This window comes from Pinus tabuliformis, chromosome 2_1, assembly GCF_031772625.1.
Source record: "Pinus tabuliformis cultivar Carrire ecotype Pingquan chromosome 2_1, CPIR1, whole genome shotgun sequence".
In the NCBI taxonomy this organism is placed as follows: Eukaryota; Viridiplantae; Streptophyta; class Pinopsida; order Pinales; family Pinaceae; genus Pinus; species Pinus tabuliformis.
Genome location: NC_142299.1, coordinates 667,238,031 through 667,310,119, shown reverse-complemented (window position 1 = coordinate 667,310,119; position 72,089 = coordinate 667,238,031). Strand labels below are relative to the sequence as shown.

The window sequence follows — 72,089 nt, the reverse complement described above, 5'->3', positions numbered from 1 at the left end:
GTCTTAAATGTAGTCTTAAATATATCCTGTTTTGCAACCCTGACCTGATGTTAGCCACTTCGTAAGTCCAGTTTTTTGAAATACACATAATTTTTTAATTGATCTAATTAATCATCAATGTGAGGGAGAGGGTACTAATTCTTCACCCTTTTTTTGTTGAGTGCCCTTTAGTCGATGCACATCCTCCATGTTCCATCCTTCTTTGGCACCAACATGATAGGTGAACTACATGGCGAAGAACTTGGCCTTATGGCCCCTTAGTTCAACATTTCCTGGGCTTGCTCCCTTATTTTCTCCATCTCAATGGATGAAAACCTGTACATACCAATGTTGGGTAAAGGAACATCCTATTGCAAGTGAATCTCATGTTGGATCTCACTCTTTGGAGGTAATCCACTTGGTTCCTAAAAAAAATCATTATAGTTAGAAACAATTTCATACAATTCCCTTTTATGAGTGGGATCACAACCTTAGAAAGCTTTAGATGTCTCTGCATCTTTTTCTTTCACAACCATGAGCATGCATTCCTTGCTGGAATTGATCAATCTTTCCATCTGACCTGCACATACAAGAATAACATTGATTTTGGCATGATGAGCTCTAACAATGTATTCTGCCTCATCTTTTGTGAGATGATACTTGTTTTCATGGTGAAATAAAATTTATTTCGTGTCATACAAATATGGACTCCCCAACACAATACCACAAATATCCAAGGGTACAACATCAAGATCAACTTTGTCTAATATTTTGGATGCAATCACAAATCTAGCTCTACACTGCTTGGTTACATGTAATTTGGATTTATCGCACACTCAACCAAGAGGGAAGGGTTTTAGATGAGGCTTGGTCTCTAACCCTAACTTTTAAACCAAGGATTCTGAAATGAAATTTTCTTGTGAGCCTGGATCAAACATGGTTTCCACTTTAGTAGGTTTCATTATGACTCTATTGTGGAACAATTCAGTTCTCTTTCGTTCATTAACAAGAGAGTCATTTAAAGAAATTTTACTTGCATGCAATTCAAAACTTTCATTAGCAAGAAGAGAAAGAGTACCTTGTATACCCAATGTTGTGATCTATGTCTCATCACTGGAATGGGATCCAAGGTCCTGTTGTAGGGTTTCCACCATATTTTGCTTGTTCTTGCCACCAAATATCTTTGGTTTCAACTCCAGATGCAACTTCCAATAGTGTTCATCATCATGGCCTTCCTTCTTTTAATGTGTGAAAGATGGCTTCACTCCTTACTCCTTCTTGTTCTTTCCCTTGCCTTTTCCTTTGAACTTGCCATTATGACATTTGAAAGATGATTTCCTTGGTTTCTCTTCTTTATCATTCATTCCCCTTATTTCAAGGTGAATGGACTTCACACTAGACTCATCAATAGTAGTAGGCTCAAATAACAACAAAGAATGCCTGGTGTAACTATGTAAAGCACTAATATACTTTGTTGCAGTTTCTAGTGAATCAAGTGAAATGCCAAAATTAAAGGCTTGTTTTCTAAAATCTTCTGTGAAGCTTCATACATTTTGACCCTTTCCTTGTCTCAAATATTGTCATTCCATTAAAGCCTTTCATCGATAATCCAAAGGATAAAAATATTATTTTAATGCCGAAACAAAATTGGACCAAAAATAAAGGAGATTACTCAAGTTTTTGTTGCCTTTCTGCAACTTCCTCTCCCACCAAATGAGGGTGGTGCCACTCAACCAAAGAGATTCTAATTGGATCTTGTCCTCATCCTCCTCAATCTGCTAAATCCAGAAATAAACCTCATTCTGTCTAATCCAATTTTTTAATTCTTTACATTACATTCTCCATTATATGTGGGAAAATAAAACTTTACATCTAGCTTAAAAAATGGATTCTTAGATGTATTCCTATGATGCCTGTTACATTGATGAGAAGAAGAAGAAGAAATGTCACTAGCGAATGGAGAGGGCAGTTCAAGAGGCTCTCCTCTTCCACCTTCATAATTTACCGAGGCATGGTCATCTGGTTCTTTCTTCTTAGGCTTGATTATCTTCTCATATTTTGCAGACAACTAAGTGTCCACTTTCGATTATCTTCTCATATTTTGCAGACAACTAAGTGTCCACTTTCTCTACTGTGGTGAAGAATATCTTGCAATAATTTTGCTCTTCCTCCATTCGAGCTTCCTCATCTGCCATGTTTCATCTTTGTGGTGCACACCCCATTTCAGGATCAAAGGGTTTGAGATTTCCTTCTCCTCTTTGGAGTGTGTTCCTGGTTAGCATTCATTCATGAAACTCGCCTAAAAAATACTTGATCTAATACCAAACTTGATCCACATCTTTTACTTCAAGGATGCATACAAAATTTCATATAAAAGAGCATGTAACCAAGTAACTTAAACACATGAAATAAATAGAAATAAAAAACAACCATAATATCAAAGGCACAAAATGATTTGATTACAAAGTTCATCGAGTGTGGGCTATGTCTCCAGGTGTTGCTGAATGTGGGGAGGCCTCTTTCATTAAATGACATCATAAATGAATTACAATCAAATTTACATAAATGACCCTTATACCTCCATTTTCCAACATGGATTGAAAATTCAAAGTTCAGATGCAAAAACGTACATCACCATTGGATTTGTGGCATGAAATTGTGTGAAACGACTCTAAAATTGACCATATAATGAGAAAGTGACCTATGGAGCTCTAAGGAATCTTTAGATTCCTTGCAAAATGATTCTCCCAAGATTCCCTAGGAATATTTCTTGAAATTGGTGCCCACTTGGGCGCAGTTCCAGCCTAGGTGTGCTCCTGGTTCCACTTGAAAATCAACTCTGCTTCTTTGGTTCCACCATTCCTCCCTCGGTCTAATGGTAAAGGTCGATTTAAATACATTTTGTGTGGGTGGAGTTCACAAAAAAGTTGTTTGGCTTGTTGGTTGTGGTGGAAAATTTGGTGGGGGTGGACTAGGTTCAAAAATCATCGCACCCCACATAAAGGTTCAAACCCATTTTATTTAATGGCATTTGGTAATGCTACTGGTGGTGTTTAAATTTGAGTGTTGGTTGGTTGGTAGGGTTGTCGATGTGCGGGCCAACCAGCAGTCGATGCGGGTTCGATACTATTACACAACATTTTGTCACTGTCCCTGTACTCCCCGTTCCTTGATCCTGGAGGACCTATATAGTGAACCCTACATGCTTACCTTTCATGAAGAAACTCCCAATATATCCCTCTTCATGAGCAGGTCAATTCCCTTTTGCACCATTTCCCTTGAAACTTCTGTTTTGCCCAGTTTATAAGACCGGTGCTAATGGCCTTTGTCTCCCTCGTGCCAATGTGAATAGATTAGCACTATCCCTAGCATCGACTGAAGTGACTGAGATGTGTTCTAGTTGTGCTGATCTTGCTATGGAAAGTTTTTTAAATTAGGAGCCGAAGCTTCTAGTTCTAGAAGCTTCGTAATGGAAGTCTGGTAAATGGTTTGGCGAGATGGGGTCAAGGATGTCAGTTTGGGCACCTTTCCCCTATAATGATGGAACTACCTCAAAGGATAGGACCTGTTAGCTTTACTATTCAATGCTGATTTTATAAGGTCAGAGGAAAGCACGGTCTGTTGATCTGTGTCTGAAAGAAGGCTCACAGTTGGTCATTCCTTCTTTTTCTCCTAAAACCCAACAAATTAACCCCTTTGGCCTTAGCCTTGAGCGCAAAGCCCAAATCCTCCATAAAACCATCCCATATGCCTTCATGCTTTTGTAACTTATCACGCTCCATCCCTACCATTGATCACCCCGCCGATCCAACAACCCCGACCACACTCGATAAAGGCGACCTACCCCTCAAATCCCCACCATTAAATCATCTCCATCGAGATCTGACAACCTTCACACTTATCGCACCTAAAAATCACCCGAACGTTAACGCGCAATGAGAGCGGTTTTTCTCTCTCATCCGCTACTACGTGTCAGCCACTGAGTGGAATCGCATGCCCCTTCCCTTTTACCGTTTTACGCCCAAAAGTGGTGCGATCAATACCAAAACCGCCTAACCAATCTACCCACATTCGTTAGCCCCCGCGTAGCTCCATCGCCCGATCACTGTTTGATCTATCTGCCAGAGATCCAATGGTCCTAATTCATCCTGTTCTTACCACGACCGATAGCCTCCACCGAGCCATCTTCGCCATTCATTTCTTCAATTTGACGGCTATGCTTTTCGCTCATCCATATCGACCACTCACCCATGCATTCCACGTCCTCTGGCCACTCCGTTTGCTCAAAGAAGGAAGATGACCAGCTTGCCATTACCAGTCACTGACAGACCCCAACAACCATGTTTAACAGACAATATGGCAAAGAGGAAAAAGGACAAGCACGACCCAGTGATTTCATTTATCAGTTATGAAACCCCACTAGTACATGCACTCCAACAGCCTAAAGGGACAGCAGAGCACCTGAGTAGATCAAATTCACTCACTGCAGCAAGTAAACATAGTTAGAGACTCCAACAGGCAGTTAAATGCAGTTGGTGGTCAATTATGACCCCTCCATACCTAAAATGGCCAAGTTCCCTTGTAATATAATCTATAAATACCCAGAACAAAGATGTAATTAGGGTTGATGGTTGGCATTATGATGTAAGGTTCAACTTCTGGAGACTGAAGATATTTTGTTACTTGTAGCGTCTCGTCTTCATTTTCAGCTAATACAAGCTTCTTTTTTTGTTAACTTCTCACTTTCCATTTTCCTCTGTTCTAATTTGTGCTTGATATGCTGTGTTCTTGAGCTCTTGATGTTTAGCATAAGATAGCTGTCATCCTATCTCTATGTTAAAATCTTGTATGCATCATTGACTAGGTGGTCCAAGTTTCTTTCTATCTAATGCAAGAGAGCTATCATCCTGTTTGTGCATTAGTGGATTAGATTTGCAGATTTCTTTACTAGTTGCAGCCGGCCATCACATGGTCTTGTGCATTTGCTGGTGTGGTCAGTATTCTCCTTTTTCACCCAATCTCTAAGCCGTGAGTAGTTGGTGGTCTAAAGCCTTGTAGTCTGGGAGTGTTCACGCATGTCTGGAGTGGAACAAAGTAGAAGTGGTTATTTGGCTTGGACAAGCATCTTTCCTTCCATTTATCCATTGCAACAATAGTTGAATTTATATGTTACCAGGCATCTCCGAGCTACAACCTAGGAGAGTTTCTTGGAATCCTATCATAATTAGCACCACTATCGGGGAAAGGAGATTGAAGCTTAGCTTCCCTGGGAGAATGAAACAGATCCAACTTTGATGACAGATAAAGTTTGGATGCATTTTTGGTTGTAATAATCTATTTGGCGACTCTACTGGAAGACCAACCTTTTGGCGACTCCACATCACAGTTCTGGCTCAGTTTGTGAGGCACACTCAGAGAAATCCTCAGAAATCACCAGCTGACCTAGTGCCTGACCTTGAGAAGATTCTCAAGCAAAGCAAGTTATCACGAAGAGGAGCATCAGGATCAAGTAAGCCTAAACAATCTTATGTATCTTTGCAAGAGAGGCCTGTAACTCAGCATGTTTATTTTGAAGATATAGAGCCTAGCACTATCAGTGAAGAAATACCCTCAGAGATTCATAAAGCTCCTTGTTCAATAAGTTACCCTTTGGATCTCAGTCTAAAGAAAACCTTCCCTATAGTCCATCATATTCCTTTATCCTTGTCAGTCATTTCTCAGCTCCCTACCTTTCAAATTACCAGTACCTTTCCATCTACCCTAGTCATGGCAGGCCCACAAGCACCCACTAAAATGGAAAGAATCATAGCTGCTAGGTATGGACCCCTGGTCCTACCTATTCCTTTGAATTCCATGCCTGCAAGAGAATACCAAAAATACATGCCTAAGTTCACTGGTACAGAGGGAGTGACAGTTGAAGAGCACCTTGAATCTTTTTATAACTATGTTGATAACCTAGATATCAGTGAAGATGATGTGTGGATGAGAGTATTTGTCCAAAGCCTTGATGGAGAGGCTAGAAAGTGGTTTAGAGAGCTGACCCCTAGGTCTATAGCAGACATTGAAGCATTGGATGATGTGTTTTTAAAGAATTGGGGAGATAAGAAAGACTTGCTATACTATCACACTGAGTTTGGCAACCTGAAAAGGGAAAATGGGGAGTCATTGTCAGACTTTAATAAAAGATTCAATCGTATGTATAGAAAAATACCAGCTGAAGTGAAGCCTACCCCCACCTCTACAAAAATTACCTATGCCAATGCCTTTGATTCTGATTTTTGCCTACTGTTAATAGAAAGAAGATGTGCTACCCTAGCTAAGATGCAAGATGCAGCCTTAGAGGTGGAATCTAATATCATGGCTATAGAAAAAATCAAAAGTCATGCTGATAGAAGGAGGCAAAGAGGGGAGGCTTCTTCCTCTTCTTCATCTTTAGAGCCTAAAATAGACAAAATGACTAAAATGATATAGTCATTGGCTGCTAAGATATCCAAGCTGAAGCTTGAGCAGAGTTCTAGGAAAACAAGGCAGCCTGGCACATTTGCTCCTAGAAATCCAAATCCATTTAGAAGAGCAAATGAATAATTGCAGATCATACAAAGAGGCAAAGAGTCCAGCGAAGAACAAAGGGTCAAGGCTCCTTTCTAAAATGTAGTTATGGAGGAGGAGCAGTTTGATGAAGAGGATGAGATTCATTGCACGGAAGATAAGGGCAGTGCTGCCTTTTTGACATTGGTTGCCTATGAAGAGTCGTTACTCAAAGACCAGACAGCCAAGAGTTGGACAAAGAAGCTGTTCTACAAACTAAAGACCAGCAAAGATACAACTTGAGGTCAAGAACAAGCAATTCTAAAGAGAACCTTGCCCAAAGAGTTGCTGTCTCCATAGAGCAGCAAATCAACAAACAGAAGAGACCAGCAGCTGATCCCATCATCCTTAAAGCACCAGCTTAAGAGGTAGGATGCCCTGATAAGCTCCCTTCCCCTTTCAGTTTTGAATAAGAAGTCCATAAGTTAAAAATATATGTACCTCTGATAGAACTTGAAAAGAGTGAGGTCTTTAGAAAGCCTATCCTTGATGCCCTGGAGTTAAAAGCCTCACAAGCCTCTTATGACCATGTGAATTTACAAGATGATAAACCTGCAGTTGTGCTTAGCCCAATGACTGAACCTGTTAACAACAATTCCCCATCATTCTATGTCTCCTTGACCATTCATGACAAAACCCTCCATAACTGCCTACTGGACATAGGTGCTAGCCACAATTTGATGCCCAAAGCTGTCATGGAAGAGTTAGGCCTTGACATTACTAGACCTTATCATGATTTATTCTCCTTTTATTCAAGGAAGGTGAAGTGTCTGAGATTAATCAAAGACTTGGCTATCACCCTAACTCAGTTGCCCATGAAGAGCATGATGATGGATATTGTGGTAGCAGAAGTCCCCCCTAAGTTTGGTATGCCACTTTCCAGAGGGTGGATTAAGAGGTTGGGTGGGACATTGCAGAATGATTTATCTTATGCCACTATCCCAGTTTTTGGAGGAGAAAGTAGAAGACTATACAGGGAAGCTCAACTGGCCTATATCATCATTGATGAGAAGAACCCCACTAATCATCCTATTTACACTGTAGACACTGATTTTGGAGCGTGTATTCTCCAAATTGAAGAATTGCAGAAGGCCTCGGTGCAGCTCAAGAAACCAGTAAGCCTGGCCATGGAAGAAGAAGGAACACAGGCTTGGGATATGTTTTTTGATGGAGCATGTTCGAGGGAAATCGCAGGAGCAGGAGTGGTGCTGGTATCTTCAAAGCAAGAAAGCATACATATGTCTTTTAAGCTGACCTTTCAGGTCACCAAAAATATAGCAGAGTATGAGGCTCTGATATTGGGCTTAAACGTTGCTAAAGACAGAGGAATCAGTTACATAAAGGTGTTTGGAGATGTTGATCTTATCATTCAGCAAGTGAACAAAACATTCCAAGCAAGGCACCCAAGGCTGAAGGCATACAGTGATGAGGTATGGAGACTCAAAGATTCTTTTGATAGTTTTTGTATCTCATATATCTCTAGAGTCAAAAATCCGTTTTCTGATTCCCTTGTTGTGTCTGCTAGCATATTCATCCCTCCAATGCCCCCTAGGTTGGTTTATGAGGTCCAAATAAAATATAGACCATCCTTGCTTGATAATGTCCAGCACTGGAAAGTCTTTGAGGATGATGATGAAGTGAATAGGTTCCTGCAAGTCATTGATGAATTCTCTGACATGAAAATTGATCAAGAGAATGAAACCTTAGAGGAAAGTCCCCAAGCCCAGCTAAGGAACAAAATTGGCCAAGACAACATTGTTCAATTGCCTAGAAATTATATACCTAAAGGTCTGGTGCCTCTAGAGAAGCTATTTGACCATAATGATGTGCCTCATAAAATTGCTGAAAAGGAAGATCAGTCTATAGTCCATAGGCATAACATAGGGAGTCTAGATCATCCAAAGTATATAAGTCTGTCCACCCATTTGTCTGCTGCCCAAAGTGCTGAGTACTGCACCTTAATGAAGCAATTTGATAATGTCTTTGCATGGGAATACAGTGACCTCAAAACCTATGACAAAAATATTATTTAGCATAAGATCCCATTGGAGAAAGACACCATTCCCTTCAAGCAGAAGCTGAGACCCATTAATCCTCTCCTCCTCCTCCTGATTGAAAAGGAAATCAGGAAGTTGTTGGCTGCCAAAATCATAGTCCCTCTCAGATATTCAAAATGGGTAGCCAACTTGGTAATGGTGAGGAAGAAAAGTGGAGAAATCAGGTTGTGCATTGATTTTAGGAACCTAAACAAATGCTCTAAGAAAGACAACTATCCTCTACCCAAAATGGAGCATTTGCTGTAGAAAGTCTCAGGAGCCAAAGTCATGTCTTTCTGGATGGATTTTCAGAGTATAACCAAGTTGTCGTGCATCCAAGTGACCAAGAAAAGACTACTTTTACCACTCCTTGGGGCACTTTTATGTACTCTAAGATGCCTTTTGGGTTGATGAACGCTGGAGCCACCTTTCAAAGAGCTATGGATATAGCATTTGTGAGAGAGAAGGATAAATTTGACCTTATCTACCTAGATGAGATAACAGTATACTCTAGCAGCCATCAAGATCATTTGCAGCATTTGAAGAAAGTGTTTTTGAAGTGTAGAAGGTTTGGGGTATCAATGAACCTTAAGAAGTCACAGTTTTCTTTGGAAGAGGGAAAACTGTTAGGACACATTGTTTCTACTGCAGGTGTCAAAATTGACCCAGAAAGAGTAAAGGAAATACAAACCTTGTCTGTCCCAAGATCAAAAAAGGACAGCCAATCCTTTTTGGGCAAAATAAATTTTGTAAGGAGGTTTATTCCTAATTTGGTAGAATTAGTGAAACACATCACCTCCATGCTGAAAAGGGGATCAGAGATCAAATGGACTGATGCAGCAAGAAGATCTTTTGAAGCTGTCAAAAGAGCTATTGTGGAAGCTCCCACTTTAATCAGCCTAGATTATAGTAAAGAGTTGCATATTTTCTCCTTTTCCTCGGGTGACACAATTGCAACAGTCTTATTACAGAAAGATGATGAGGGATTAGAGCATCCAGTGGCATTTTTCAGCAAAACATTAAGAGATGCTGAACTAAGGTATGATATCATCGAGAAACAGGCCTATGCTCTTATCAAATCTTTGAAAGCTTTCAGGATATACATTCTACACTCCAAGGTAATTGCATATGTGCCCTGTAATTCAGTGAAAGATGTCCTAACGCAACCAGATGTTGATGGAAGAAGGGCTAAATGGATTGCAAAGATGATTGAATTCAACATAGAATTAAAGCCCACCAAGATGGTCAGAGGTCTAGGCCTCGCCAAGCTAATGGCTGAAGAAAATTGTAGAATGCTAGACATGAATTGGATAGGCACAAGCTCAGATGATAGACAGACAGGGGAAGAGATAGTTAAACTAGGGTAGAACTTGTCATTGGTAGAAAATCTAGCTTCTTGTGAATGGTATTCTATAATAGTTCAATTTTTGTTAGAGCTAGGAGTTCCTCCAGGCCTAAGTGCCAGCCAATCTAGGACTATTAAACTCAGATCAGCCAAGTATTGCATTCAGGATGACCTGCTCTATTGGAGGGATCCATCTAGAATCCTTTTGAGATGTTTGGACAAAGAACAATCTATGGAGGTCATGCATCAGTTCCATTCCAGCGTCTGTGGAGGACATCACTATTGGAAGACCACAACCCACAAGATCCTTAGAGCTGGGTATTATTGGCCCACTTTGTTTTTTGATGTCTTTTCATTTGTGAGAACTTGTGACAAGTGCCAGAGATTTGAAGGAAAACAACAGTTGAAGTCCCTGCCCTTGAAGCCAATTCATGCCAGTGGCCCTTTCCAGCAGTGGGGCTTAGATTTCATAGGAGAAATCAATCCACATTGCAGTGGCCAGCACAGATGGATCTTAGTAGCCACTGACTACTTTATTAAATGGATTGAGGCCATCCGTACTAGGAAAGCTGACCACCATGTGGTCATGAAGTTCTTGACAGAAAACATTTTCACCAGGTTTGGTTGTCCACTCAAATTGGCTACAGACAATGCAGCTGCCTTTAGGGCAAAAGAGTTGATGGACATGTGTGACTTAATGGGCATTAAGCTAGTTCATTCCACCTCATATTACCCTCAAGGTAATGGCCTACCAAAATCATCCAACAAGACCCTGCTAAGGATACTCAAGAAGCTGCTAGAAGACAACAAAAGGAACTGGGATTCCAAGCTGAAGTATGCATTGTGTGCTGACAGGGTTACCACCAAGAAATCCACAGGGAATTCTCCATTCAAACTGGTATATGGCACTGAGGCCATATTCCCAATTCAGTTGACCCTCCTTGTGGCAAAGTTCTTGCAAGAAGAGCTGAATGAGGAAGATGACATGGCAAGGAGGATTAGTGACTCGGTAGAAGTTCACCAGATCAGGGATCAGCTGATTGAAAAGCCTGCAGCACATCAAAAGAGAGTCAAGGAAGCCTTTGACAGAAAGGCAAAGATGGACAAATTTTAGATTTGAGATTTGGTGCTTAAATGGGATGCACTGAAGGAAAATAGAGGCAACCATGGGAAGTTCGATGCTTTGTGGACTGGACCTTTTATTGTCACTCAGATCCAGGGGAACAACACCTTCATGCTATAGAATATGGAGGGAGAGATAGTTTTTGATGGCCCAGTTAATGGGTGATTCTTGAAAATTTATGTTGTTTAAGGTTTTCAGGCCTTAATGTTGTAAATATGTTATTTTTACCAGGTTTTAATGTAGGCTTAAATAAACTCCATGCCTAATGGAATACTAGGCAATGTTTTTAATTTTGTTTTTGTATGAAGGAAGTGGTCTATGATTCTTGAGACCTCACAGGGAGGATCTCATCTCTAGAAGGAGCCAGTGTTAGCTCTGTTATTCAATGCTGATTTTCTAAGGTCAAAGGAAAGCACGGTCTGTTGATCTATGTCCGAAAGAAGCCTCACAGTTGGTCATTCCTTCTTTTTCTTTCACCTCGCTTCCTCTCTGCCACCTCCATTCCTCTCTTTTTCTCCTAAAACCTGAAAAATTAACCCCTTTGGCCTTAGCCCTGAGCGCAAAGCCCAAATCCTCCATAAAACCATCCCATATGCCTTCGCGCTTTCATAACTTATCATGCTCCATCCCTACTGTTGATCACCCCGCCGATCCAATGGCCCCGATCACACCTAATAAAGGCGATCTACTCCTCAAATCCCCACCGTCAGATCATCTCTTCCGAGATCTGATGGCCTTCACACTTATCACGCCTACAACTCACCCGAATGTTAGCATGTGATGAGAGCAGTTTTTCTCTCTCATCCACTGCTACGTGTCGGCCGCTGAGTGGAATCACACACCCCTATTCTTTTACTGCTTTATGCCCAAAAGCAGTGTGATCAATACCAAAACCACCCAACCAATCTGCCCCCGTTCGTTAACGCCCATGTAGCTCTGCCACTTGATCATCGTTCAATCTGTCCGCCAGAGATCCAATGGCCCTAATTCACCCCGCTCTTACCACGGCCGATAGCCTCTGCCAAGCCATCTCCACCATTCATTTCTTCGATCCGACAGCTATGCTTTTTGCTCATCCATATTGACCACTTGCTTGTGCATTCCACATGCTCTAGCCACTTCGTTTGCCTAAAGAAGGAAGATGACCAGCTTGCCATTACTAGTCACTGACAGACCCCAACAACCATGTTTAACAGACATTATGGCAAAGAGGAAAAAGGACAAGCACGACCCAGTGTTTGCATTTATCAGTTATGAAAACCCACTGGTACATGCACTCCAATAGCCTAAAGGGACAGCAGATCACCTGAGTAGATCAGATTCACTCATTGAAGTAAGTAAACACAGTCAGAGACTCCATCAGGAAGTTAAATGCAGTTGGTCGTCAATTATGACCCATCCATACCTAAAATGGCCAAGTTCCCTTGTAATGTAATCTATAAATACCCAGAACAAAGATGTAATCAGGGGTGATGGTTGGCATTATGATGTAAGGTTCAACTTCTGGAGACTATAGATATTTTGTCACTTGCAGCATCTTGTCTTCATTTTCAGCTAATACAAACTTCTTTTGTTGTTAACTGCTCACTTTCCATTTTCCTCTATTCTAAGCTGTGCCTGATATGTTGTGTTCTTAAGTTCTTTATGTTTAGCATCAGATAGCTGTCATCCTATCTCTGTGTTAAAATCTTGTATGCATCATTGAATAGGTGGTCCAGGTTTCTTTCTATCTAATGCAGGAGAGATGTCATCCTGTTTGTGCATTAGTGGATTAGATTTGCAGACTTCTTTATTGGTTGCAGCAAGCTATCACATGGTCTTGTGCATCTGCTAGTGTGGTCAGTATTCTCCTTTTTCACCCAATCTCTAAGCCATGAGTAGTTGGTGGTCTAAAGCCTTGTAGTCTAGGGGTTTTCATGCATGTCTAGAGTGGAACAAAGTAGAAGTGGTTATCTAGCTTGGACAAACATCTTTCCTTCCATTCATCCATTGCAACAATAGTTTAATTTATATGTTACCAGGCATCTCCGAGCTACAACCTAGGAGAGTTTCTTGGAATCCTAACAGAACCTTCTCCCATGAGAAAAGGATCCATCTCCCATCCATTCATCCTATATAAACCTCCCTTCTTCCCAAGCACAAGCTAGTGTTAATGTTGGTGTGCTAGTGCTATTTTGGTTTGGAGTAAACAACAAGCTATTCTAAGTTGTAGCTATCTAGTTGTGTGAGGGAGAAGTGTGATTTAGTTTGGAGTGAAGCCTAAAGGGGAGAGACTTAAAACTATTGTTGATTGAGGCCATCATGGAATGCTAGTAGAAATGTGTGGGAACCTGGTCTTGTCAGAGGAAGACCGCAACGTCAAGACAATGGTTGTAATCTCTCTTTGATATCAATATATATGCAACTATCAATTAATTTCTTGCATGTTTTTTCATCTTACATATTCATGGCTTAATGTTTCTTGAATTGTTAAGTAGGTTGAATTAGAATTTGTATATTATCATGGTTGTTGTTCACTGTTGTTTGCTTGTTTCAGGTGCTTGAAGAAGGAAGTGCGAGATAGCTGGAGCAAACAAGCAAGGACATCATCAAATGGGATAAGTGTACTAAGAGGTAGGCCCTCTTAATTGGTTCTAACCTAAGGAAATCTTCTATAGAATGTATCTTTTGTGACTAGAACCATTATCGGGCTAGAGGAATTTGTTTGTGTCTACACTTATAATTTTACTTCACCACAAATTGGTGACTCCACTGGGAGTTTCCACATTTTTAACTGTAGGCCATGGTGTGGGGTGCCCACACCAGGGATCGCCCACCATATAAGTTCACTGCCGCTCCAAAACACTTAGTAATTTTTTGAATGTGACTTTTTTTCTCCACCGTTGTTCAGCCCAAATCGTCGCGTGTGGGCGCACCCAACTCGCCAGTTACCTCCAGCTCGTCACCCGCTCACCCGTCGTGCGCCCTTCGCCAAAAGCACCATGACTCGAGGGCTTTACATCATGCGGGCGTGCCCCTCTGATACCAAGGAAACCCAAGGGCACCTCTGCCTAGTGAAAGAGTGAGGCTACATGGTGGTGTAGGCCAAGTGTAAATTACAGGTTTATGAGATGAAATTTGGGGGCTTCTCTCCATTGTATGTTTACATGTAAAAGCTGAAGATTATCATTGTTATTCAGGCAGACTCTTATTTGCAAGGAGTTTCCCCTCCCAAGTTATATCCACTGTGCACTTGTGTTTAAGTGATGATGATAATGTACAAATGAATGATGTTATGAATGTTTCTGTTGTGTTAATGAAAGATTGTACTTAGAAGATTGAAAAATAAACTAAGTATAGAAAGTAGGCGTAGTCCACACTTTCAAGTATTGTTAAAAAGAAAGTAGGTGGTGGTGTCGCACCCCCCATCGTGCGGTTGGAAGAGTACCACCAGGTAGGGGCATGACAGTTGGTATCAGAGGCTACTGATACATGATGAAGAAGTCTGAATACTTGACATCCATGACAGGTGATTCAGAATTGCAGGTGAAGTGGTACAAGATGATTGTTGTGATAGTTGGTATCTAGGTGGTTTCAGTTGTTGAAGTTTTGGGTTTTGAAGGCTAATGACTATTGAAGGTAAACCAGGTTGTGAACACTTTCCGAATAGATGAAGATGGTCAAAAGAGTATTTCAAAAACTAAAAAACATGGGTGATTGTTGGAAAGATGAAATGCAGAAATGCTATGAAGTTGTTGTATAAGGGTGGGAACCTTTGATGCATATAGGTAGCAGCATAGCAGATTTGTGAGGAGACTTGAACGTTCTTCATGTGGGGACTAATGGACTCAAGGGACTTGATGAAGAGATCCAGCAGGGTGATCTTAGGCTCCAAGAACTCATGGCAGAAAGAGTTCAGTTGACGGAGAAAAGAACCATGGTAGGAGCAGAAGTCAAATAGCTTGAGCATGAGATGAAAAAGGACTTTCTTGGTAGAAAGACCATTGTGATAGAGCAAGATGAGCTCAATTACATTGACAGACTTGGTGACTATCACTGAAACATTCAACCAGATGTTCAGAGGATTAGTTCACTTCGTATAGAAGGAGTCAATGGACACTTAATTGGTGCACGTAGGTAGGGGACGATGGAGGATAAGCTTGAAGGGATTTAGGCAGAACGAGGATCAGATTTCTTAGAAGAGCCAAGCAAGGAGGTGAAATACCTTAAGAAGGAAGTCAGGTCAAAACAAAAGTCGATAGACTCTTATGAGGTTGAGTTATTGAAGAAGGTTGCTGAAGTAAGACGCAAGATCAAGCCGAAAGAGGATGGTGATGCCTTGAAGCTGAGTTTTATGCAGGTGAACTTATGTGGTAAGGGGTTTGCAGCTTTGGTGGACATGGGAGCTACTCATAGTTTCCTAAACAGGAAAGCCGCAAAGTCTTTTGGGAAGAAAGCTAAAGTGGGAAGAGAGTGGAGTGCTTTCAAAGTAGTGAACTCTACCATGAAAGCTGTGACTGGTGTGATGGAGAACACTCAAGTGAGAGTGGGCTCTTGGTTTGGGAAGTTGGACTGGAGGATCATGGACTTGGATGATCATTCTATGGTGCTAGGGAAAGACCTTTTGAAGTTTGCACAAGCCATACCAATGGTGGACCAAGACATTCTCTTGATTACAATAGAAGGGAGAACCTTGTTGGTTCCGATGAATAGAAGGAGTTGCTTGGGGTATAGACCAAGGATGGCTTCTATGACTTTGCATCCAAAAGATCTGAATGTGAAGCATGTTGATGTGGAGCAAAGATGAATTGGGAGTATGACTCTTGAACAACAAAGGAAGGGAAGTTATTAGTCTTCGTTTCAAGAGCTAGAAGGAAAGATGAAGGTAGAAAATCAATTTCACATATCTTGAGGCACTTGATAGGAGCATCTTCTACCAAAAATATTCATAATGGAGTTGCAGATGAAGGAAGTTCAAATACTTCTTCAGAGGCAGTGGTTGGGGAAGATTACACAAGTAGAGATCCGACTAGCATACTAGAGTTTTGTAGATATGCCATGGGCATATATGACCTTTAGTTGACGGAAGACAAGCTTGGGAAGCTTGGGTGTACACATGAGGAGGTTGAGGTTGTGCACAAGTACTTGAGAACAAATCATCAGTCTGATACATGGGTGGATGAGAGTCAGGGAGGGAACTTCCTGGCCCTCCTTTCTCGATAGACAACCTTGGAGATGGGCTGGTGCAGTGGCCTTAGCACTTAGAAGGGCTGCACCAACTTGACAAGGGGCCTTGGGAGAAGGCTTCTTTATTTGACAGGTTGATGATGCAAGAATGAATGCGACTGCATAGCAGCACATTGGCATTAGCATCATGGATAGAATGTTGTAGATGGGATGGGAATACCATGAACCTGAGCATGGCATATTTTGGGCAGATTCTTAATCGAGTTGAGATTGTGGCAGGATGCTGAGAAACAACTGACGGTGGCATGGAGAAGGTACATTCTCATGGGTTGAGCATTACAGTTGGATTAGCTACCCAACTAGTTTGATGACATGTGGGCATGTCGTGAGTCGAGTTTGTGTTAGATAGATATCTTGGTTTCGACTAAGGTGTTGTGTTGGCTGGAGTATTATGTAGAGGTTCACATGATGAACGACACATGGTGGAGACAGTTGTATTACATATGTTGCAGGGATGTTTGCAATATATGGACTGATTGAAGTCATGGATCAAGGAGATTTCCTAGTTATGGAGACATAGACCGATGGTTTGTGTGACATTGGAGTGAAGGTAGGCAGTATGGGCATCTTGGGATGTTGGAGCTGGTAGCACTTTGCGACAATGGTTGATTGACAGTCTTGGTGACAAGTGGTTGCTAGGATGGAGAATTGTTGAGGACGACAATGACTTGATGTGGGGGAGGACGTAAATTCCCCAAGTCATAGCGCGATTGGCGAAGGGCGCATGATGGGTGAGCGGGTGATGAGCTGGAGGTAACTAGCAAGTTGGGTGTGCCCGCATGGTGCGACGAGTCTCGCTGAATGGCGGTGGAGAAAACGCAAAAGTCATATGTAAAAAATGACTAAGTGTTGTGGAGTGGTGGTGAACTTATATGGTGGGTGGTCGAGGATGTGGGCGCCCCACACCATGGCCGATGGTTAAAAACATGGCTGAACGTTAAAAGTTGGGTCGGCTTGGCCATAGGCTGAATCTCCTACTTGGTCAGCCATCGTATACATACATACGGAGGAGTGGTGGATAAGGCATCATTGAAGAGCTCCAAGAATTCATATGAGCTAAGGGTATGAATTAAAGGTTGGAGGTCAGAAGCGTAGGTGAAGGTGCAGGTGGAGCATTGGGGCTGCAACACCTAGCCGTAGAACTAGACAATAGCTTTCGGGTGGCTGCAAGCCGTGAAAAGCTGCAGGTGGGTCGACACATTTAGGCACAGGTCGGGTGATGAGTTAGCATCGCGGGTTAGGCAGCAAATTAGTATCGCAGGTTTGGGTGGCGAGCTGAGTTTGCAGTTGAGTGAGCTGAACAGGGTGTCGGGTCATGGGGTGGCTGCGAGCTGGGCGGGCGCACACGAGGATCGCAGGTAGACCACAGGTCAATGTATGAGGTGAGTCAGGTGAGCTGGGTTAGATTGGGCAAATGAATCGGCGAGTTAGTTGAATGAACAAATGTAGGTGACTCAGGTGGGCAAGTCGGCGTTCGGGTGAAGTCCGAATAGGTGAACATTGGTGACTCGGTTAGATAGGTGAGTTGGGTTGAACGGGCACCCGGGTAGGTGTGAACGGAGCGGCTGATATGAATCAGCCAGGTAGGGTGACAAAATAATTAGCGGTGGACGAGTTTGGGCAGTGGCGTTCGGGCGAGTTGGAACGACGGGTCAAGTCGGTGTGCGTGGTGGGTTGGAAAGACGGGTCGAGTGGGTGCGCACAGTGGGTTGGCATGATGAGCTGGACGCTCGTGAACGAAGGAAAGTGTGACGGTGAAACGTGAGCACGGTGGGTTGGTGCGTATGGTGTGACAAGTTGAGGGCATGTTCCAGGTGGGTGACACGACCCAGTCGAGATGCATGGGTAAAAGAACGATGGGCACGCGATTTCTAAACGATGAGTTGGTTGAGGCAACCCAAGGGTGCCTCTGCCCAGTGAAAGATTGAGACTGTGTAGTGGTGTAGGCCAAGTGTAAATTACAGGTTTATGAGATGAAATCTGGGGGTTTCTCTGCATTGTATATTTACATGTAAAAACTAAAGATTATCATTATTATTTGGGTAGACTCTTATTTGTAGGGAGTTTCCAATTTGTGGTGAAGTAAAATTATAAGTGTGAACGACGAGTTGAGTAAAATTATAAGTGGTACATCGAGCTACCTCGAAGTACTTACCATGACTTTAACTCTTTAGCCATGGCTTTCCTCATGCATTTTCAGTTGCCAGTTCGCTATGAAACTGGCACCTATTTGCTCACATCACTTAAGCAAGATACTACGACACACATCTGTGATCACATCCATGAATGGAGACGTAGATGTCGGCTAATCAAATTTGAGATTGCTAATTAGCTACTCACTTAATGGTTCACCAAATCTTTCGTAGCCCCAATTGCTCGTGATATAGCTATGGGTGGATGTGTTACTAAAGAACAAGCCTGCTCATGCCCAGTACTTAGATCCAGTTTACGCTCACTCTGGCACTTTGTATGAGTTATCACCCAATGCTCCACAACCATCATCCAATATCAGGGCATCAAAGTCACAAGCTATACCACCTATTGATGGAGTTATTGGTTCAGTATCCCAGACCCCTACTAAATCTTCTACCAAACATAAGTCGGTCTCAAATACTGTTCCTAATAGTTCGTCCCAGAATCCACCTAGCCTTGGTAAAACCTCAGAGGTCCACACTGTCCAGTCTACCGCAACAGACAAATCCTCAAAAGGAAAGAAGAAAGGCAAAGGCAAGGGTAAAGCCGATGCTTCAAAATAGGGTCCTCCCAAATCATGTACTGGCGAATATTCGCAACAGAAACCTAAGTATCCTTGCCTAATTTACAAGGAATATCACTACAATAAGGATTGTCTGCGATGATTCGAAGTTAGTCGCTTGCTCAAAGGGACCCCCGCTATCCTCAAAGAGCCATTTCCATCTCAGCAAACCCAAATGGTAGACCAACCCTAATCTTCTTCCTCTAGATCTCAAGTGTTCATGATGAGTACGCCTATTAATGTGGCTACTAGATTGAAAGATTATCAAACTCTTGCTTCAACAGCTGGGAAGGAGAAAGAAGCCACACCTTCTTCTTCTGCCCTGAGTTCTGGCCCTCTTCATATTGAGCGCCCTAACCCTGACTCTGCTATACAGCCACCCTCTCGAGGTGTGCTACGGAAATCCTCGTATAATCCCAATGCCCAAGCTACTCAGCACTATAATATTGTTGAGGATTTGGCTTAGGCACCGTCAGCTATGTTGGCCCTCGAGGTGCTCCAAAGCTACCCATCACAGTGGAAATCTTTGTTGTCAGCTATTGGGGGCATCAATCCCACCGATTCCAATTTGATATGTTTTGATCTAGAGAACCATGTTCCCCATCTTCCTCATCAGATTTCCTTTCTTATTCAGGTAATCATCAATGAGAAGACCATCCACCAGACTGTCATCGATGAAGGTGCCTCCACCTGCATCATGTCAACCACATGCTGGAAGGCTATTGGTTCTCCTACTTTGAACCAATATCTGAACACTCTGGAAGCTTTCGATGGGCCTGATTCGTGAACTTTCGGTATCTTACCTAACCTTGCCATCACTTTGGAAGGCAAGATAGTGCAAATCGAGGTAGAAATTATTGACGCCAATCTCAATTATTGTCTTCTACTCGACCGAAGCTGGACCCATGCCATGGCCTCTTCTTTATTTCACGTGATTCATTTTCCCCATCAAGGGAAGATTATCATTGTTGAACAGACTGTCTTTCTTTACCTCTTCCTCCTCAGATGGCAATGTTTCATACATCAAGCACACTGGTGCTCCCTATGAGAGTGTGGGGGTAGGTCTTTTCAAAGATTCTGCCTTAATGGGAATTTTTCCCCTCCCACCTCCTCATGTTGCCTCTGTCAACATAATCTCGGTAAATTCTGATCCTTGGGTCATACCTTCACCAGATCTTGTTGATATCTAGGGCGAGGTTATGCCACTTAGTCCTGCCGAAGTCAATTACATGGAAATTGTTTTGGCTTTGAGTTCTGTGTCCTCTGATTCTTTTATGTCAAAGACCTCTTTCGATACATACTTTCAATCCTCATGGCTTGGCACTTTCGAATCGCTTGATCCCTTAACCGAGACCTTCCTTGTTGACGAAGGTATCATGGAAGTCATGTCTCTCGAGGAACCACCTTGGATCGACACTCATCATCGCTCCTCATTCCTGCCTCATTCAGTGGTAATGTCTATCGTCTTCAAAGAGTCCTCTTCTCCATTTCCGCTACCGATTGTCACTCATGAAGTATGGTTGGAAGGAAATTTGGGTAATATTACCTAAATGATGCTGATTGACATTTCTATCAAACCCGGTATCATTGAACACATTCATATTGGGGCATCTTGTTCTCCATATGAGATCAAGACATATACTGGTCTATTTTAGGAATTTCATGATGTGTTTGCGTGGTCCTATGAAGAAATGCCTAGTATTGATCCTAGCATTGTAGTGCACGAAATCCCAACTTATTCGCACACGAAGCCTGTCTGTCAAAGGATTCGCCCGATGCACCCTAGGAAGGCTACCGCGATTAAGGGTGAAGTTGAAAAACTTCTTAAATCTAGGTTCATCTACCCCATTCCCCTTATAGACTATGTGTCCATTATTGTCCCAGTGACTAAAAAACAGGGCATAATTCACGTTTGCATTGATTATCAAGATCTCAATTGTGCTTGTCCTAAAGATAACTATCCTACTCCCTTCATTGATCAAATCATTAATGAATGTGCCGGGAGCGAGATATTTTCTTTCATGGACGATTTTTCTGGTTACAACCAAATCAACATCCCACCACCCGATCAAGAAAAGATAGATTTAATCTGTCCATGGGGTACGTTCACGTACAAAATTCTCCCTTTTGGCCTCAAAAATGCCGGGGATATGTTTCATAGGGAAATGTCCTATGCGTTTCATGATATTCACAACATTGTCTAGCCTTATTTGGATGACCTTCCCGCTCATTCTTGTCGGTGCCAAGACCACCCAGACCATCTTCGGCAGATTTTTCTATGCTGCAGACTCTATAACATTCGGTTGAACTTGCACAAATGTGTTTTCTGCGTAGAATCCGGATGACTCCTATGCTTCATCATTTCCAAGGATGGTATTCACCTTGATCCGTTAAAAGTTGAGGCCATTATAAATTTACCTCCTCCATATTCATTGCACCAACTCTAGAGCCTGCAAGGAAAGGCCAACTTTCTCTGTCATTTTATACCCAACTATGCTGGGTTAGCCACAGGATTTACTCCGTTGCTAAAACAAGGAACACCCTTTGTATGGGATGAGGTGGCCCAAAAATATTTCAATGATCTCAAGGCTATCCTCGTAAGTGCTCCTATGTTGCACCCACCAGATTATTATTGAGATTACTTCCTTTACCTAGCCCCGGCCCCTAGCACCATTGCTATGGTCTTGGTCTAAGATGACGATGATGGAAACGAACATGTAATCTACTATCTTAGTCAGAATCTCCTCGACACTGAAACATGTTATGCACATGTCGAGAAGTTTGCTTTGGCTGCCGTTTAGGTTGTTCAAAGCTTTTCACACTATATCCTTCTGTGCATGACTGCAATGATTTCTGAATGCAGCCCCATGACCTATATCCTAACTCGTTAATTGCTGGGGGGAAAATACTCAAAATGGATCATCATCCTGCAAGAATTTGATTTGGTATTTACCACTGCCAAATCTAATAATTCACTCATTTTCACTGAATTTATTTGTTCCCTTCTCCTTAAGTCTCTTCCTGCCGGTGCAGATGAGCAGCTCCCACATGAGACCCTCTTTCTGATTAGCACCCTTGATCCATGGTACGGTGATACCATCATGTATCTCCAGACATCCATGTTCTAGTCCACGTTAACTAAGGATGATCACTGCAGGATTCAGCATCACTCCCAACCCTACCGTATTATTGGTGATACTTTATACCATGTCAGTGTCGATTCAGTTCTTTGTCGATGCCTTACGATTGAGGAAGCTAAATGAGTTCTCAATCATTGCCACTCCAGGGCATGTGGTGGTCATATGTCTGGTTATGCTACCACTCAAAAAATCCTCCGTGTTGGTTATTTATGGCCATCTATCTTCAAGGACTACATTCTTGCTGTTTGCAAGTGCCACGAATTCCAAATTTACCATTGCAAGATGCGTGCCCCACCCACTCACCTACAACCTGTCATTAGCATTGGTCCTTTTGCCAAATGGGGCATCAATTATATGACATGTAACCCTTGTTCAGCCGGGGGGCATGGCTATATTATTGTCGCTGTGGATTATTTCACCAAATGGGTTGAAGCAATGCCTACATACTCTGCAGATGGTAAAACGATGGCTCAATTGCTTTTCAACCATGTTATTTCCAAGTTTGGCATACCTCAAGACCATGGCTCCCATTTCATAGATTACATGATGGCTGAGCTAACATCTGCATTGGGCTTGCACCACAATGGCTCGATCCCATATTACCCTTAGGCCAATGGCCAAGTTGAGGTCGTGAACAAAGTCTTGGTCACAATGCTTCAATGTACTATTGGGATGCACAAGTCAAATTGGCATCTCATGCTCTTTTCAGCTCTGTGGTCCTATCGAACCTTGACCAAGGATGCAATTGGTTTCACACCATTCTAGCTAGTTTATGGTTTGGAAGTAATATTGCCAATCGAATGCAAGATTCCTTCACTAAAGTTAGCTGTTGAACTCCTCCCCAACATGTCACCTCAAGAGGAACACCTCTTATATTTAGAACGACTAGATGAGACTCGTCCTCTTGCCGCCTTGGTCATCGAAGCACAAAAGAAATGGGTCAAATCCCATTTCGACCAGTCGGTCTCCCCTCGCATGTTCTCTGAGGGTGATTTAGTCTTACTATATGACCAAGCTAATGATAAGCTAGGGGCAAGCAAGTTCGAACCCATGTGGCATGGGCCCTACATTGTGAACCACGTTTTGCATAAAGGATCCTATGATCTCATTGATTATGAAGGAAATCCTCTCAATAAGCCCTGAAACAGGCTTTACCTCAATAAGTACTATGCTTAGGTCATCTTGCATGTTTACTTATGTACATTAGTGTGTCATTCATTTTTTGTAGTGTGGTTTTGTGTGGTAGTTTTCAAATAACTTTCCTGTCTACTATGCTTTTCTTGCTTTGTAGATGTCTGTGACTCTAGAATTGGTTTCACCGATGGTGCTTGCCATAGTACCCGAAACCTATCATTCGCGCCATGAGCTATTTATAACCCTAACGATGAGTTGATTGACCTTCAAGGTATCTGTCTAGGTCACACAACTAACAACATTGCTGAATACAGTGCAGTCATCAAACTGTTGTCAAAAGCCATTTCTCTTGACATTAGAGAGTTGGTTGTCAACCTACATTCATAGCTTGTTGTCCTTCAACTCAACGAGAAATATTCCATTAGAAACCCTTAAATATTGAGAATGTATCTCCGTATCCATCTATTGGAAAGACATTTTGATTACATTACATATCATCATATTCCTAGATGCATGAATACATTGACAGATGCATTAGCTAATCATGTGTTGGATAGACATTTACAAAACATGTGAAAAGATAAAACAAACCATTTGTACCATAGTAGACAAGAAAATACAACATATATATATATATATATATATATATATATATATATATATATATATATATATATATATATATATATATATATATATATATATATATATATATACATATGGTGATAATTTGATACATTAGAACCCCCAAAAAATAATATGTGTGTCCAAAATAACATCGGAAACTCGCAGGCCTCATATATCCGTGACACGCAGGCCTCAAAAAATGTAAGTGTTGGACCTAAGAACTAATTAGCATGGTGATTGTGGTAGCATGATACGGCTCATGCAACATGAGTCAACAATCAGTGTATCCAATCCAAGACTCCCACCATGTGTCTCTGGTACTGGCGAGGAATGCCTCCTACCTAAGCATACTTCGAGATGCCACGAGTCTTCCCCTCAAGGTTCCTCGTGATCTCCTCATTGTTGTCACTCCCTTCTTGATAAGGAGCAACAACATTAATAGGAAGGGGGACGCGCTTGGCTATTGGTGACATCCCAGCAGGTCACTCTGATCCAACATCTGAATTAACAAGAGAAATGTTATAGGCACATATATACCAAACAATTAAAAATCTCAAAATTTAAAAGTTGATTTTTTACCTTCATTGTTGAAATCCTCTCCATCTAGTAAGGGCATATCTGTATCTCCACGGAAGTCAGTGCCACTGTATGGCCAGTCCTCCACGATGATTTTTTGTCATTGTAGCCATGAAAAGAATGCAGGTTGGTATGACATGTGCTGACCCCCAGTGATATTTAGCATGAAATGACTCCAGCTAGCCATCTGCGGATCGCGTGGCATAGTAGGATCTACCTTAGTGAGCTGATACTAGAACAATGGTAGCTGTTCCAAGAAGAAGGTCACAAGCATCGATCCGAACCAAAATTGCTTCACATTCCCCGCCTTGGCTTTGGATAGCTGGTGCTTGATATTGATCTTCATGGCCTCGGCCTAGTTGAAGATCGTAGGAGTTGTACAGTTGATAGCATAAAGGAACTTCGACTTGCTAGTCTCATGCTCCGCTTGGGACCGCGCCACTCTATTCATTGTCAACAGAAGCACTCTCAGTGTCAGATCCCAAACACTGGAAATCTCTATCTTCCCACTTTTGGATTTTAGGGCCTCAGGGTAGTGTTCAGCAAGTAATGAAGATATGCCTGCCCCAATTGGTCGTGACCCATACAAGTTCACTTGTTCCCCTTTGCGGGACAATCCAGTGATGAAGTATATATATGAATTTTCCAACTCCATCTCCTGGTCACCAATAACAAAAATCTCATGATTAATGTCCGAAAGACTAATTAGGTACCAAACCAACTCAGGTTGGGCCTGCATACCTAGCGTGAGAAAGAATTTGAGGAGCCTGCAAGAAATCAAAGCTTCCAGGCAATTTTGGTCATTAATTGCCTAGGTGTCAACATCCTTATGTTCCCGTTCTTTGCAGTCCACCATTTGTAGTGATTCTTTCCTTTAAAAGCCATTAATTTGAGTCAACAATCATGCTTGGCCCATAAAATTTGAGTTTAAATGATGATTTTTTGAGGAAATAAGGTTTTTCCCTATTCATTGAGCCAGCATGCTTGTTTTAAAAACAATTGTGCCAAACGACATGACTAGATTTGTTAATCACCCTCAGCGGGCATGATTCCATGCTCGGAAGTCGCGTCGACAGAAGGCGAAAAAGTTTTTCAAAAGCCCCCTCAAAAAATTAAAAAAATGGTTAAAAAAAGAAATAAAGGACATGAAAATGGAGCTCAGGGCTTTGGTTTTTACCTGTAACTGGAGGCTCGGCGATTGACCTCTCAGATCTCTCGTAATCGGCTTTGGAACAATTAGGGGAAAAGTGAGTAAAAGGTTTTCACAGCAAGGTAAAATGGTAAATGGTAAAATTATATTTACTTTTCTCCCTTTTATTCATTTTTTCATGAAAGTATCAGGTTTTTGTAAATAGTTTAGCCTATTTTGCCTCAAGAACTAGATAATACACTTTACCTTTTTGTGTAGCAACAGGTGATGGATGTTCGACGATGGTGAGGAGTCACGTTTCAACTATTTTCTTGACTCACTAAGCTCATATGAAAATATTTTCGAGTGTTTTTCCGTTTCGACTCGTAAAAGGAAAATAAAATGGGGGGTTTGCTTTTAAGCTCTTTTTCGATCCTTTAAAAGCAAAAAGATGGTCGAGCCCTTGTCGTTTCAAACTTGTTAACGAATGCGAAACGTCGTGCACCCTGTATAAGTTTACTCCTTTTTCAGGCTAGGAGTCACTATTTACAAAGAAGGTACTCCTTGACTGAAATGGTCAAGCGGTTCTCTAAAGTATATTTTTCTACCTTTTCAGGCTCAAGAGACACAAACATATGAAAAGGGACCATGTGGAGTTTTATTTTATGCCTCTTTTTCAAACTCTGTAAACATGAAAAAGATACCAAGTTACACCTTTGTCAGACTCGTTAAAATATTAAACGACATTAGATTTGTCATCATGACGAACATGAACTTCTCCTTCCTAGGGCTTGTTAAACTTACTAGGTTGGATTCATCTGAAGGATGAACTTACAGTGCAAGCATATGCTATCCCCTTCAAGCTTGCAATTAAGAAATAATTGGGATACCTGCCAGGAATGCTGGAGGAAAATTTGGAAATCTATCAGTTGTGTCGGCAACTCACTCTTAAACATGACACTTTCTGCTTTGTGTCAGGTTGGTATATCCTCCTCTATATCGTTGACTTTCCTGGGTTTGGGTCATTAATTTTTGCCTTCCATTTGATCTCTTCCACGTCATCATGACCACCGATCCTATGGATACAAAAGCTACCAAACTTCCAAGATGTGTTACCGATATGTTTAAGAGTTGTCCTTCTGCAGCTACATTTGCCTCTGATTCTTTGTATCATCCAAAATCATTTTTCATCCTTTCTTCTCATGTCGATGATGTGGGAAAATTATGTCCCTCATTCGACATGGTCGCTCTCCATCAACTTCAACTCATTATCTGAGAAGTTGACCAAGGGACTCCCTTCCAGTACCTTAGAGCTTGCATGCCCTAATGGAAAGTTCTTCACACTCGATGACAAGTTGACATCATTGGATTTCGATCAAGTGATTTCATGGGTGTTCGACTTCAGTTCCTCTATTCACATTCCATAGATTGTGTTGATAGTACCTTGAGGACCATTGTCATTATTGGTGGTTTCTCTCATGCTTATTAACAGTTTACATCATTGACTGGTAATCAAGTGACTTTCTAGCATGTTCAACACCAACACATCTATTCACATGTTAGAATTTATACTTTGATGGGGTCGTGTTGGAGCGCAAGACCCTGGGCTCAGATCACAAAAGTTCAGGTTGCGAAGTGATGTGACATGATTATGTTGATATGTATGTCTCCTTCAGCTAGATGGCTGCAACCATACCATGAGTTGTCATATTTGATCCTTCTCATTATTGGATGGCTGTGACCATACCTTAGTTTCATTATGATCCTTTTTGACGGATGGATGCGTCCATACCTGGATCCATTTACATGATCATTCTCTGGATGGTTATGTCCATGCCATGATTCATGTATCATTTGACAAAGTTGTCAGTTATGTATATGTATCTATACTTGCTTGCAAGTTTTTCGATGGCAGACTACGGTTCCTCGCATTGATTCATAAAGCATTTCACCCCGCACTCTAGTTTGACCTTCACGCTTTAGGGAGCATCTGTTACACAACATTTTGTCACTGTCCCTGTACTACCCATTCCTTGATCCTAGAGGACCTATACAGTGAACCCTACATGCTTACCTTTCATGAAGAAACTCCCATTGTATCCCTCTTCATGAGTAGGACAATTCCCTTTTGCACCATTTCCCCTCAAACTTTTGTTTTTCCCAATTTACAAGACCGATGCTATTGGCCTTTGTCTCCCCCACACTGATGTGTAGAGATTAGCATTGTCCCTAGCATCGACCAAAGCGACTAAGATGTGTTCCAGTCACGCCGGTCCTGTTATGGAAAGTTTTTTAAATTAGGAGCCGAAGCTTCCAACTCTAAAAGCTTTGTAATGGAATTTTGGTAAATGGTTTGGCCAGATGGGGTCGAGGATGTCAGTTTGGGCTCCTTTCCCCTATAATGATGGAACTACCTCAAGGGATAAGACCTTCTCCCATGAGAAGAGGATCCATCTCCCATCCATTCATCCTATATAAACCTCCCTTCTTCCCAAGCATAAGCTAGTGTTAATGTTGGTGTGCTAGTGCTATTTTGGTTTGGAGTAAACAACAAGCTATTCTAAGTTGTAGCTATCTAGTTGTGTGAGGGAGAAGTGTGATTTTGTTTGGAGTGAAGCCTAAAGGGGAGAGCCTTAAAACTATTGTTGATTGAGGCCATCATGGAATGCTAGTAGAAGTGTGTGGGAACCTGGTCTTGTTAGAGGAGGACTGCAACGTCAAGACAATTGTTGTAATCTCTCTTTCATATCAATATATATGCAACTACCAATTGATTTCCTACATGCTTTTTCATCTTACATATTCATGACTTAATGTTTCTTGACTTGTTAAGTAGGTTGAATTACAATTTGTCTATTATCACGATTGTTGTTTGTTGTTTTTTACTTGTTTCAGGTGCTTGAAGAAAGAAGCGAGAGATAGCTGGAGCAAGAAAGCAAGGACATCATCAATCAAGATAAGCGTACTAAGAGGTAGGCCCTCTTAATTGGCTCTAACCTAAGGAAATCTTCCATAGAATGTATTTTTTGTGCCTAAACCCATTATTGGGCGAGAGGAATTTGTTTGTGTCCATAGTTATAATTTTACAACACCATAGATACCTACCGAACCTTTTTTTAAATAGTGACTATTAAAGAATGGGCGGGGTCTGGGTAAAATTCGTTGGCCCCGACCCATATGTTTAAATTTAAATACTATTTCCATTGCGAGGTGGGGGCAGGGTGTGGCAGCCCGCCACCCCGATTTTATAATTTTATTTTTTTTTATTTTTTTTATAAATATAATAGTCAAAATTTTGATGGCAATTTTTAAGGGTCATTGGACAAACTAAGAGGTGACAAATTCTCCTGTTCTAATAGCTGGATTTCGTGAGCTGACCCTTTGCCAAATTGTTTTCTTGTTAGTGACTTCCATTAGACCTAGTTTGACCATATCTTTGATTGGCTATATATTAAGCATACGAACTTGGATTTGAGTGGTGTTCATGCCATTAGAATTAGGATGATAAGCACTACGATATGGTCTTGGTTTCACTCAAACCTGATGACTTTTATTTTTGAATTTTTTTCAAAGACACTTCTATTTCTGGAGCCACCTAGATCAATGGGTCTCAAAAGTTTATAAATAATTTAACTAAAACAAAACATTTATTTTTCATAAATAATTTAACAAAAAAAGATTCATTTATTAATAATAATTATTATATGTATTTCAAAAATAACATTATTATGATATTTAGTTTAAAAAAATTGTGTTACAAATTTTAATTCAAACCTTACAATTTAGTTATCTATATTTTAAGAATAAAATTATTGCATTAGTTAGTTTACACCATTTTTATATTACAAGTTTTACCATATTTAAAATGTAGGTTCATATTTACATTAATTGATAAAAAAATAATATTCAAATATTTTTTTTAAAATATAAATACTTATTAAAATGAAAATAGTTATAAACAAAATAAATTAGACTTCTCATTTCAAAACATGTAATATTACCCCTGATTAGGGTGAGATCCAAACGATGAGCATATGTAGGATTCATGTAATGGTTAGGGTAATAATGATATGAAATGACAGATTGCTCGATGACTTCCCTCACACATACCTCCCCATGCGAAAGTTGGTGAGGCTAATTAATCCTATCAAGTATTGACATTTGCAAATATTTGTAGGCTAGAATTCTGGTTTCAAGGTGGGCGACCTATAACGGCTTTAGAAAACCGACCTAGGCTCCATAGGTTCCTTCAGATAGGGCTTCATCTTGTGGGTGGTAGCGTAGGATACATTCCAGGCTGAGAGTCCAGGTGCAAGTGGCATAATGCATCCTCATTATTTATGTAGTTGTGGGTATATTCAAATTGTATTTTTTATGAATGCCTTGCTCCTTCTCTTTTGCTAGTGTCTTACAACATTTTTGATGGAAATTCTTGGTGCATTCTTTTGGTTTAAAATAGATCCTTCTTATGATGTGGGGTACAGGGGCCGACTCTCTCTTTGGCATGTCTAGGACTTTGTGGCCCCTTCCTAGGAAGCTTTCTATGTGTTTTAGTAACATGTGACCCTTGGTGCGCATGCAACCTTGGACTTGGGTCTTAAGCATGATTGTAATCAATTGTATGGGGGTAGTTACACCTTTTTTTGTTTTTCAGAACAACACTATGACTAGTTTGATTTGGGGTGGGTCTGCAAGGGTATTCTTGGCTTGTAATTTAATCTCCCATTTATGGATTTATAGTGTTATTGGGCTATTGCAAGAGGACTATATGATCACAACCAGGTCATTGGGGTGGGGAATGATCAATTTAAATGGTATAATGTTTATTGTTCTATTGTATGTGTCTTTCTAACACTTGCAGGTCTGTGTATTAACCTAGTTAGTTGGCACCTCCCATTGGGTTGTCTTCCAGCTAACTAACCAATAACCTGGACAAGGTTAGTGGTGGTAGAGGTTTTGGTGTCTATGAAAATTTTCCATCCACATGTTTTTCACTCATCGTATCATCAGATGGATCATCCTTCCTCATCTCGAGGGAGAAATGCAAGGGGTGGCCACAACCGTATCCAGGACCAGGGCCATGGTCGTGGAAGAACTCAAGCACCACCTTGAAGCACCCGAAATTGGGGTCACAAAAATAATAATGATTTAATCTTATAAGCGACTCAATCCTATCAGACTAATGCACACCCACTGGCTCGTCGGATAATTTTGGGTTGGGAGAATGAATTGAAGTAGTAGTCATACAATACTGAACTAGAGTTAGATGAATGGAATGATCTCATCCCTGACCTGGGCCATACTGGTGGTCGTTATGCCCAGTTCCAACAAACCCTTTACTTGTTGTGGATAATGAAAAATCTATTGGAAAAACCTTGAGGACCACATTTGCAAGAATTTCAGAGTCAAAAACGGAAGTACAGGAAATCCATAGGGAATTCTAGCTCATTCAATGCCAATTTCAACAACAAAATGCTCATTTAAGTCGTATTAATAAGCATATTCCTTGCCTTCCACCTGTCGAGCTCCAGCACCAAAGACATGATGCCAATAGAATCTTTTGACGATTATAAATTTTCTTAACATAGTTTGAACTCTTAATTTTGCTAGGTATAAATGAATAGTATGCATCTTTTGTCTTTCTATTATAGATGTAGAGTAAATAGCAGACGAAAAAACACTCAGGTTTATATAGCCTTGCTTAACATTCTTAGACTTTTTAGATTTTGGATGGCCTATAATGATGTCAGATGGCCAATAAACCCGGTTTCCCAATGGGAAAGTTGAGGCCATCTGATCATGGATGTTGTTTATGTAATGCCTGCCTATTTTTGAAAATGGAATAGAAAAGATTTTCCAAACTTACAAAAACGGAAAAAAAAACATTTAAGTTTAAAAAAAAAGTGAAGATGATGGAATTTTTATCTTAGACCATAGATCTCAAAATTTTATAAATAATTTAACCAAAAATGATACATAGATTAATAATACATGTATTAAGACGCGAGGGTTTAGGTTAGGGCATTGAATTTCTGCAGTTACTGCTCGAACCCTCCGTTTGCGCGCCCGCCTTTCTCTGTCACCGGCTCAACTCAACCGCGGAGAACCTGCAATTACTAGCTGGTAGACTTCACGGAGAGCTGAACACCGAACCGCGACAACCGGCGAGCCTTGTGACGGAATACCAACAGCTGCACGAACCGTTTTTCTAACTGCAAACTGTCGTTTTCTCCCGGGGTTTCTCTCCGTTCCGAGGTGTTAGCAGATCCAAGAAGCAGCTGGCAATGGAGGACATTGAGGCCATTGATTACTCCGCGGACCCATTGGAAGGGGTCTCCATCTGGCGCACCCCACTTGACACATCTGGAGGTATGTACAGCATGGGCTTACCTGATCAATTTGCGCCGTTTCCGTTTAGTGAACCGCATCTGCATAACCCTGTGGTCCTCCCGGACGATCCGCCGACTTGGCCTGCTCTCTCCACGCCCCCGCACTCTCCAGCAACCCTAGGGTTTGTCTCAAGCTGCATTAACCCTAACCTTGGTTCCCTTCCCCCGGTAGCGGGCTCATTACCCCTCCATCAACAAAACCCTTCCCTCCCCGACCCCTCTACCGGCATCCCTATCTCCATCGGTCATACTTCGGGTTGCTTCACTGCCGTACCTCCGCTCACAGGCCACCCACCGGTTTCTGGCTATTTCGGCCCCTCATATTCACCCTGAATCCCGGCATCGCTGCAAGCAAACTCCCCTCCCTCAGGACGCCCCCAAAGCATACCCCCTCCACGGGGCCCTAAACGGAAATACAAGTGCTTCAAATCAAAAGAGGAGGACGTATTTCTCAGATTGGAAGAAGACATCCGCTGGGGTGAGGCCATGGATTTTGCTGATCGTGTTTTGGTCGGGCGCATCAGGGGCCGAAGTTACTCGGCAACACGCTTGAAGACATGGGCAGCTGAAGTTTGGGGCCACCATTTGGTGGATATCCCATTTGTGGAGACCTTCGTGCGGGGCTGGTTCGCACTGCGATTCGCGCGTGCTGACCACACCAACTAGGTTCTGTCATCTTACTGGCACTTTGACCATGCCCCGATGTTACTGAAGAGATGGACTCCTTTATTTGACCCTGAGACTGAGCAGATTGGCATCGGACCGGTATGGATCCGACTTCCAGGGCTTCCACTCCAGTACTGGTCAGAAGACATATTCAAGAGGATTGGCAATGCCATCGGCGCATATATGGGCTATGACAAATCCTACCAGCAGACGGGTATGATGGCCTATGCCAGGATACTCATCAACCTGGACACGAGAGGAGGACTACTGGAATATATTACCATACAGTGGAGGGATACTGAGCGCAAGCAAATCATAGATTATGAAGGCGTCCCATATCGGTGCCGCAGATGCCACCAAGTGGGCCATTTATACAGAGACTGCCCACTCCTCAAGAGATCAGTATCGGATGGCAAGGAGGATGCAGTTCCACAGCCGCAGGACAAACCCTCTGAGACGCAACCTTCCCAGCCCTCCGGGGAATAGGAACACACTCAGATTGCAGAGGAACCACGGAGCACCGAGACTACTGACATTGCTGTGGATCCCTCTGATCCACCTCCTGCCTCGCCAGCTCCTGTGCAGCCATCGACTGATCAAGCGGGCTTGGAGCAACCGGGTAAGTTTTCTATTCATACTCCGTCATCTCCTCCTTCATGCATGTCATTGGGCATCTCATCACATGAATACATTGACTCTGCATCTATCCATGCATCCTCTGCATCATCTCCACTGAATTTTCACAATCCCACCTCACTCATCTGCTCACTTCCTCCCCCTTCACCTGTGGCTCCTCCATCAAGAATCACTTCGACTCTGGCCACCCTATCATTACATTCGTCTCAATCCCCCCCCCGCTACTCCCTCCGCCCCCGTCTGAAGGACAGAGGACCGGATGCTGTTGGGCTTGACCTGACTAGCATGCCTATGTCCCTCAAGAATTCTCGCGGCAGACCCTCTCGCATCTCCAAGGCAAGGCACACTGCTGATGAAGAAGTTGCCCTCGGGCGACAGCAGACTATTTTCAGGGCCCTTAGAGCAAGGAATGGCCCATCCCCCTTCCCCTCATGAAGTTTCTCTCCTTCAATTGCCGGGGGTTTGCTAGTTTAGCCAAAAAACTAGCGCTTAGGAGATTGCTCTTATCATCTCAGATGGACTTTATATTTCTTCAAGAAACCCTCTGTCTAGCCGAACCTCTCATCCATACTCTCTCTGCCTGGCTCCCTTCCTGGACCTTCCATGCACTGGATGCGTCCGGACGATCTGGGGGATTGGCCATTGGGGTAAATAACAGAGTTGCGGAGATCAAGAATACTTTTGGAGGAAGGGGTTTTATTGGACTTGACATTAGTGCTCATTCTGCTGTAAGAGACATCCGGATTATCAATGTATATGGCCCATGTGCAGACCGTGCCAATTATTGGAGGTCCTTACTTGAATCGGAACTCTTCCAAGCAGACAACATTATACTTGGAGGAGATTTCAACTTCTCGCTTGGATATAGCAAGTCCTGGGGACACTCCGCCCAGGTCGATACCCTTACAGATACTATATCCAGCCTTCTAGAGGATCATCACTGGGTGGATATACCGTCTGCTAAGCTTCAATATACATGGTCAAATAACAGAAGCGGAGACCAAAGCCTTGCAAGGAGACTTGACAGATTTCTTATCAAGGAACCTTTGGTAAACGATCTCCCCACAGTTCGTCAATGGGTTGGATCGGGAGGCATTTCAGATCATAGGCCTATCTTCTTAGAAGCTGAAGACCTAAACCATAAGATCAAGAGCCCTTACAAATTTAATGCCTCTTGGTTACTTGATCCCTCTTACATACAATTGGTACATAATTTCTGGCAATCCAATGCCATCAGAGAAGGAGAGGACATCTCAGTGGGATTTGTAAGGAAACTTAGAGAACTCAAACAGATCACCAAGAACTGGGCACATCAAAAGCGCATTCAGGATAATCAGACATTAAAAGAGGCTGAAAGGGTCATTATAGAATTTGAAGAATCATCAAATGGGACTTTCCTCTCCCCTGAAAGCAAGGAGAATTACACCTCCCTAATTGCAAAGCGCTCACAAATTCTGAAGGAAAGGGAAGAAAGCTGGAGACTTCGGAGCAGAGCTATTTGGCTCACTGAAGGGGATGCAAATACTAAATTTTATCACAAGTTTGCAAATGGCCACAAAGTAATAAACACTATCTGGGAATTAAGGAACGATCAAGGGGACACTGTCTCCTCTCAGCGGAATCTGGCCAGACTGGCCACAGAGCACTTTAGAGGCATATATAAAGCCCCTGTAGAAGCCAATATCTTGGAAATCATGAGAGTGGCTGAGCTCTTCCCCAGATACATTGAACAAGAAGATGCTGAGGAACTACAGAAGGAAGTGACCATGGCAGAACTGGAGGCTACTCTGAAATGGTTCAAAAAAGATAAAAGCCCTGGACCAGATGGTTGGACCATTGAATTTTACCTTGCGTTCTTTGATCTCTTGGGTAATGACCTCCTAAAAATAGTTGAAGACAACAGAAGAAGAGGTCGAATATCCTCAGCCATTAAATCCACCTTCATAGCTCTCATCCCCAAATCGAATGCCCCGAGCACTTTCGATGACTTCCGTCCTATATCACTCTGCAACTGCCTCTACAAGATTATAGCTAAGACCATTGCTAATCGTCTTAAGCCAATTCTATCGCACCATATATCCGCTGAACAATTTGCATTCCTTCACCATAGACAGATCCACGAGGCCATAGCCACTGCCCAAGAGCTCATGCACACCTTGCAGATTAAGAAACAAAAAGGAATGATCCTTAAGGTGGATCTGTCCAAGGCTTTTGACAGAACTAACTGGTTATACTTAAGGCTGCTGCTCACTCACCTGGGTTTCCCCTATGTCTTCATCAAATGGACCATGAGCTGTATCACTGATGTATCCTACAGTGTATTACTTAATGGGGAAGCTACCTCGTTCTTCACTTCAGAGCGGGGCCTCAGACAGGGATGTCCACTCTCCCCTCTGCTGTTTTTACTCATTATGGAAGGGTTGAGTAGAGTTATTACAGCTGCGCGGGACAGACAACAATTATCTGGTATTAAACTTGCGGACAATCTATACCTCACTCACCTATTATTTGTTGATGATATCCTAATTTTTTTGAATGGCAGTATTGGAGACTCCACTATACTCCATAACTCTTTTCTACTCTTTCAGCAAGCCACAGGTATGAAGATTAACGACAATAAATCCACCATCACTACTTTTGGCTGTACAATACATGAAATAGCATATGCCAATCAGCGATTCCCTTTTATCAACTTGACCTTGTCAGAAGGTATAAAGTATCTTGGTTTCAGACTGAAACCTAATGGATACAGAATTGCTGACTGGTTATGGCTTATAGCCAAGGTGGAAAAGAGACTTCAAGTATGGTATCACCGATACCTCTCTCGAGCTGGCAGACTGATACTTATTAAAGCAGTGATTGAAGCCACTCCAGTATACTGGATGGCTCTCACATGGATTCCTAAGGGCATTCTCAACAGGTTACAACATATATGCAGTAAATTTCTATGGAAGGGCCACCAACCAGGCAGAATATTTGCCTGGGTAAAATGGGACACCATTGCTAAACCCAAACGCTGGGGGGGATGGGGTATCAAAAGGCTCGACCTTTTCTCCAGGGCTCTGGCTGCCAAACTTGGATGGCAGCTCCTTACCACTGATGGACTTTGGACTAGGGTAGCATATGCAAAGTATATCAAGCCCCTGAATGTGTTGGATTGGATATGCAGTCAACATGGAACAATTCATAACATATCCATCATATGGAAAGCTATCATCGGTACCTTACCCTTGTTACGAGAAGGCTTAACTTGGCGCATCAAAGCAGGTAATGCGGTCCGAATAGGACTGGACCCATGGGTCGGATGTGGAAACACTCATAGACTCTCTGATGGCCTCATTGGACATCTTAATGACAGAGGTATCATCAACATCATGCATATTGGCGACCAAGCTAACTCCTCTTTTCTCCAACAGGCCTGGACCAGCGCTCAAGCTTTAGATATTCCGGCACAGTGGCATAATGAATGGGCAGAGTACACGGATGCGCTCACTCAAGCTCATATCAGGCTTACTGAAGGACCTGACGAAATTATTTGGGCCTTTGCAAAACATGGAGCATATACCCCGAAGCTTGGCTATCTAAAACTCATGGAGCCACATAAGCCTCTAATTATCCACCCCTCATGGAAAGCATTATGGAAGCTCAAATCAGCCCCGCGTACTCGTCTGCTTATGTGGAACATTCTCTTTGATAAAGTACCAACAGGCACAAACCTTATGAAGAGATCCTTCCACGGACCTTTCCGCTGCCATCTCTGTCACCAGGAGGAAGAAAGCACTGTACACCTATTCTTGAACTGCAGCATCACTTTACAATTTTGGCATGCCCTCATTTCCCACCTCCCGCAATTGAAAAATTGGCATGGCCATAGCTTAATGGATGCATGGGAGAACTGGAATCATGATCACTCGGGGAAGTCCATAAATATCCCGCTGCTTGCATGCTGGGCAGTCTGGATTGCCCGGAATCAGGCTATTTTTAACCTTAGATCCCCCCATTGGCCCACTATCCTTCTCCATACCATTGCAGATTATAACATGATACCGGATGATGAATCCACAGGCCCTGTCCGCATCATTAGACAATTGGATATTGACAAGTCCAAACCATGGGCCTTTTTTGATGGTTCAGCACAAGATGTGGGCTGTGGAGGAGGAGCAGTTCTATATCTCAATGAATCACACAGCTACAAAATTCAAATCTTCTTAGGTAGAGGCACTAATAACTATGCTGAACTGTGCACTGCAAAGCATATCATTCACTTTGCCATACAAAAACAATGCAGACATCTCCAATTGTTTGGTGACTCTAAAATAGTTTGCAATTGGCTGACTGGTGCATCTCATTGTAATGCATATTCGTTGAGACATATATTAGATGAGGCAAAGAGACTGACTACTTCCTTTGAATCATTTGCTTGTCGTCACATCTACAGGGAACAAAACACCATTGCAGATCAACTCTCCAAAGAGGCAGCGCACAGACAAGGAGAAAATTGGCTGATACAGGAGGAAATCGAAGAGTCATACTACTAGCATTATCACCGACCCTTTGATGATCGGATGGATAATGGGCTATAAAAGCCCACCTTCAGAACTTCACTTGTTTTTTTGTTGTCAATAGCCTATATATATCTCTCTATGTCTAGTACAATACAACACTTCTTCTTTTGATATAACAACATTATATGGCTCTCTGCGTAGAGCAATGGACTCTTTTTTGAACACTGTACAATGTATAGTTTTGGACTGCTCCCTGCGAGGAGACAACCTACTTTATTTTTGTTTAGCTAGTACTGCAGACTGATCTTGTCAGGCACTGCTGCCTTATATGAATGCTTCGGCATATACAAAATGTAATTTCTTAACTTTAATAGAAATTACGACTTTTTCCCAGGGGAAAAAAAATACATGTATTAATAAAATTGATTATATGTATTTCAAAAGTAACGATATTATGATATTTAATTTACAATTTTTTATTTTTTTTATTACAAACCTTAATCCAAATATTATAATTTAGTTATATATATTTCAAAAATAATATTCTTATATTATTTAGTTTGCAAAATTTTATATTACAAATTTTACAATCTTCAAAACTTTTATATGAAATATAACTTAATACTATATTCATTGAAAAAATTAATATACCAATATTTTGTTTTTAAATATAAATAATTATTGAAATAAAATAATTATAAACAAATAAATTAAACTTCTTATTTCAAAACATGTAAGATTAAAGAAATGTTGAAGATGATCAAATGTTTATCTCACACACTAGATCTCAAAGTTCTATAAATAATTTAACTAAAATAACTACTGATGATTATCTTTATTTCAAAAATAACAATAAAAATATTATCTGTGGTAGGATGAGTTCATGGGCAGAGTTTTCTCTGAGGCATATCAATTTGTTTGAGAAACTGGTTCATTTGGCTTATGAAAAGTATTGACAAATTGGATTGAGAATACTACAAATCGTCAGGTGAGTTTCTCCCAGAGTCGAAACTGATTGCTAAAGAAGGCGTATGAACTTCCTGCGTAATCATATTCTGAAGCCGTCGAAAATAGCACGATCGAGTCTGCAAATAAGAGATCATTACAGTGGCTAAAAACCACAATATTTCTTCAAGAGTCCGAATTGCTGAAATTGAGCGAGGTTTTTCTTACATTCGGTCTGAGGGTTATTGTCTGAAGAAGAGAAAATAATTTTTGGTGATGTAACTCTATTCCGACACAAAGATCATATCGAAATTTATACGTATTATCTGTTAAGGTCTTGTATTGACACAAGAAACATTATAAGGAGCACAGTTTGATAACCGAAGTTTGGTTCAGGCCCAAAACGGATATGTGAGTTTTGCCTGTGGAGAATTCGGTCCTCAAAGGGTACTTAAAGTATGTTTCGAAGGTAGCCAAAACCAGATTGAAATTACCATCGTCGATGTCTTTCCCATACGCTAACATTGTTAGAGTGGACAGGCTTTGCGATTAACAACGTCGTTACACCCCGTTTCTGGGATTGGGTTCAGCTCACTAGGGTTTTGATTGTCAGTTTCAAGGAATAAAGAAAAGTTGAAGGACTAGTATAATAGGTTCGCTAAAAAGTAAAGGATAAAAATTGGAGTAAGGAATACAGAAAAGCTGAAGGACCAACATAATAGACTTCGGTGAAAGGTTTATCCTATCATATCTGGATCAAAGGTCAGAGCGCTCATGTTTGTTGAATCCACTAAGTGAAATTTTTCTATAATTTAATCCAAACTCTTGTCCATAAGTCGATCTACCCACATTATTGCTAAGAAGTGAGAGTACAGGTGAAAAAGCGAGTGTCCAGAACGGCAGGCAAGCCTTAACCCTAACTAGTGGAAGCAAGCCCCAATTCCGATAGCTCCGACAACTGCATATGTTCCTTCTGACACTCTTTTGTTAAATTTATGTTGTTTACACTATGATTACTTCCCGTCACATGCCTAATCCTCCTCTAGCAAAGGGAGACCAAGTAAAATTACACGGGAGAGTATTTATGAATACATTGAATATGTAGAGAAGGAAGGGAAAACCAATTTAAAATAGAACTAACGACATTGTTCGAAAACAATCACAAATCACTAGAAAAATAGAATAATCTTGCTTGAGAATGAACTCCAAGGAATGAAAGGTAGGATTCAAGAAATAGAACACAGTAAACAATCAATGATGGAAGAAAATGACACCCTGAAAAGTGAGATTAAAAATCTAAAAGAACAACTAAATAATGCCCAACCCTAAATAACACAGAGAGTAAATTAGATATTAAACCCATAAAAGAGGAAATTAACAAATTGATTGAACTCGACCATGAGTGCAATAAAAGAGCCTTACACCTTATAATTGTTGGTATAGAAGAAAAAAACAATGAGGACACATTAGAAATAGTAAAAGAACAATTAAAAACAAAATCTCAAATTCAAACAACTTATATCACAGAAGCAATCAGGGTAGGAAAGTTACTTGAGAATAAACATAGACTAATATGTATTAAGGTAAGCTACAATGACCATAAATTAGATGTAATCAAGAAATCCTTGATCCTAAAGGGAACCAAAATCTTTATAAATGAAGTCCTGATTCCAAAAGACCAAGATGAACTCAGGAAAGAAGTCCAAAAAGCGAGGCAAGAAAAGAAGGGAAATGGGCTATCATTAGGAATAGAAAAGCTATTATTCGAGATAGAGTCCAAACTACGAATGATAAATAGGGATTAGGATCACTCAAGATCCTCTTCTGGAACTGTCGTGGTTTTCCATGGCATAAAGGTCCTATTTTAAGTTGGATCCTGAGTGATATTGACCTTATTTTTCTAGTTGATAATTCGAAACATGATGAACCTAGGGTTCCTCACCTTGATGGATTCATTCTTTGGTATTCTTGGAATAAGAAATCCTCTCGAAGGGGCTTGGTGGTATAGTATTTTATATTAAGAAAACTATTTCTTCTCACATCTAGCTTCGTAATATCGACCCCTTCAATGAGTATATTTGGTTCAAAATCTCTTCTTCTTCCTCCAATAGGATTTTTCTTGCAATCTTCTATTTCACCCCTATCAAATCTACCTCCTATAAGAAAAACAACTTAGATAAGAATTTTCCTTTCACTACCTTAGAAAAAGACATTCATAACCTAAGGAACGAAGGTAATATCCTTTTGATTGGGGACTTCAATTCTATGACTGCTACCCACCAAGCTATTATGTTAAGTAACCACTTTAACCCTAACCTGTTTTGGCATGAAAAAGATGATGTCGTAGCTACTAGACTTAAGAGAACCTCTAAATACAGAACCAAAAAATTATTTTGCACTGAGATCCTCAAGCTTTGTAGCTCCGTTGACTTGGTTATCTGTAATGGTATTAGCAAGTGGCCTTCCTCTGGCTAGATGACTTGTTTACATGGGTTGGGAAATAGTGTTGTGGACTATGTGATTTCAGACACCCATGTCCTTAACCATATTACCAACTTTGAGCTTCTTAATGATTTTGAGCCTGACTCTGACCACTGAACTTTGTCTTTAACCCTCGATCTAGTTATGCATACTAGTCTGATGGAGGATACAAGTGAAATCCAAATTTACACTCATTCCAATGAGATTAATATAGACCTTTTCTTTAAGGAATTAAATAGATATTTAAGTTCCTGTTGACAGTGTTGGATCCACCAACATTCAGGGGATCACCTCGGTATGAAGTCCCAACTAGACCTCACATGGTTTGGTGTGGGATTCCCATTTGGTATGATGTCCTGGTTTCCATTATATTAAAGATTTTCCTCAGCTCTTACTTGTCAGCATAGGAAAGTGGTCTTCTTTGTCTTCGAGTAGTGAGGTTCATGTGCTTGGTGATTGCTAGTGTTACTTGTATCAATGGTTCTTTCACCGTAGAGGGAGAGGGTGGGAGTGAGTCCCAAGTCAGATGGGAGGAAGCCCCAGCGCTGTTAGGAACACAAAACACAACAAGACGTGCATAACTTTCGGAGGAGCAGTCCACACGGATGCAACAGTCACAACACACAAGGAAAGATAACACGTACAACATAAAGTAGAGGAGTCTGCGCGAGTGTGACAGTCGTTATAGAAAGCTTATGTGAAATATTTTTATAATGTCCAACGAGGTTACCAACATGTGCAGGACAACGTTAACAACTCATACAACACATTTTCATTAATATATACACACTACAACAATTGAATGAGTTCAAGTTTTAAACATAGGTTAAATCAACATGCATTACAAGTGTTCAAGATTAGTCTTACAACAATTACAACACATGTGTGAAAACGTGTTGGCTTGTTAGCAGGCTTCTGAATTAAGCAAAAGTTCCAAGAAACATCATTACACCATACATCACTAACCCCATGGGTGAGGCGTTGGAGCCACTACTTACTCCACAAAGTAAAGATTACAGACTCTGAAGGCTATGTGGGAGGAGGTGAGGTGAAAAGTCCTTTACATGTGCAAATGAGGGGGTATTTATAGCCAAGGGTGAAACTGACCCTTATGGTTGTTCACCTTCCCTCATGATTGTTTGACTTATACGACCTTTTGGCTTCACATGACCCTTGATATGAAAAGTGGGTGTCTTGCACTTCCATGTTACATTACATTGATTGACATTATGGCCCACACTAGAGATGTGGACGACATGACTCATGACAAGACTCGACATGGCAGTGCTTGTACATTCATGTTGTTGTTGGTGTGCATGTTGAGCTGCAATGTTGCTGGGTGATAGATGTCTTCATGGTGTGTCACAACTTCACCTCCACATGGAAAAGTGCACAAAGTCTTTGATGGTTGTTGGGTTTGCTTGATTTTGTATTTGCACATTACTCCTTGCTTGTATGTTGGCATGCTTGAGAGCTTCACTCGTTCGCAAAAAGTGTAAGTTCGTCCGTTCATCTGTTTGTGAACACATCTTGCATGTTCGCTCATCCGTCCGTCCGTGAACACATCTCTTGCATGATCATCCATTCGTAATCACATCTCTTTGCATGCATCATTTGTTCATCTATTGGTAAACATGTCCATCTGCATGTACTCGCTTTGTTCATTCCATACATTGTCCTGCCATGTTTGTTTGTGTACCTGTATCTATAGCCACTCATGACGAGTGACATAAAATCCATAAATCTGCTAATCTACCATGATGCATGATAATTTCGGATGCAGGTGATCGGGAGAGAAGACAAGGTTGTGAGCTTTGAGCTGGGATGGAGGCTCCGGGCACTGTTTTGGTGAAAACTGTGCAAAAGTCACTGGGATATAGTGACGGGCAATCTGGATCAACAGAGGCTGTACATGGGGTCTGGCTCAGCTGGAGGACAAAATTGCACAATTTTTGGGAGGAGGAGTGTGGGCTACGAGAAGGCTGGGCATAAAAGTATGGGCAATTTTTGGTAGGAGCCAGCAACGGGAACCTTGCATCCAAAACTGCGCAATTCCTAGAGGGAACTGGCAGATGGTTGTTGGGACCTTGGCAGAAAAAACTGTGCAATTCCTGGAGGGAACCAATAGTTGGCTGCTGGAAGCTTGGCAGCAAAAACTGCACAATTCCTAGAGGGAACCAGTAGTCAGCTGCTGGGACCTTGGCAGCAAAAACTTTGCAATTCCTGGAGGGAACCAGTAGTCGGCTGCTAGAAGCTGCTGGCAGGAAAATTTGTGTTGATACTGGGAGGCTGGACTGTTGATCACCTCTATGCAGTTTCTGAGTTGAGCAAACTGCTGGGTAGTAGAGGACTTGCTCTTGAAATCTGTGCAGTTTTTTGGGTGAGAAGTTGACTGAATGACTGGAAAAAATGTGCAATCTTCTGAGGGAGACAGGGATGGCCATTGGGTGTATGTCTGGCCTGTCTGTGCAATTTTCTCAGTCAACGGAGTGGGAAAGGTCTGCAACCTCTACACAATTTTTGAGCGGAATCAGCCCCAAGGTCACTGCTAGGTAAAATTCTTTGATTGACCAGCAAGTAGGTTGCTTGAAATGTCTTGCTTGGTGCTTCTAAGCTGTTCTGGGTGATAATCGATCGAGTCGAACGCAGGGTAAAGGTCCGACTATCAGAGGGTGATATGGTTGTCAGATTTTTAGCAAAATGACTAAGTGTGTGAGTGAGTGAAAAGGTGCATACGTGAACTTGCAAACACACACTCACATGACTTGATGACAAGACAACTCAAATTATCCAAACATACATGATCAACATGACTGACCAACGGTGCAAGTCAACAAGTGCGACACTTGTGATTTATCATTGGATGATTGCGATGACGCTTGCATGACAGTGTGTATGACTCCATGTGTGAGTGTGATAGTTGTTTACATAGCGAACACAACATGTACACATGAAGCAAAAACCTTATGTGTGACCAGAACATGGTTGCAAGCATGACATTGACATCAACATGCAAAATTTGTCTACGAATGATGAAGCAAGGTGGCAACGAAGACTTACATGATCTCACGGAGTGATCTCAAGTGTGTGTAGACATAAAGTAAAATTATCAAAGGAGGCTTCGAAATTGGATGTAGGGCAAAATTCTAGAGGGTGTTGTAGCCACTACAACACTTGGCGACACACTGGTAGAACTCCAACTTCTCTGTTTTGGTTCATTGACAGCATAGGGCCTTGGTATTTAGGGAGTATTGAATCCCTGTGCGGGTTACTTTAGCTTCCCCACTTACCCCATGGACATACATGGTTCATGTTTTTCCAACTCAGTCAGACACAACAAAAGTTCAGCTTGATCACAATGTTTTGAAATTGAGAAGGGTAGTTTAGTTCGCAAGTTGAAGATTTTCAGAGTATAAGTTTTCATCTCTGGTGTTTCTTTGCTACCAGTAGGCCTAGACAGTACCCCGATGGAGTCACACAGGAACAAATGAATTTCTCCATTGCCAATGAGCCTGCTCAGTACCCCGGTGGAGTTGCATGATTCACCTCACTGAGTAGGAAGCCTTTCTCTTCTTTCTCCTTTGTATTTTTAAGAGGAAAGTGCATAGGCACTTATTTATTTTTGGGGCAGAAGAGGGATCCAAACTTAATCAGAGTAGAGAGGTTGTTCCTTTAGAGAATCATGTAAGACTTCTGACGTAGGTTTTGTCGTTTAGATTTCCCCTTCTCTGTTTCTACTAGTTGGATGAGCTTGAACACATATAGCAGAAGGCTAAGTACATGAGGCTTCCTAGTGACACAAGTTAATGGTTGGAACAAAAATTCCCTTGTAGACGGCTTGTATTTTTCGTCAAGACTTCATCAGCCAAAGGTTATAACCAAGCACAAAGAAGATAGACACAAGACTGGCCAAGTGCTGTAGTGTCACAAGTCTCTTCATGTCTTAGCCACATACTCATTCAAAATACAGAACTCCATAGATGGCAGCACTTATTTTTGGAAAACAAAAATAATAAGGTATTAAGAAAACCAAATAAAACGAAAACAAAAATAGTAAGCAAGGTAAACAAAATGAAAACAAAGAGTAGCAAGAAGACTATGTAAATGGCGTGGGGCACATCTAGGCCTACTGGAAGTGGTGCTTGAGATCTTGGTGGTTGACAGGAAGGTTGTCAACCCTCCCGTCAAGTAATCGCAGATAGTATGTATGTGGGCCAAGCTTCTCATGGATTGTGTATCGAACAATCCATAGGGACTGGAACTTCACATGCTTTCCTTTGTCTTAATGGGACATATCCCATTTCAAGACCAAGTCACCAACACCAAAGTTAGATTTCCCTGCAGATTTCTTATCGAACCATCTCTTGATACGGTTTTGATGGAGTGTAATTTTTTCTTTTGCTTTCATCCTTTCCTCCTAAAGCTTGTGGAGTGTATCCATCCTACACTGAAATAGCTGATAGGGCTTGCCTTGGGATTCTTGGGCTAGTTGAAGTGCAGGAAAGTAGATATTGGGTGGAAGGATGGCTTCTTTACCATAGACTAGGAAGTATGGTGAGGTATTCAGAGATAGTTTGGGTGTTACGTGGTTATCCCATAATGCATTCGTCAGGGCAGTATGCCAATTGCGTTGCTCAGAGTAAACAATCTTTTTGATTATGTTGATAAGGTTTTTATTTGTGGATTATATGAGACCGTTTCACTATAGGTAGTAGCTAGATGAGTGTTTCAACACAATAATTTTTTTAAATGAAAAATAATAAATTTTTAAAGATGAAAAGTACGTTGCATTATAAAAAACAAGTGATATTGAAACGCCAAAGCATGAGATGATGTTCTGTTGGAGGAATATGATGACCTCCTGGTCATTCACTTGTTTGAGCGGAACTTCTTTTGTCCACCACGTGAAGTAATCAATTACTGTTAGAACGTAGTGGTGTTGTTTTGACGAATGTGGGAAATTTTTCCCGATGATGTTCGGGCCCCATTCTTGGAATGGTTCGATCACTGCAACAGGGTGAAGTGAGTTTGTTGACCTTTGTGCTCTGCTGGCACATCGCTGACAGACTGGGCACTTGCAGGCATAAGTGTGTGCATCCTTAAATAATGTGGGCCAGTAGAGACCAGCTCGCATAACTTTATGTGCAGTGGTGTTTCCCACAAAGTTAACCCCAGCAGGTCCATCATGCAAATCTTGTAATACCTTCTCTGATTCATGTGCCTCTAGGAACCTGAGCAAAAATCCATTGTTGTGCTTCCTGTAAAGAACTCCATGCACTGACTGATATGCTAAATATTTGAGGCACAACTCCCTCTTCTGTCTGAAGGAAACGTGAAAGCGTATGGTTCCATGCTCAAGGTACTGGTAGACATATGCATACCAAGAGGTTTCGTCTTCAGTGGGTGTTTCTCACCCTATATCATACATCTCAACTTCCTGCTCCCAGTCGACGAGATCTTCTTCACCCTCCGGTGTAAGCACTAGTTCAGCTGCAAGTCTACAGAGCCCATGTCCTTTGACCATGTGAATTGGCTTGATTTCAAGATCATAATCTTGCAACCCTGTCATCCAGTTTGCACGTCATTCACCCACTTCTTGTTTTGCAAGCAGTGTGCAAACTTCTAGGTGAGGGATGTAGACTATGCAGTGGTTCTTCAGCAAGTAGGGCCTGAAGTGTTTCACCACATTGTAAGATGCATATGCTTGCTTATCAATGGTGGGGTAGTTGAGTTATAGTCCCTACATGCTTGTGCTCATGAATGATATGGGACGTTCATTTCTCATCTCATCCTTCTGAGTGAGTACTGTAGTGAGCGAATTATTGGAGGTGAAGGTATATAGCAGGAAATCCTTCTTGGAGTTTGGGCTATAGAGTGTAGGTGGTTCTACAATATCCTGCTTGATACAGGTGAATTCATACTTTTCCCTCTTGCCTCAGCTATAGAGTGCATCCTTCTTGATCATGTCCTACATGGGTTTGAATATATGTGCATAATCCGAGATGAACTTCCGGAGGAAGTTAATCTTGCCCAAGAAGGACTGCATGGATTTATTGTTGGTTGGGTTAGTGATCTATGTAATAGTCCGGACCTAGTCTAGATGAACCTTGATCCCAGTTTTGGCAACAATGTGTCTAAGAAGGTTCCCCTTAGACACTGCGAATATGCTTTTTTTGGGAAATAAGGAAATCCCATATTTCTGGCACTGCTCAAAAATTTTCTTCAGATGGTGTATGTGGTCCTCACATCTCCTTGGGAACACAATAGCATCATTGAGGTATACCACTACACTTTGTCTGATGAGTCCATGAAAAGATATGGCCATGGCATGTTGAAAGGTTGTGCCTCCATTCACAAGCCCAAACGACATACATTTGTATGCGAACGTACCCACTTTGTACTTAAGGTAGTCTTAATTCTATCAGGTTGTGCTACTAGAACCTGATTGTATCCTGAAAAATCGTCAATTAGGGAAAACATCTGTGCCCCAGATACTGTTTACAAAATGTGGTCCATAGATGGCATGGGGTAGTTGTCTTTATTCGAGGCGCGGTTCATGTTCCGGAAATCAACACACAAGCAGATTTCCTTGGACTTCTTGTGTACAAGAACAAGGTTTGAAACCCACGTGGAATGAGAAACTTTATATATGATCCATGCATCCAATAGCTTGGTGATCTCTTTTTGTATGAGGGGTTCAAGTGATGGATGTACTTTCCTCAGCTTTTGCTGATATGGCTTGACCCCTTCTTTGATTGGGATGATGTGTTGGATTATCCACGTGTCATAAGTTTTCAGATCATCTTAAATCCACGTGAACACATCTTGGCACTGCTTGAACAGGCGGACAAAGGCTTGCCTCTCTTGCCGTGTGTAACATGTGCCGAGATTGACCAACTTTAGGTCTTTTTCTGTTCCCAAGTTGATTAGTTCATGCATCATGGTGGAGCTGTGGGTTTTGTTGTTACTCAACCCCTGAAAATGTTCTTGTAAGTCATAAAGCTTCTCTAATGATACCACACCTTTCATGATGAGTTGGCCTTTCCTGTTACCAACTTTTGCTTACAGGGATCGCTCATGCTCTTCATTGTCTATCACTACATCTTTGAAGACATCAGCATTGGCCATGAAATACAGTATCTGTTGATCATCATTAAATACACGTAAGTTAGTTATGTTATTCGAGATAGATGGTTTGTATAAAATTTCAATAGTAAATCTATCCCTAATTAGTGATATTCTGGAAGCTGCATTTGCCATAGTATTGACAGCTGCATTATGTGTATGTGGTACAACAATGATGTTAATTGCTTGGAAGTTAGAGATCAATCGCCATACCTCTTGCTAGTAACTTTTGAGATGCAGTGACAAACAATGAATGGTGTTACGTACTTGTTGTTAGGTCCCTATAATACTAGTGTAACCCCTTATTGTTATTAGTGCAACCCCCTTATTATATTGTTGTGCCCAAGTAGTCCCCATATTGTTATTATTGTGCCCCATAGAAGCCCACTATTGTTATTATTTTTCCCTTACATTATTATTGTTATGTCGGCTTTGATTACATTATGACCCCTTACACTCCTATATATAGAAAGAAGGCCTCATCATTTGTATCATCCAAGAATTGTTCATTTGTGTAATGTAAAGGAGGTTTCCCCCTTGAAGAGGCTAATTTCTAAGGCATTGATCTTTCTTTTCTATCTTTGTGTGAGCTGGTTTCATAACGTTTGGTATCAGAGATTTGGATTCTAGGGTTTCATTGCTCCAAATAGGAAATCGTGGAATGTTTGATATAAATTTTTTCTACGACATTTTAGAAGCTAAAGCCAAAACCCATTTGATAAGAAATCAATCTAAACCTTAGCTCCGAATTTCAGATCTTGTATCGCTATATTTTCAGAGATATGATCTGAGGAAGTTAGGGTTTTTGCAAGCTCCACAATCCCATCTCAAATTGGTCATTGTGCAAGTTTCGCTATAATTTGTTTTCTACGAAGGTGCACAGTCTAAAATTAAAACCCGTTTTAGCCGAAATCATGGTGAAGCTCAAGCCCAAATTGCAGATCTTGTTGTGCTATATTTTCAGAGATATAGTCCAAGACATTTATGGTTTCTGCAGTCTCCCAAATTACATCCCAAATAGGTGACCTTGGGAAAATCGTCATAACCTTTTCTCTGAGCATCAGATTGAAATTTAGTAAGAATATACAGAAAGACAAAGGATTGTAATTTTTTGTGTATTGTTTTGAGGTCTGAATATTGTAACAGTAACATGTGGCGCTTCATACAAGTTCTCTCTACTGAAAAAGGATATAAGCAGGTCATCTTGGGAGATTGGGCATAACCTTTTTTTGGAGAATCCAATTTCAATTCGATTGGTGGCATTGGAAAGAGGATGCAGAGGGCTACGATATGTCATAATTTTAGACCTTGGAGATCCAAAATTATAGAGTTATATTCATTTCAAGATTGAGCTCCTAAAATCATGAAAATGTGATATGAGGAAATTTGATGGAAAGGATCCATTAAATTGGATACTATAGATGGAACAATATTTTGATCTACATGATGTATAACTATTACAAAAGGTACGTATTGCATCTTTATATTTAGATCGAATCAATTTTTATGGTATAAAGGGCTTTGTTCTTGTAAACCACTTGTCACTTGGTCAATTTTCATGGAGGAAATGATAGCACATTATGAGGATACAAAGAGAAACACCTTCTTTAGCCAATTGATAAATCTCAAACAAAAGGGTTCAATGGAAAAGCACAATGAGGACTTAAAAAAGTTGAATATAAGGGTAAATTATATTCCAGAGAAGAAAATGATTGATTTCTTCATAGGGACTTTAAAGGATAACATTCAACATGAGGTTCATCTTTGGGAACATGATTCATTGGAGAAGGCATTTAGGTTGGAAAGAAAAATTGAAAGCGGAATTATGGAAACAAGGAATCCTACCACTCACAATTATAAATATGGAATTTTTTTTTCTCCTAGCCTTCCACAACCAGAAGGTTTACACCACAACAATTGGAAGAAAAAAGAGAAAAAGGGCATTGTTACATTTGTGATAGCAAATACACTAAAGGTCATAAGTGTGCTGAGAAGAAATTATTTTACATAGATTGTGAAGATGAGGAAGAAAAGGATCAAGAAATATCAAAAGAAGAGGATATACACTAGGAACCAACCCTAGAGAAAGAATAAATTAATCCTATCATATCTTTTAAAGCATTGGCAAGAATTACCACTCCTCAAACTCTCATGATAGAAGGACATATTGAGAAGAAAAAGGTTCAAGAAGTGAAATATTAGATCAAGCATTAAGAAACAAATTCCACCATATATTGTAATGCATTGGTAGGAATTACCACTCCTCAAACTATCAAGATAGAAGGACATATCAACAAGAAAAAAGGTAATAGTGTGATTAATTCGGGCAGTACCCATAATTTTATTCATTGTAAGATAATAAAGGAATTGAATTGCTTCCTCTATCCAGCACCAGAGTGTCAAGTGATGGTTGCAAATGGAAGAACCATAAATTTCTCTGGAAAGTGCCATAATATCAAGCTATCCATGGGAGAATATGTCTTGAATAGTCCAATGCTTTCCATTCCAATGGGTGGTGCTGATGTTGTACTAGGAGTCCAATGGCTACAATCTTTGGGGAAACTGGGAAATATAATCAGCTCTAACGACATGACAAAGCTTCTAAAGGAAGAACAACATGGCGTAATTGCACAATTATGTTCACTAGAGGTTCCCATGTCGAAATCATCTATTTCTCCAGATCTCCAAAAAGTCTTGGACAATCATTCCAAGGTATTTGAGACTCCCAAAGGCCTCCCACCTATTTGTGATCATGATCATGCTATTTATTTTCCAGGAAGTGTTCCTCCAAACATTAGGTCTTATAGATATCGGTTTGCACAAAAGAGTGAAATTGAACGTATGGTTGCAGAATTGCTAGAGGTTGGTATAATTCAACCTATTCAAAGTTCTTTCTCTACTCCAGTAGTATTGGTGCACAAGAAGGATGGATCATGCGGCATGTGTCTAGATTATAGAGAGCTCAACAAGCTCACTATTAAAGATAAATTTTCCATTCCTCTCATTGATGAATTATTGGATGAATTGCATGGAGAAATTTACTTCAGCAAGTTGGAACTTCATGTAGGATATCATCAAATCAGAATGAAGACTGAAGACATTACGAAAACAACATTTAGAACTCATGAGGGTCATTACGAATTTTTGGTCATGCCTTTTGGCCTTACCAATGCACCTTGTACATTTCAAGGTTTGATGAATTCCATTTTCAAACCCTTCCTTAGAATTTTTTTTTAGTATTTTTTGATGATATACTAATCTACAACAAGTCTTGGAAGGCTCATGTTCAACATGTTGATAGAGTGCTCAGACTATTGGATGAAAAGCAATTATATTTAAAAACCTCCAAATGTTTCTTTGGAGTACAAGAGGTGGAATACTTGGGTCATATTGTATTTCATGAAGGTGTTAAGGTAGACCCAAACAATTATATGCAAAAACCTCCAAATGTTTCTTTGGAGTACAAGAGGTGGAATACTTGGGTCATATTGTATTTCATGAAGGTGTTAAGGTAGACCCTCAACAACAACAAGTTCTCCAACTCTTAAAGGATAACCTCACTTTGGCATAGAATCAAATGAAACAACAAGCATATCAACATCGCAGTGAAAGAAGTCTTGATATAGGTGACTGGGTATTTTTATGAATATAACCATACAAAAAAATGTCCCTCAAGCAAGCTAAGAATGATAATAAATGATCACCAAAGTACTATGGTCCTTACAAGGCGCTGTAAAATATTGGTACTATGGCATACAAATTGGAGCTTTTTGCTTCTTCTCGAGTGCCCCCCATTTTCCACGTTTCAGGCTTAAAGAAGTTTATAAGTGACAAGTTCCCAGTTCAAACAATATTGTCGGAACTTGATGAGTAAGAAAATATCATATTGGAACCTTCAGCAGTCATGGAAACAAGAACCTAACAGCTACAATATCAATCAATTTCAGAGTATCTCATCAAGTGGAAGAACTTACCCATTGAAGATTCCACATGGGAGGACAAGAATTTTATACAGAAGCATCCATAACTACTCAAGCATTGATGACAACACTTTTTGAAGGAGAGGGGCATGTTAGGTCCCTATACTACTAGTGTAACCCCTTATTGTTATTAGTGCAACCCCCTTATTATATTCTTGTGCCCATGTAGTCCCCATGTTGTTATTATTTTGCAACATAGAATCCCACTATTGTTATTGTTGTGCCCTTACATTATTATTGTTATGTTGGCTATGATTACATTATGACCCCTTAGACTCCTATATATAGAAAGGCGGTCTTGTGATTTGTATCATCCAAGAATCGTTCATTTGTGTAATGTAAAGGAGGTTGTCCCCTTGAAGAGGCTGATTTCTAAGGTGTTGATCTTTCTTTTCTACCTTTTTTTGAGTTGGTTTCATAACACCTGTTGTACCACTATCTCTAAATCACCTACCACTTTGAGCGTGAGCATGTTGAGGCTGACAAATTTTTGCAAGCCTAGCATGAGTGCCTCATACTAAGAAATGTTGTTCATGCACTCAAACTCCAAGCGACTTGAAACTATATGCTTCTTGTTGTTTGGGTCGATCAAGACACACTTGGCTCCTGAGCGGTCCTGTGTCTTTGATCCGTCAAAGTACATGGTCCACAACTCATCTGTACACAGACCATTTGACACGCTTGTACTACTGCTATTGTTGTTTCCACTGCTTCTACTACTATTATTGCAATGTACTATACATGCTTCATTACCATCAGTTGGGCAAGGAAGGAGGCCCAACTGCGTGTCTGGTGGGGTTGGAGCTGGCTATGTAGGATAACACCCCAACATGGTTTCCAGGAGGCAGTTGCCAAACATGAGTTCTACGAAGACCAACGGTTCATTCTCGCCATTAAGGCGAGTGACATTGTGCCTCATACACCTCTCGGATATTGCCCAGATTTGATTGTTTTTCCCTTATACGAAAGTCACATGTGCGACCAGTTTGTTGCAAAATATCCGTTCAGCTTGCTAGACCAGTCTCTATGTAGTAGTAAACCATATGCTTCCGGTATGTCCACAACAACAATGTTGATGCATTGGTGGAATCGACTGTCATGAGATAGTTGGATGATCACATCTTGAAGTTCACCAATGGCTGGTATAGATGTTTAATCAAGTTGGATGATTTGTGTGGATGTCTTGCTCCATTGTGCAATTATATTTTTAGCAATGGAGAACAACATGACGTTGGCTACCATGTCAGAATCAACTGAGCACTTGTGAACATTAAAATTAAAAACTTCAAATGAGAGCAGTAATGGAGGGAAAATTGAGTTTTATTCTTCCATCCGAAGTGTGTTTAGCACAGTGGAAAGTGATCCAGGAGGTGTGCTTGCTCCCTTGCTGGTAGAGGACGCACTGTCCGTTATTGTCTATCCCAATGTGCTTAGTAGGATGTCTCGTTAACTCTGGATCTTAGCTAGTTCGAACAAACTAATGTTCACACAAGTTTTCTTCATGTAATCCATAATGTTGTAGTCCAGAGGTGGTAGACTCATCGAGGTGTTTAGGGTAAGACTGAAGACTGAGTGTTTTATAGTTTTCTACTCATGGTCGTACTCTTGTCTATCGCCATCTTCCAAGACTTGCTTTGTGTTTTCTTCTATGGGGTGGCTAGTGGATCAGCCTTTCTCAACAATATTCTTAACTAGGTATGGATCCGTAGCTCGCTCTGGGTCTTTAACTAGGACCAGAACTAGGCATGGAGAAGCTCAATCAACTCGATCGCTTCCCCAACTGTAAGCAGTTGCCCCTTTACTCCTGTGATTGTAATAGTGATTTTTCTTTGGGGGTTGTTTCTCGGTGTTCACCTTTAGTGCTGCTTGCGAGCACTGATACACGTTCATCGCATGCCGAAAACTTGATGCTTCATCATGCACAACATCTTCATCATTATCTGTGTCTTTTGACTATTCCTTCATATTGCTTCCTGCATCAAATGTATGACTGCATACAAAGCTTGCGAATCACTTCTAGTTTGAACAAGAATTCTCTGGGTGATGTTCTTCATGGAATGAAAAAAGTTTAGAGTTTGTGCACTGATCGAGCTAGAACATAGAGCTCTATGCAGTTTTTTCAATGAACCGGTTGCTACCTGATGACATGCTTCCTTGTTTCTTCCTGGGTAGATGGTTTCTTGCAGACGTGTCCATTTTCTATTGTTTAAGCTCAGAAACTTTTTTTGTCATGTTCTTGACGAGGCGAGTGAGGTTTTCAATATCATTTGTTTCCTTGTCTCTACATTTCCTCGCCATCGCCTGGGACTTTCTACCTGTGTATTTGGAGTCCTTTGTTGGTTCATCATCCTTTATGACTCTAATCATGTGCAAGAATTTCTCAACAGCAATAGCCTCTTTATAATTTTCCAATACTGTTGGTTTTGCAACTCGCTTGACAAACTGCATAATACTGGTCGGTAGTGCAGATGTGTAGTAATCAACATTGATGGAGTAATGAGGTTTGGTGTCTTCTTTAAACTTGTTCAATATGCATGTAAAACTCTGATTGAAGTCTTTTACCTTTTCTTTCCCCTCCATCTTCAGGCTTCCCAATTCTTTGAGTAACATGGCTGGGGTCTTGTCATCAGCAAATTTGTCAAGAAACATGCGTTTGAACACACCCTAGTTCTATATGGAGTTGGCTAGAAGGTTGTGATACCATACAATTGCGTGATCGTCAAGGTACATGGAAATAATTTACATGCTATGTCGTCATATCATACCTCAAGGGTCTGTAGCTATAGGTAGAAGTTGTGCAAATGGTCTTCTTCCTTCACATTGCTATCAGGGTCGAACTTGATGTTCATTCTCTATGCCCGCTTTGGCATCTTGCATAAAGAACTCGGGAAGGCCAATGGTCCCTGAGTCATCCATTCCATATTTTGGTTAGCCATCTCTTCTTCTTCTTCATCCTCCTCCTCTTATTAAGAATCTGACGATTCCAACTCTGAGTCTGTTGGTTCGTCTCCTCCTCTGCCTCCTCCATTGCCTTCCTCTCCACCTCCAGTACCAAAGTCTGAGCCTAAGATCACAAGGGTGTCTCATTCCCCCTATCGGAAGGCCAGAGGTTCCTCTCCGTCTTAAATAGCTTTTGTCAGACCTTCAAGAGTGGCAAGAACTTCTTCTTCCACTGATGATACAACAACCCCTATGGGAGTGGTTTTTGGCTTCCTTGATGTGTATAGAAGATGTTGTATTCCTGGGATAAGTCTGATAGAGTGAATGTGATGGTATGGAATTTCGTGTTCAGTCCTAGGAGGTGAGAAGTAACCAACTAAAGATTCACACATAGGTGAGACAGAGTGTGAGTTACTCCCTTGATGAGAGTGTGAGAGGACGTTCATGCATAAAAAATTGGTGGCCCTCCTTCTAGTGCCATAAATGTTGACGGTGCTGGACCTGACAACATTTAGGGGATCACCCCGGTATGAAGTTCCAACTAGACCTCACAACGTTTGGTGTGGGAGTCCCATCTAGTATGATGGCCTGATTGCCATTATCTTAAATATTTGCCTCATCTCTTTCTTGTCAGCATAGGAGAGTGGTTTGCTTTGTCTTCGAGTAGTGAGGTTCACATGTGTGGTGATTGCTAATGTTACTTATGTCAATGGTTCTTTCACCGTAGAGGGAGAGGGTGGGAGTGAGTCCCAAGTTGGATGGGAGGAAGCCCCAAATCTATTAGAAACACACAACACAACAAGACATTCACAACTTCCAGAGGAGCAATCCACACGAATGTGGCAGTCACAACACACAATGGAGGAGTCTGCGTGAGTGCGATGGTCGGTATAGAAAGTTTACGTGAAAGGTCTGTCTGATGTCTGGGGAGGTAACCAACACAAGAAGGACAATGTTAACAACTCATATAACACATTTTCATTAATATATATGCATTAAAATAATTGAATGAGTTCAAGTGTTAAACACAGGTTAAAGAAAGATGCATTACAAGTGTTCAAGATTAGTCTTACAACAATTACAACACATGTGTGAAAACATGCTGGCCTGTTAGCAAGCTTCTGAATGAAGCAAAATTTCCAAGACACATCGTTACACCATACATCGCTAACCCTGTGGGTGGGGTGTTGGAGCCACTACTTCTAAAATAAAATATTACAAACTCTCAAGGCTATGTGGGATGAGCCGAGGTGAAAATTCCTTTGCATGTACAAATGAAGGGTATTTATAGCTAAGGGTGAAATTGACCCTTATGGTTGTTCGCCTTCCCTCATGATTGTTTGACTTCCATGACCTTTCAACTTCACATGACCCTTGATATGACAAGGGGGTCTCTTGGACTTCCACATTACATTACATTGATTGACAGTATGGCCCATAGTAGAGATGTGGACGACATGACTCATGACAAGACTCGCCATGGTAGTGCTGGTACATTCATGTTGCTACTGGTGTGCATGTTGAGCTACATGGTTGTTGGGTGATGGATGTCTTCATGGTGTGTCACAACTTCACCTCCGCATGTCAAAGTGTGCGGGGTCTTCAATGGTCATGGCTTCACTTGATGTTGCATTCGCACGTTGCTCCTTTGTTATATGTTGGCATGCTTGACAAAATCGCTTGATCACGAAAAGTGCATGTTTGTCTGTCCGTCCATTCGTGAACACATCTTGCATGTTCTCTCGTCTGTCCGTCTATGAACACATCTCTTGCATGATTGTCCGTTCGTGAGCACATCTCTTTGCTTGCATCATTTGTTCATCTGTTGGTGAACATGTCCTTTTGTATGTACTCCCTTTGTTCATCCCATTCGTCATTGAGCCATGTTTTTTTTGTACTTGTATCTGCAGCCACTCATGATGGGACGAAATCAAATCCATAAATCTCCTAATCTACCATGATGCATGATTTTTTTAGATGCAGGTGACCGGGAGAGAAGACAAGGTTGCAAGCTTCAAGTTGGGATGGAGGCTTTCGACACTACTGGTGAAATCTACACAGAAGTCATTGGGAGATGTTAATGGGGAATCTGGATCGACAGTGACTGTCGGCGGGGTCTGGCTCAGATGGACGACAAAACTGCGTAATTTTTGGAAGGAGAAGTCTGTGATGCGGGAAGGCTGGATAGATAAAATCTATGCAATGTTTGGACGAAGTGGGCAGTGGGAGCTTGACAACCAAAACTGTGCAATTCCCGGAGGGAACTAGTAGCTAGTTGTTGGGACCTTGGCAACAAAAACTGCGCAATTCCTAGAGGGAATTGACAGCAAGCTATTGGGACCTTGGTAGTAAAAATTGCGCAATTCCTAGAGGGAACTGGCAGTCGGCTGTTGGGAGCTACTAGTAAGGAAAAATGGCACTGATGCTGGGAGGTTGGTCTGCTGATCACCTCTTAACAGTTTCTGAGCTAACCAGACTGCTGGGTAACAGAGGGCTTGCTCATGAGATCTATGCAGTTTTTTGGGTAAGCATTCGGTTGGCTGACTGATGGGATGGTTGGAAAAAATGCATAATTTTCCGAGGGAGACAGGGACGAGCACTGGGTGTCTGTCAAGCCTTTCTGCACAATTTTCTTAGTCAGTGGAGAAGGCAAGGTCTGCAGCCTCTGTGCAATTTTTGAGGGGAATAAGTCCCGTGGTGATTGCCAGGTCAAATTCTGGTTGAACAGCAAGAAGGTTGATTCATCAACTTGCAGGCAACGTAACTTGAAATGGCTTGCTTGGTGCTTTTGCACTGTTCTAGGTGACAGTTAATCAGGTCGATGGCAGGGTAAAGGTCCAACTGTCAGAGGGTGATCTGGTCGTCAGAACTTCAACAAAATGACTAAGTGTGTGAGCGAGTGAAAAGGTGCATACGTGAACTTGCAAAAATACACTCACATGACTTGACAATGAGACGACTCAAACTATCGAGACACACATGCTCAACATGACTTACCAACGGTGCAAGTCGACAAGTGCGACGCTTGTGATTGATCATTAGATGACTGCAACGACACTTACAGGATAGTGTGTATGACTCTATGTGTGAGCACGATATATGTTTACATAGCAAACGCAACATGTACACACGAAGCGAAAACCTTGTGTGTGACCAGAACATGATTGCAAGCATGACATTGACATGAACATGTAAAAGTTGTCTGTCGAACGATGAAGCAAGGTGGGAGCGAAGACTCACATGATCTCACAGAGTGATATCGACTGTGTGCAGACATCAAGTAAAACTCTCAAAGGAGTCTCCGAAATTGGACGCGGGCCAAAATTTTGGAGGCTGTTGCAGCCACTACAATAGTTCCCTGAGTTATAATAACAATATTGATAAAATTTGTCACAATTTTACTACTACCCTTTCCACTACCATTAACAAGTTCTATACCGAGGTTTCATATAAGAATATCAATAGAACTTCCAACCCTTGGTATGACAAAGACTGCAAGAGTGCCAGGAAAACTATACGTGATGCTCCTAACGAAACTATAAAGCCCCGAAATATTAGTATATACAAAGCCGTCATTAAAGAGAATAAGCAGTCATATATTAATAAGAGACAAGAGCATCTTCTTCACCTCTCTAAAGTTGCACCCATAAAATTTTGGTGGAATGTGCTTGTTTGTAAATCTAAATATAATCATTTGATCCCCTTAGAAAAGTGGGACATCTATCTTAAGAAGTTGTATGACTCCTTGGACACCATGGACAACATCATTAGCACTCTTATTAAGGAAGATATCTTTTCTCTTGAGGACATTGAGTCTAGGATTAATAAGCTTGCCAGGGGGAAAGCTAAAGACATTGAAGGATACCAAGCTGAGATCTTAAAGCTGGGAAGATCTATCCTCATTCCTCATCTTCATAAGCTTCTCAATTTGGCTGTAAAACATGGCTTCCGTAAGCCTTGGATGCAAAGCCTTATTGTGCCTATCTTCAAGAATGGGGACAAAACCGTTCCCTCTAATTACAAAACCATTATGATTAGGCACATCTTAGCTAAGCTTTATGGTCTCATTTTGGAAAAATGGATTAGCCATTGACTTGAAAGCCACGATAAAAGAGCTAAAGGGAAAGCTAGTTTTAGGATATACCACTCGTCTATCAACCATATCGTCACTCTCAGGATCATTGCCAAGGAATGTCACAATAGTAAAGTTGATCTATTTTGTTGCTTTATTGACTTTATAAAATCATTTGACATTATTACCTAGGATAAGCTTTTTAAAAGGCTTGATGACATCATTATTCCTCTTGAGTTGAAGATTGATGTGATTTGCCTCTACGAGACAGTTGTTGTCAAGATTAAAACCACCATAGGGTGGTCTAAAGATATTAAATTCAATATCAGGGTCAAGCAAGGGTGTCCCCTTTCCCCTACCCTTTTTGGTATTTACATTGATAAGTTAGAGTGTTTGGAAATTGCGGGGTGCAAAGGAACTAAGCCCACTGGTATTATCATCACTCTTCTCCTTTACGCTGATGATATCATTGTCCTTGCTAGAAGCCATGAGGACCTGGACAAGAAAATTAAGACTCTTCATGACTATTGATCCAAGATGGGTATGACGGTTAATATCGACAAGACTAAAATCATGATAATTAAATCCAAAAAGACCACCCATGGAAATTTCGTCTATGATGACAATTGCTTGGAACAGGTCTCTTCTTATAAATATTTGGGTATTAACATCCCTTATCAACTTAATTGGAACTACAACATTGAGAAAATGATTATTGGAGGCTGGAAAGCATATTATGCGCTTGAAAACAATTGTAAGGTTGCCGATATTTGTATTTGGAGTAAAAAAGGGTTCCTCTTTGAGACCCTCGTCACCCTTGTTGTCCTATATGGTTGTGAAGTTTGGTTTGCAGTATATCCAGAGAGTCTTGGAGAAAGATTGAGATGATCCAAAAGCAATTCATAACCTACAACCTCAAGATCAAGGGAAATACCCCCTATCCTATCCTCCTGATCGAAGCTGGCCTCTCCCCTATTGAAAGCAGGGCTATGTTTAAATATCTAATGTATAAGAAGAAGCTTTACAACATGGAATACAAGATGCTTCCTAAAATTGCTTCTAACTTTAATCAAAACCCCCAACTTCGCCTCAAGCGTGGATGGCATAAGGATAACCAGTGTTGGCTTAACCACTAGGGGATAAAGTTAAACACAGTGTGATGGCCAAACAATCTAGTTAGAGAGAGTGATGAAAATAAATTTTGTATTTAAAATTATTATAAATAATATTTTTATACTAATAAAAATATAAAGAAATTTCAAATAAAAATTATATTTTTTAATAATAATATTTTAATAATCATAATAAAATTTAAATTCATATTTTTGAGACACATTTACCTAATGTATTTTTTTTTTATTTTATAGAATATAAACTACCTTAAACCTCACCTAAGTTACTAATCACAATTTTACTTGTCTTTGTTATGAAAACAAATATTTAGAAAAAGACGAAATTTTTGTTAGACTTGTACCTTTACTTTGCCATAGCTTTCGCTCTCTTATACGAAGGGAATGCATATTTTTTTGGAAAGTTTATTTATCGTTCCGTGTAAATATAAGATATTTATTTCTAAATCAATACCATATTATTGGATATATATTAGGTGTTTTATAATAGATAACAGGAAATTCAATATAATAGAATGTTTTTAGATTAATTTCTAAATCAATACCATATTATTGGATATATATTAGGTGTTTTATAATAGGTAACAGGAAATTCAATATAATAGAATGTTTTTAGATTAAATTAATAGGATATGTTGAAAAGATTAATGAATCGAAATTTTAAATAGATAGAAGTTTTTGTTATGTTATATATATATGAATGAGATAAAATTTTCGTAAAAGAGGTTTCGATTTTGAATTTAAATTTAGTGTTATTTGTACACGATATACATTTTTATTGCCAATGCATCTAAGTATATTTAGAATTTTTTTTTGTTATATAGATAGATAGATATTAAAACATTTTAATATAAAAATATGATTTTCATCCTTTAAAATTTATATAGATATTTTTTAAATCATAGTTTACTTTATATTTTTAGATTATTAGAAAAATTTAGGGAAGAAGGGTTTGCAAAAGATTATATAATTTGAAAATGTTAATCTTGTTTTATTAATGTATTTTATTATTAAAAATTGGAAATATTACATAATTTGAAAATGTTAATCTAATTTTATTAATATTTATTATTATTAAAATTGTTAAAAGGTTGGAAGTAATAAGTAATAAAATTTGTATTAAAACTATGAAGAGATTTTTGTTTGTTTGTTTGTTGAAATTTAAGCATTTTATTAAGAAGCAAAGTGATATATTGCTAACACTTTTAAATTTTATAAGAATAAAAAATATTTTATAATTTACAAGCAATTTAAACATAAAATAGTTTTAGAAATTTTACTAAATATATTTGATGTTATTAACTATTAAGTTTACAAAGGAATATATACTTTACCTCTCTAGTTTTGAACCTGTAACCTATTAGGAAGAAACACATGCTCTTAACCATTAAGCCCACTCAAATTGTATGTTTATGTGTATAACTACAAAACATTAAAAAATATATATATATATATATATATATATATATATATATATATATATATATATATATATCTAAGAGAGAGAGTGGTTTCATATGGGTGTATTATATCCATTATTATAATCATTAAACACATGCCTGTAGGTTTTAACCCCATACAGAAATTACCTGCATACGAATTCTAAAATATAGAAAATAAATAATGTGAGAGCAGAACACATGAAACACATATACACAGAGATTTTCCCCTGGATCCCAAAACCGGGACTACCAGCTTGATTTTTCATTATGTTCCTTTCAATGTTATAATACATATTTTTACATGCCAAAGCATCCAATACCATGGACCGAAAACCATCGCGTCCAAAAAACATGTGCGAAAATCATGCACAAAACCATAGGTGGGTCTGCCCAACCTAACATAGGGTCCAAAACCAAAATTTTCTGGGGCGCTGCCCTGAACCCCATAAAGTGGGGTTACAAGTGCCCCTCAAACCCCCTATTAACTATGTGGAAAGAATATAACACAACCCAACATTCTACCACTTGTTGTTTTCTTTCCATAGGGGGCACAAGAGAGCTTAGTCATTTTTCCAGCCCTGAAATGCCCATTGTCTCTCTACACCAAGAGAACTTCTCAGAGCTCACAGATTTTGTCAATGCATTTGCAGTATTCTTCAAAGTGTCCACTTTTACCAGCAACACCTTTTTGTCTTCTATCATATCCCTCACAAAGTGATACTAAACATCAATGTGCTTTGTCTTTGAATGATATGCGGGTTTCTTTGCCAAGAAAATTTCACTTTGGCTGTCATAGTCTATCCTTATAGTTTCCTGTACTAACCCCATATTTGAACACAATCTCTGCAACCAAACTGCTTCCTTGTTTGCATGAGTGGCTACCATGTATTCTGCCTCTGTAGTTGATAGTGCCACTACAGATTGTTTCTTACTCATCCAACTGACTGCACCTCCAAATAGGTTAAACACATACCCACTTGTAGATCTTCTCTGATCTAGATCTCCAGCCCAGTCTGCATCAACAAAGCCATGAATATCCAACACTCTGTCCAATCCTGGTCTTCCTTGGTAGCACAAACCATAATCACTAGTGCCACACAAATACCTGAAAAACCCGCTTCACTGCTGTCCAGTGCTCCTTCCCTGGTTTTGACATAAACCTGCTCAATACTCCCACTACATGTGCAATGTCTGGTCTAGTATAGACCATTGCATACATCAGGCTACTGATTGCACTTGCATATGGAACACGGGACATGTCCTCTTCCTCGTCTTGTGTCTTGGGACACTTTTCAGTAGATAACCTCACACCTACAGGAATAGGAACCTTCACCGGTTTACTATCCTGCATATTAAACCTTTGCAATATTGTCTCGACATACTTCCTCTGGTTTAATCAAAGCTTCCTCTTTGCCCAATCTATTTTAATTTCCATGCCCAAAATATAGTTTGCAGCACCAAGATATTTCATGTCGAATTTGGAGGACAATTGGGTCTTCAAATCTTGGATAACTTCTTTGTCATTTCCAACCAACAACATATCATCCACATACAAGATCATATAAATAACATGGTCACCAATTAATTTAAAATACACACAGTGATTTGCTTTGCTTCTGGTGAAGCCAAGTCCCTGTATAAATGTATCAAATTTCTGATACCACATCCTTGTGACTGTTTTAACCCATATAGAGACTTCTTTAACTTACATACCCGTTCTTTATTATCCTTCGCCGCAAAGCCTTCAGGTTGCTTCATATAGATCTCCTCTTCTAGATCCCCGTGAAGAAATGTTGTCTTCACATCCATCTGTTCTACCTAAAAATCAAAAGCAACAACAACAGATAAAACTAATCTAATAGAAGTTACCTTGGCAACAGGAGAAATAATATCACCAAAATCAATTCCTGGCACTTGGGAATAACCTTTTGCTACCAACCAAGCTTTGTATTTCTCCACTTTTCCTTCTGCATTTGTTTTCTTTTTGAACACCCATTTGTTGCCAATGGGTTTCCTTCCAATTGACAATGCCACTAGATCCCAAGCCTCAATTTTGTGCAAAGATGCCATTTCATCAACCATGGCCTCTTTCTAGAGTTTTCCATCCTCTGAATCCACTACTTCCTTCACAGTTCTAGGATCATCATCAGTAACAGACAAAGTAAAATTTCAACAGAAAGCAGATGGACTATACCTTTCTGGATGCCTTCTTTCTCGAACTGATCTTCTCACAACTGGAGTTTGTGGCTCTTCATCTTCTGATTCCTCCTTTGCTGTAGAGTCTGATTCTTCCTCCTTTAGCTCAAACTCTATCTTCTCAGGTTCCTTTGGTTGGAATTCATGTTTAATAACATCTTTCACCTCTCTGATGACGACATCTCAAATATACATAACCTTCCTTGTTACTGGGTTCAAAAGCTTATAACCCTTTAAACCATCCTTATACCCAATAAAGATGGACTTTTTAGATTTGCTATCCAACTTTGTTCTTTTCTCCTTTGGAACATGTACATATGCATCACATCCAAATACCCTCAGATGTGAAAGAGAGGGTTTCTTACCAGTCCATACCTCTTATGGAGTCTTATCCTCCAACGCTGATGAAGGTGACCTGTTGACCAGGTAACATGCAGTATCCACCGCCTCTGCCCAGAATTCCTGTCCTAACCTAGCACCACTGAGCATGCTTCTTTCCCTTTCCATCAACGTCTTGTTCATTCTTTCTGCAACTCCATTTTAATGAGGTGTATATGGAGTAGTCTTCTACCATGCTATACCACACTTCTTACTGAATTCTTCAAATTCCTTACTGCAAAACTCTCCACCATTATCTGTCCTGAGCACCTTTATCTTCTTCTCTGTCTAGTTTTCCACTAGAGCCTTAAATTCTTTAAACCTATTAAAGACTTCATATTTCTTCTTAAGGAAATATATCCATGTATTCCTTGAGAAGTCATCTATAAATGATACATAGTACACAAAATTACCTAGTGATGGAACCTTCACAGGTCCAAACACATCACTGTGCACAAGTTCTAATATATGTTTCACCCTCTTAACACCAGAGGAGAAACTCACCTGATTCTACTTCCCGTATACACAATTTTCACAGAAATAAAAATCCAGAGAGCTATTACTCATACCTTCTACCATACCTTTACCATGAAGTATTCGAAGGCCCTTCTTTCCAATATGTCCAAGCCTTTGATGCCACAACATGGTGTTTTCTCCAGAGACCACTAAATTTTCTGCTCCACTTTCAAGAACCATGGAACTGTTGCACCCATCAACAACAGTGCTACCTTGCAGCTTGTACAGAGTTCCAATCCGAACTCCTCGCATCAATACCAGTGCTCCCCGAACCATCTTGCAGGTATCGTTCTCGAACACTATTTTTACACTTGCATCATGCAACTTACTAACAAAAATCAGATTTCTAGCTAATGCAGGAAGATGCAGAACACCGGGAAGTGTTCTAACCCTTCCACCTTGTAGCCTCAACTTTACTTTTTCACGACCAATGATTCTAGCCTTCCTATCATCCCCCAAGAAGACATCACCACCATCATATTTCTCATAGTCATAGAACCACTCTCTATGGGGAGTGAAGTGAAAGGATCCACCTGAGTCAATTAACCATGCCTCATGATCTACATGTGTACTTGAAGAAGCCAAGTACACATCCCCACCTTCATCTGAGGTCGTTTTTGCCTCTGCAAAAGGAGCCTCATCAGATCCCTTTCCTTTGTCAGGAGCTTTAGATTTACAGTCCCTTTTGAAGTGGCCTTCCTTTCCACGTTTCCAGCACACCACCTTTACAGGTTTTCCTGGAGATTTAGATCTCCCTCTAGATTTAGATCTCCCACTCGATGACTTATTTTTGTTTCTATTTTGGGACTGTCCTCGTACAGACAAGGCATCAGCATTTTGGCTCTCCATATTTTTCTGACTCATCTCCTCCGTCAGCAAGGTTGAGACTATTTCATCAAACTGCAAGACAGTTACATTGCTACCTATTGCAATAACTAGACTATCCCACGAATCTGGTAGAGAACACAACAAACTGATGCACTTATCTTCATTTGAAATTTTAATATCAATAGATGCTAATTGACTTACCACATTATTAAATGCATTCAGATGCTCTTTCACCGAGTCTCCATCTTTCATGCTCAGATTATACAACTTTTTCCGCATGAACAATTTATTCACCAAAGACTTAGATTGGTACAAAGTCCCTAACTTGTCCCACAAAGCCTTTGTTGTAGCTTCCCTTGATACATTCTACAATATTGAATCTAAGACACACAATCGTATTGTGCTCTTTGCCTTCTGATCCAACTTCTTCCATTCTCCATCGGACACTCCCATTGGTTTAGTACCTGGATCTACTGCAATCCACTGGTCTTTATCCACCAATAGATCCTCCATCTTGAGTTTCCACAACTCAAAAATCTAACCATTAAATTTCTCGATCTCTATCTTTCCGCTACTTGCCATCTTCTTTCACCACCAGAATCGATCTCACAGATCTCCCATTGAACAGGGTCTACCATAGGCCTGAGTGAAACCCCTCAGCAACAAAGGCGTCCCCTTGAAGCCAAATTTGCTTTGATACCAAATGTAGGTTTTAACCCCATACAAAAATTACCTGCATATGAATTCTAAAACACAGAAAATAAATAATGCGAGAGCAGAACACATAAAACACATATACACAGAGATTTTCCCCTGGATCCAAAAACCGGGACTACTGGCTTGATTTTTCATTATGTTCATTTCAATGTTATAATACATATTTATACATGCTGAAGCATCCAATACCATGGACCGAAAACCATCGCGTCCAAAAAAACATGTGCGAAAATCATGCACAAAACCATAGGTGGGTCTGCCCAACCTAACATAGGGTCCAAAACCAAAATTTTCTAGGGCGTTGCCCCAGACCCCATAAAGTGGGGTAACGGGTGCCCCTCAAACCTCCTGTTGACTACGTGGAAAGAATATAACACAACCCAACAATGCCACCTTATTCTTATTGTGAACATAAATATGTAAGGATTTGAATCAAGAAAATCGTAATATTTTCATAAAATGATTTGTTAAATAAATTACATCTAAAAAATAAATTAAAACTATTTATTAATATTTCATTTATTTATAAATTATTTTATAGATTTAAGAAATACTTAGAAAATAATATTTTTTTTTTAAATTTTTATTGACGAATTAAAAATGAATTACATCACATTTTATCACCCTCTGTGCTATATACTAATGGTAACAAAATTGAACTGAAATGTATGATACTAAGAATAAGAAAGTAAAAAAAGAGGAGCATAAGAAGCAATTACAGAGGAGAATCATCCAAATTAGGGAAGATAATTAAGACGACATTTCTTTCTTTTCTTTCTCAAGACCTTGAGCCAACTAGGTTTAACAAAGCTATCTATAAATTATCATTGGGTTGTGGGTTTAACAAAGTTATCTATAGATTATCATTGGACATTGAATGATATTCCTTATGAGAGTCCAAAGAAACTGATTCATGAGCTCATTCCAATACACTCAAAGAAGAATTATTATTCATTATCTCTATCGTTGTCGAAGGGGCATGCTTCACAATTGGAGCTTGAAGAGATGTATGAGGATGTGCGCACTAGACCTTTTTTCCCAAATGAATTTTTTCATCATATCCTTCAGCATCCTTATCCAAAGTATAAGAGACCTTGCACTCCATAGGAGTATGATTGCAACACTGCGAAATTTTAGAATTAGAATTTTGGAAGTTCCTCTTCTTTTGAAATTTGAATATCATGAAAAATGATATAAATGATCGGTTTGATGACAAAAGCAACAATAAAATGTAGAATATTAAAACTAAAATACTAAAAATAGAAAGAATATATATATATATATATATAGGTATAGATATAAATTAGAGAGTGGTTTCATATGAGTCTATTATATACATCATTATGATTATTATAATCATTAAACACACTTCACCTTATCCTTATTGTGAACATAAATATGTAAAGTTTTGAATCAAGAAAATCATACTCTTTCATAAAATGCTTTAAATAATTAATATCTAAAAAACTAAATTAAAACTATTGATTAATATTTGATTTATTTTATAAATTTAAGAAATACTTAAAAGATAATATAAATTTTAATTAATTTTTTTTGTAAGTCTAAAAACTCTATTGTTAAATTGAAAATTAATTTTCTAACATTTTTTGGCTGAATGCGCCATATACTAACGGTAACAAAGTTGAATTGAGATGTATGATACTAAGAATATGAAAGTGAAAATAGAGGAGCATAAGAAACAATTATAGAGGACAATCACCCAAATTAGGGATGATACTCAAGGCAACCTTTCTTTTTTCAAACCTTGACCTAACCTTCTAAAGTTGGTTTAACAAATCTATCTATAGATTATCATTGGGCAATGAATGAGATTCGTTATAGTTTGAAGAAGCTGACTCATGAGCTCATGCTCATTCCAATATACGCAAATAATTTCTTTTTCAAAACCTTGACCCAACCTTCTAAAGAGGGTTTAACAAAGTTGTCAATAGACTATCATTGGGAATTGAATGAATATTACTTATGAGAGACCAAAGAAGCTGACAAATGAGCTCATTCCAATACACCCAAAGAAGAAATATTATTCATTATATCTATGGTTGTCGAAGGGGCATGCTTCATAATTGAAGCCTCTGAAGATGTCTGAGGACCTGACAACTAGACCTTTTTCCCCAAATGGGTTTTGTTATCATATCCTTCATCATGCTTATCCAAAGTAGAAGAGACCTTGCACTCCATAGGAGTAGGATTGTAAGACTACCAACTTTTAGATTTAGAATTTTGGAGGTTCCTCTTCTTTTGAGATTTGATTATCTGGAAAGAATTCTATAAATGGTCAGTTTGATGATAGAAGCAACAATAAAATGGAGTATTCAAATAGTCTGGAGCTTGGGCCCAATGAAAATGACCTATTTTTAAATTCATTTGATCAGGCATCCCTTTATTGATACTGATTTCAACACAAATTTTAGCATAGACCTTGCATACTCCAAGTTTCTCATGAGAGGCATCATTAGCAACGAAATGACCTAGTGAGTCTTCAATGCCTTGAAATATTGAGTAGTGCCACAAGTGAGTAGGAAAATTAGGGAGCCATACCCATATTGGTAGTGTGGTAATAACATCTATTGAAGGGTCAAAACAAGGAAATCAAGGGATTATGAACAATCTAGCATTTCCCCAACACCAAGCCCCTTTAGATAAATATTTCTAATAATATTTTGATTTCCCAAATAATACAATGGAAAGGAATTTTGAACCTTACAATTATTGGTCCATACCGAATGGATCCATTGGTAAAGTTCGGTCATGTAGGGCCAAAAGCCATTAAAATGAGAGATTAGGGTTGTCTCTCAATAAAGTTGGTGGAGATCCTCCAAATCAGGGTAAGAGATTTTGAGAAAAGAAACTTCCTTAGTTTTTTCAACCAAGAACGGCCTAGGAGCCCCCTAGGTTGATCTGCCCTAAGGGGGCCTAAGCATGGACAACATATTTATAAGAAAATGCTAAACAGGAGGAAGGCTTACCCCCAAACTACCCCTCATAACCAAAGGGCCAAAAAAAGAGTGGTATCTTTACCTATGTTATAGACTGAGAGAGGGGAATAATTGTTTAGCTACTTATCTTTGAAAAGCAAACGTTGCATGGCAGATGGAATACCCACCTGGAGCTCGAGGGAAAACTTGAGATCCTAAATGAGATTGAAGGAACAAACCCCAAGGAGCCCTGAATGCTGAAATAAAAGCTTGAAAAATCTCTAATAATAGGTTTTAGAAACCCATGAAGTATCAAGGAGGGTTGCAGAGATTCTTTCTTCTGCTTTTTTTCCCAAATTGAGGCTTTCTTGAGTGGCAACATCCCTCCCTATTGTGGATCTGGATGTTTCAATAGTAAGACAATCTGCCAGCCAAATGACTGCTATCATTCATTCCTTGAACTCACTAAAATGACCAAACTTATGAAAAACATTTTTGAAAGTCCTCTATGAAATGCTCCACAACAATCCTCTAACTAAAAAACAATATTCCAAAGCTTTCAACATGGCTCAATATTTTTTTTAAACCCTAATAGCTATTTACTAAATTAAAAACTAACCAGATATTAATTTATTTCTAAAATTATAAAATATTATAAATATTTATGATATCATACTTAAAAAATCTCTATACAATCATAAAAACAACTACATACGAAGTCTCTTGTTGCACTTATCGAAATTCAAAAAATGACCGCTTCCAAACATTCCCATGGAGGAGAAATAGTTTAGCTCCATCTTAAAAAAGGTTTAAATATTTATGAATATCTCAAAGTTGATCCTTCTCCCACAAAAGAATCCATGCAGCATCCACTCAAAACCCAACCCCTACACCATATCAGCAGATAGATAATAGTTTGAACGATGAAGAGAATCAAAATTAGAAATATGGAAAGAAGTATCTATGAAAACGAAGGAAAAGCTTTATCGAAGAAAAACGAAAATTACTAGAAAGTTTTGAGGTGTCTGTTCGAGTTCCATTACCGTTTCTGAGACAACATGACGAGGGATAGTGTTAGTATAATAAAATGATGAAAATAGATTGCTATAACTTGAGGAGTTCAAATGAACTTGACCTTCTACTGGTTCACATAAACTGTTCCTTCCAATCGTTTTTTCACAGCGGATCCCGCATTAACTTTTTTATTTTGACGTCCTCTCCGTTTCAGCAGATTGTGAATTTATTTACCAAGTATCATCGACAGACGCAAGTCCCCACAGCTGTAAATCTGATAACACTAAGCTTATTCATATCTCTTTTCTTCGGTATTTCTTCGAGACATCATGCTGTCAGAAAAGGATGAGCAAGCTTAAGCTATATTCTGAGAATTTATCAAGAACACGTTGAAACCCTAAACGAACAGCTTACAGATAAAGAGAAAAGGGAAAAGGAGAGAATTTGCATAACCTACGAACTTCTGGGTAAATGGAGCGCTGCAAAAATTTGAGATACGGCCAAAGCATACGATGAAGGGCTTGCAGAAACTTGCCATCGAGACAGAGCGTAGGAGAGACTTGTTTAAAATTTCGAGGCTCAAGGATCAAATGGAATTTGGCGGAACAACTGATCTGGGATTTAGGATCATGCTGGTGTGAACATGGCAGAGCGGGAACGCGCCGCAATGGAGGACTTGAGTGTTCAAGTTGGACAGGCACCAGCCTGTCATCTCGAACGACTAATTGGTAATGATTTGTCGGCACCGACGAAAGACCCTCGTACCGAATGCGTCGATATGATCAGCGGCGCCGCGTATGCCGACTTACCCTAGGCAGGCCTGTGATTTCAAATGAACCCTAGCTGTCCACCGAACGGTAATTTGTCCTTCATGCCCTGTTTATAGACCTAAGGAAATTCAGTGTCTGGAAATTTTGTTTACGTTGTCATATTTAAATCCGGATTTTTTAAAATCTAGGTTCAAGTAAATTATATGATGAATTTTATTATAATAATTTTGAACCCTGTTATTGGGTGTGAATTTTTTTGAAAACTAAATATATTTGTCAGGGAAAAAACTACACTTATTTAAATTTTATTTAAATAAGTTTTCAAAATTTACAATTAAAAAAAAGTTTACGAAGAAGAATTACAAAAATCGCAATTAAAAAAACTTAAATTAATATCAAACAAATTGAATGTTAATATAATTAAAGTGTAAGGTTAACCATCTTATTTTCCACCTCCATTATTTTTCCATCTTGAAAATTAATTTTTATATTTTAGTTTTGTATATTCAAAATTTTTGTTTATCTCATTATTCCATGATATATGAATTTTTTTTCTATTTTATTATTGTACTTAGAGGCAGGTAGATTTCACATAAAAACGTAAACATGTAAACATGTAAATGTAAAATGTAAATGTAGTGTTTAACATTTAACATTTTTAATCTAATGTTGGCTGTATTTAAAAATCAATCTAATTATTAATATGTATAAACACAATATAAATTTAAAATATAACGAGGTTTGCGAACACTAAAAAAAGATGTA

The 72,089-nt window shown here is 40.0% G+C and overlaps 2 protein-coding genes and 1 long non-coding RNA gene across 3 annotated transcripts; 2 read left to right on the top strand and 1 right to left on the bottom strand.

Annotated features, from left to right (window-relative positions):
- The first annotated feature begins 32,749 nt into the window (after window positions 1-32,749).
- LOC149202362 (uncharacterized) lies at window positions 32,750-33,199 on the top strand. Its single transcript, XM_089401569.1, has one exon. It carries the CDS (start codon window positions 32,750-32,752, stop codon window positions 33,197-33,199), a length of 450 nt encoding a protein of 149 aa, XP_089257695.1.
- A 665-nt stretch (window positions 33,200-33,864) lies between these two features.
- On the top strand, window positions 33,865-57,593 carry LOC149202361 (uncharacterized). Its single transcript, XM_089401567.1, has 3 exons — window positions 33,865-35,144; window positions 35,892-37,512; window positions 57,309-57,593. The coding sequence occupies exons 1-3, from the start codon at window positions 33,865-33,867 to the stop codon at window positions 57,591-57,593; spliced, it is 3,186 nt and encodes a 1,061-aa protein (XP_089257693.1).
- Window positions 57,594-70,260: 12,667 nt separating this feature from the next.
- Window positions 70,261-71,139, bottom strand: LOC149202360 (uncharacterized). The gene is made up of 4 exons (XR_016253518.1): window positions 71,012-71,139; window positions 70,676-70,886; window positions 70,548-70,588; window positions 70,261-70,427 (listed from the first exon to the last, which is right to left on the bottom strand). It is a non-coding gene; the product is annotated as an uncharacterized LOC149202360 (long non-coding RNA).
- Window positions 71,140-72,089: the final 950 nt, after the last annotated feature.

What these genes read in the sequence shown, in the direction of transcription:
- LOC149202362 (XM_089401569.1), top strand. Translation starts at nt 32,750, where the DNA reads ATGTTACTGAAGAGATGGACTCCTTTATTTGACCCTGAGACTGAGCAG.
- LOC149202361 (XM_089401567.1), top strand. Translation starts at nt 33,865, where the DNA reads ATGGACTTTATATTTCTTCAAGAAACCCTCTGTCTAGCCGAACCTCTC. An exon ending in CTGGAGGCTACTCTGAAATG is followed by an intron (nt 35,145 to 35,891) that starts GTTCAAAAAAGA and finishes TTTGAATGGCAG; the next exon opens with TATTGGAGACTCCACTATAC. An exon ending in TGGGCTGTGGAGGAGGAGCA is followed by an intron (nt 37,513 to 57,308) that starts GTTCTATATCTC and finishes TTTTAGATGCAG; the next exon opens with GTGACCGGGAGAGAAGACAA.